A 60,948-nucleotide genomic window follows, 5' to 3' on the forward strand; every position below is an offset into this window, starting at 1 on the left:
TTATTCCAAATGTCAACTTCCCATCTAAAATTAGTTTAGATATACAACAAAAAGGAGTTGCACACCACAAACATACATCTCAATTTCCCCAACTCAACCCTTGCCTAAACATTGAACTGGATCTAAAATACTACCTACTTGCCAACTCAATATACATTCTCTTACCTGCCACCTTTTTGAAAACAATCATCCAAGACTAATGTCCTATAGCCTTGAATGCTTACAAAAACCAATGAAAATAAACAAATTAAGGTCCAAACAGGTTTAAATCCTACCACCCTTTGGAAAACCCATTTACAAAGGTGACCTTTTAGAAGACAACCCATGGCTGAAAACATTTCAATTCAAAGAGCATAACCCTCACAAGCATAAACATCAGATTTCAGAACACATTAAAATAAAGTAACTTTTCTTCCATATCTTCAGAAAAAAAGTCTAGTTTCAACCAGTTATACTACCTTTCAACTCAACACATACCACAAACCTTCCCCAACCCACATTGCACAAATATTCTAAACCCCTACAACCTTCTTCAAATTACCACCCCCCAACAGACATCAAAAACACCCACCTTTTGCAGTCTTCAGGCCACCAAAGCTGCAAGCCAAGACCTCCTACCCTTACAGGAGCCAGACACAGACTGACTACTAGACCCAAGGCTGTGTTTTTAAAACCCTCATCATTAACTCAGAGGTGTGGCTAATTCACCAAGACCCTATCCCAACATGTCCTCAAAATGGTCAATTTGCAAAGCCCTATTGTTCATAATGCGACACACACCCGTTTCCGATGACTAAACAAGTATTAGCCAGCCCATCTACAGATCCAGCCATTCGAAATGCATGGGCAATAATGTGGGGGGGTACTTAGAGGTTCAGGATCTGCTGGGTAACAATTATTTTTACAAACACTCAGTTGTGGGACTGCACGACTTTGTAGAACATTTTGACAGTCTTTAGAAGACTGTCAAGTTTCAACTGAATATGCTACCTTTCATCCATCACATACAAAAACCATTCCCAAACTCACAGTACAAAAATATTCTAAACACCTTCAAAAACTTCAACCTTCTTCAAATTACCACCCAAACCCAACAAACACATCAAAACCACTCACCTTCCACAGCAGTCTTTGGGCTAACACAGCTGCAAGCCAGGAGCTCCTACCCATCCAGGAGCCAGAAGCAGACTGACTACTAGTCTCCAAGGCTGTGTTATTAAACCCCTCATCATTAACTCAGAGGTGTGGCTAATTAATCAAGAACATATCCCCACATGTTAATAATGGTCAATTTGCAAAGCCCCATTGTTCATAATGCGACACACCTGATTCCGATGACTAAACAAGTATTAGCCAGCCCATCTACAGATCCAGCCATTCAGAAGGCACGGGTGATAATGCGGGAGTACTTAAAAGGTTCAGCATCTGCTGGGTACTGCAACTTTTTACAAACACTCAGTTGTGGGACTGCACTTCTTTGTGGAATATTTGGACAGTCACCAGAAAATGCCTGACTCTAATCCAAGTCAAAGGTGAGGAACAATGTTTTGCCAGTTATAGAAATTGAGTTGTATACTGTGTATGACAGCATGTTAAATATTAAAGTACTTAAAAAGTAAGTAGATATAATAAAAACAAGATTGCTTAGTTGGATATATACAAATAGTTTATTATTATACTGTAGCGTGTGAACGTAATGTGCCTCTTTCAGGTTTACATCGACAAAGAGAAAATCCAAAGAGAAAATTTGATAACAGAAATTAAAAACAAAACATAATATATAAATCATGTACACAACAGTATTCCACCTTCTTCATACATCTTTTTAGGTATCAAAATCTTTAAATTGGTGAATTACAGTGGGATAAAGAAAAGTTTAAACATGCTGCTTCTAACACTATGTAGTTTATATACATGTGAAATTATTTTTATCCTTTTCAAAGAATACATAGTAAACACCACTTGCTGTTATAAATAATGGTACTGAATTAATACCACTTGATTATATTAATATGGAATCATGTAACTAAGCAGCCAAAAATATCACAAATGGATGTTTTGGAAACATTTGGACTTTTAACTTTTGAAATGTTTTGATTCCCTATAGAGGTAAAGGACAATAGATAATAACACTTTATTGGCCATATATCATTTTATGGTATTAGGAATTTGTCTTTCCACATACCCTAATTGTCTCTCCATGAGACACACATACAGGGAGAGAAGCTTGGGGTCAGACTGCAGAGTCAGCCATTTATACAGCACCCCTGGAGTACTTGGGGTGAAGGGCCTCAATCAGGAGCCCAATGAAATAGGATTCCTGTGCCAGCTGTGGGATACAAACCAGCAACCTACCAGCCAGTCTCAGATCCTTAGCCATAGAGCCACCACACCATAGAAAATGGGATTTCATGGCCCATGCAGGAATTGAACCCACAACCTTGCTGTTAGTAACACCAGACTCTAGCCCATTGAGCTATCCAGCACCCAACAGTGCACACCTCATAATGAAGCATGCTCTACCTGTTTTTCATGCCTAAATATTTTTTTTTTTACTATCTAGTTATATAAAAATCTTAATATACTATACATACTATTTACTATTTCATGTTTTTAAAAAGTAGACTTTGTTTATTAGAAAAAAAACTTCAGCCCTAAGCAGGAATTGAACCCAGATCTCCCAGGGGGGTGAGAAGACCACTCAGCCAAACCCACTGCACCAACAGAGCACTTGGAATTTCTGCTGAAACAGACACGTCAAAATGTTCCAAAAGTAATCAGGACTGAATGAGTCACAAAAAAAATATTTACAAAGAAAACAGACTACAGTTATACAATCAGTTACATAAATCTTTAATATTTTGATCCATTAATGTGATTACTAATTTCTTTTACTACATATTTCCATTTCATAATCACATTGGGAAAGTGTGGTGGCTCTGTGGCTAAGGCTCTGCACTTGTAGCTGGAAGGTTGCTGGTTCAAATCCCACAGCTAACAGAGGATGTTTTCTCCATTGGGCCCCTGAGCAAGGCCAATTGCTCCAGGGGTGCTGTATAATGACCCCAGACCTCTCTGTATCTCATGGAGAGCAAGCTGGGGTTATGTGGAAAAGACAAATTACTAATGCAAGAAATTGAATATGGCTAGTAAAGTACTCTTACCTCATTCAGTGGATTCTAAAAAGTACGTGTATTTTACTGGAATAATGCAAGGATTAATAGAAACGATTATATGCTTTTTAAAAGAACCCATAATATTTGAATCTTAATAATGTTTTAAACTTAATGTAGTCAGAAAGAGCACATCAAAACTTAACCACAGAAAGTGAGTCTTTGATGCATAAAATGTTTGTAAAGTGCAATCCTTCTGTGCACTTTTTATTTAAGCTACCCCTATCACTTAGACACAAAGCATAGTGTTTATAGTACTAAATTAATATCAATTATGATATGATGTTCAAAGATTTATGCTCCTGTTATTTTTATGCTCAGCTACCAAAATTTCCCTTTTGTTTTAAAATTCGATATTAAGATTCCATATTAAGCAGGTTTAAACATGCACTTTGAATGCCCACATCTGTATAAATCTCTTGATCAAAAAAGAGGCTCAAAAGTGCAAACAATATTCATCAATAAATAGCTTCCCAGTTATGATTCAATCAGTCGCACTTTATTTAACCCCAAAAATGAGAAATTCATGATCCATCTTCAAATGAATAGATGTATTATATTGAGTTTGTAAAACTGTTGATTTAATTCAGCCAGCCACTATAGCAGTCAGTTGTGAAGGTTTCACCCCTCACTGGACTTGGTACATTCTGAGGGGGAGGAGGCAGCCCAGCTCAGAGGATAAAAGAGCAGACTTCCTGTGCCTCTGTTTTCATTCAAGGAGCTGAGGAGAGTGGTGAGTACTGTTTCCTTACTTGTGCTGGGACAAATCTTTTGTTTGCTGGTTAGTCCCATGTTTTTGCTTACAAAGTTGATTTTAGAAAAGAGGTACTTGGATTAAATACACTTGGCTCCTACTGCAAACCTTTTGTGGAGAAAAGTATTTATTTATTTGATATTTAACAACTAAATCTACTACCTTTTTTGCAATAACCTACTCACACATGTTAAAGTTTCTACTGACTTTATAATTGGTGGAAACTTCCAAACAGGTCCATGTAAATTAAGAGGATTTATTTCATAATGTAATTAATTATAAAAGGTTATAAGAAAAAGTGTTAAAAACAAAACCACAAATTAAAGTGTCTCTTTAGCTAAACCATGGAATTACAATTCAAATCCTACAAAGTTGGCATTTTTATGATTAACATGGTACTTGAAAAAACTGGGATATAACTAATGAAATAGATTCCAATTTTAAAGGTCATTACACTCTGTACTGGATGACCCAAATCACACTCACCTCTGGGATTGGAGAAACCCCTAAGCTCTAGTAGAATAAACTGAGCAGTTAAGCTACTGTACCAAAAGTTGAAGAGTAATAAATCAACAAAACCTTGATAACTACTAATCTCCTATGACATATATGAATATGGCACAACTGGAGTGGCATTTAAAATCTTTTTAAACTCAGTATGTCACCATTGTATTGTTAATTAATGAAATTTAACTACATGTCTACAAGCAGTTGAACTTGAAGAGGCAGGATCTGGACAACCTGACCTTTTCACACTTATTTGGGTTCTTTTAAAAATGAAGAAAAGGTTGATTTAAGTCAACTACCAACTCAAGCTTATGATGTGATAACTAATGTGAAACAGTATTTTTATTCACCCTATGAATGATACATACCATTGCTTATTAAATGTCAATGTGCACATTCTTGCTTCTCTCCCAGCCATCATCACGGTTCCAAAGGACTCCTTCATGCAGGGCTCATGAAAATAAACACTCCTTACACATGGTATTTGTGTCACCAGTTTATTTTTCTGCACATTACACTTTAGAGAACAAGTGCATCGGAACCAGCTTTGGACTACTCAATTTTCTCCCCAGTTTGTGCGTTTCTTCCAAGTTGTGTTTCCTGCACAACTCCAAGAACACAAAGGTAGGTTACTTGCATTCTGGCACAATGAGATGGGAGAAATAGACTTGCATCCCATCCCATCTTCAGCAGTGCAGTGACCTGTAAAGTTAAACCGCTGTTAATGGATTTGTACCTCCTTGCTGGCAGGAATCATTCATTGTACCATCCCAAACACATCTACTCCACAGACAAATCAAGCCCTCTATAAAACCAATACCTCACCAACTAAATAATCTAATGACTTTAAAAGGATGAAAATTGTAAATGTGTTCTTACACAAAGCCTAAAGTATAAATTTAAATCATTTTACTGCTAGCAGTTGTCTTCCCTAAACTGCAACCTCTCAAACTCCATCTAAGCATGCCAACCCCTTTAATCTACAACTACTGCAGCAATAACCATTTGACAAGGTTAATAAAAAGGGCATGTTGCAATCTCAATCCCTACACTACAAAATTGCTTCATCTGGAGCACTACATCCAATACACTTCTTATTTGGGTGCAGTGGTGGCTCCGTGGCTCAGGATCTGCATCTGTGGCTGGAAGGTTGCTGATTCAAATCCTGCAGCCAGCAGCGGAATCCTCCTCCATTGGGCCCCTGAGCGAGGCCCTTAACCCCAACTGCACCAGGGGTGCTGTACAATGGCTGACCCTGTGCTCTGACCCCATGCTCTCTCCTTACCTGTGTCTGTCTCATTGAGAGCAAACCGGGTATGTGAAAAGACAAATTCCTAATGCAAGAAATTGTAAAGGGCTAATAAAGTGAAGTTATTTCACTTAAAGGTATCAACAAGTACCTCAAGCCAAAAATACTAATAGCAGCACCCAAATTCACTACACAAACCTTGTATACTGGACAACTTAAACTGCTTCTTGGATATTTTCACCTGGAAGGGAAAGGAAGACTAAAAGACAAATACATACAGTAAAACTAAAATTAAACACCTTGTAAAATATGAGTGTCTCCAGTATGACTCATGGGAGGTGCTGTGAAGAGGACCATTAGCAACAATCAAAGCCAAGAGTGAAAAGATAAACCACTTTGCCAACATTACCTCCACACTAGACTAATACTGTTTAGCAGGGTACTGTCTAGTCAACAGGGTAGGTAAAATAAAGGTAAAACAAACTTACTACAAAAGTTTGCCTACCAAATCAAACCAGATGAGCGCAACCCCCCCCCCCGCCATAGACTGTAGGTGTAAAGACTCCCCCCATCAGAGGTGGCACTGCAAGTCATATCAGGGGGTGTCCAGTGTGCCTGTTACAACCCCAAGTGTCTAGGGATGTAACTTTTAGGATGCTGGTGAAGGACTCGGGAAGCATAAGTTTTAGTCTAAAAAAAATTTAAATACATAGACTAGTATTTAGAAAGAACAGAAGAGCAGTGCCAAAGAAAACAAAAAGAAGCTGGATAATGAAGTGAGGGAAAGTGACCATTCTACCAAAACAAAACTCAGGTCTTCAGCATCCAACACCCTGGCTAACCTTCACCATCTACCCAAAACCATACAAAACAAAAAGGCACTCAGCCATACTACACTACTCTCATACAAACAACTACATCTGCACAATATAGCCAACAAACAACTTACCCTTGACACAAATTCACTAGTAAACTACAAACAAAAACAAGAATAAGCAAAAAAACAGCACAAAAGAACAGAGGTTGATAACGCAAAATAAAGGATAAACAAAGTACAAAACACCTCCACAAAGCCAAAGCTATACAAAAAAGCACACAAAGCAAAACGGAACCAAAATACCCCTACATTCTGAAAACCACCAAGTTAAATACTGAATAAGCCGAGATCAGATTGGTCGAGTTTCATTAAAGATGTCAAAACAGCAAAGATGGATGAATTAATGAACCAGTGGGAAGGGACAACAGCCAAAGTATAGAACTTAACATTAAAACACAAACCACACGGGGACAAAATACTACCTTTATAGGACCCATCCAACTGGGGCTCGTGAGCTGGAAGCCAAGAGGTCACCCTTCACCAGGACTCTGCCTTCACACTGGACACCACCGTATCTGTGCATATTCCTTTCTACACAACTGAACTAATCCAAAGCCACCCAGCGGTAATTTAAAACTCTTCATAAACCCAAAGCAGCATTTCAGTTCTGTGCTTCACACCATCAATGGCTAAATATACCTTAAAACTCACCTAGATTCTCAAAAAACATAAAATACCAAGTTTGTGACTGTAAACCAATACTTAGATCCATAAAAAAAACATCCACTACCTACACCAAATGTACACAGAGTGTAACCTAAATCCCGAGTAGTAAAAAACTGAAATCAAAAACTCATTTAGGGTGTAAAATGTCCAAGTACAGCAATGCAGGGAAAAGCAGATCCAGTGCCAGTATGTATTCAATATAAGAACAGCACCTTGTACAACCACAATCAACATGCAATAAACACAAGAACAGATTTGGTACATTAGCAAGTTTTATTATGCCACCATACAGACAAAAATACATTCAATACAGGAGAACATTGTCTAGCAAAGTACTTACAAATCCACAAAACAGAACACAAATCCCCCATGACAAAAGTGCTTTCTGTGCAGGTATGAAAAAAGAGCAACTTTCAGCTAAACCAATGCCTCTTTTCCCCCACATGAGTGGATGGCATAACTACTCCTTTTACTCATTTCTACTTTAGGGGCTCAATTCAATTTACTCTAAAGCCAATGCAAGATTTATGTGCATGTGTGCACCCATGCAAATAAATCATTGCTTGACCTTAGACTCTCAAACTCTGCTTTTCAAATGGCCCATAATTTACAAAATGGTTCCCAAGCTACAAAACTAAACTTTCTCCATTCCCACACTGGAAGTCACTTTGTCTCCTCCCTGCCAGGTGGCTCAGGTGCTAAAGTTACAATCCAAGATGCAAACAGCCTTTACAAGACCAGTTTGCAGAGATTCATTTATAGCTTCATGCACCACCTGAACCTCTTTCCACCCCACAAAAGGCCTCCCCCTCATTCTTCGCTTGTCATTAGGAACTTGTACAGCAGTATCGATGCTCCTCCGTAGCCATAGTCTTCCAAAATCAAAACAGGCCCACGAGTCTTCTGGCAGATCTTCACAGATGGATCTCAGTCTGCTACATCTGGGCTCCCATCCTGTTAAAGGTCCTCTCTCGGCAGCAAAGGCCTGGTCACCCCCCGACAGCAGAGAACCTAAAGGAAAAAAAGCTCGACAGTCCTCTGCACTAGTCAGAAAGTCCAGTCTACATTCCCACTCCCAACACCCATTTTGACCAAAATGATCAGTTCAGTGCTACACAATTCCAGAACAAACCCAACAGAAAACCACCCTGAAATGTGCAAAAGCAAAAACCCACAGTGCAGGGCTCCTACCACAGGGGAAAAGTCCATCGCCAATATCTGCATTAAAGCATTTCAACATCTGCACACAAGTTCTCAAATTACATCCCAAAACAGACAGTTAACTTATCCCTTCCCTCAAGCCAGTTTTTCCTTGCCTGCTTACCAAGGACATAGATCCATTTCCTTGTCCGCCTAGGTCTTCAGCTGGACACAAAAGACAAATTGAAGCAGTTAACGTAGGTTACAAAACCAAATATCAAATTCATTAAAAATGCAAGGCTTTCATATTCTCCCACATTTCTCTGATAACAGTATCTTTCATGTCCATTAAAAGAGCAACAAACCGTAAGAAAAGTTTTCTAAATGTACTACATGACTCCCATGCACATGCCAACAGCTGCCTAACCAATAAACTCACTGGACTTTATGTCACAATATGCAGTCTACACAAAATGTACCTCAAACCAACATACACCCAGAGCATACCCAAAATGCTCCATCACGCCTCCTAGGAGGGGGAAGAAACTCACCCAACTCGATCCTCTGATGCAGCTTTTAACTTGCACCCCACTCCTCCGGCAGATCTTCACAGAAACATCCCAGAGCCCAACCCCATCTGTGCTCTTGGTCATGAAAGATCCTCCCTCTGAAGCACAAGCCTGCTCATCTCGTCTGGCAGCAGAGAGCCTGAAACGGAGAGAAGGATTTAGACAAAGTCCTCTGCACTTCTTAGAAACAGTCAAGCCAGCATTTCCACTCCCCAACATACAGTGTAACACTAACCAACAGGAAAACACCCTGCAGAGAAAACCCGCCAGTCCAGGGCTCCTGTCGCAGGATCCACTGCAGCTCCTCCCCAGGGAGAGCAATTCCTGTGCCAACACCCATCGAGAGAACCTGGCTGACGTGCCGTCTACAGCAAGGACTCGACACTGGAGACAGCAGCTGGTGTGCCAAGTCACCATAGTACTGCTATGCATCTAAAGTGATTCATTTACATGTGTACCCATGAAATAAAATCACATACAAAGCAGTAATTCCATCTTCCAGAGCCAGAATGACAGCCACTCAAATGCACATGAGTTTACAAATCCCTCAACCAAACAGGGAGGAAAAATGAGCCAGAAAAAAAGCCAAAAGAAAAAATACACCACTATGACTCAATGTTTAGCACATTAAAGCATCACATCAAGAGCTCAAAACTAGGCCTAACCCAAAAGCAGCTTGTCAACCTTCAAAACACTTCTTGCACGCAAGGACAAATTAAAAATTCATTTGATTTGGACATGGATTAGACAAACAAAAGTGAAACTCACCACTGCTCCAGGAACAAAATCCTCCGAGATCCTTGCTTCGCAACTGCTCCAAGATCCATAGGCAGCCACGAAATTTAAGGATAACCTGCAAAACATCTCTTCACTCTCCACTGTTAAAAGCGCAGGACTTCAATACTCGCATCAAATCAAACCGATTGTATCCTTTTAGCCAGCCATTGAGCTCCCCATCAACAGCATGGTGGCATGTACCCGTGTTAAGACAGTGACTCCTGCAAGCTCTCCATCACAGTAGACAAGTTCAGCAATTCAGGCAGTAACCAAAAAGACAACTGTCAGCTTCTTTGTAGTTCTGCTCTTTCAATAGAAGATATCCAAAGAATCTCTGGATTCAGTTCAAAACTCCATCTTAATTGTCACCAACTCACTGAAATTCACATACAGCACAAAACAAAGCATTCAAGTAGTTCAGATCCCAGGTGCATCCATCTGCAAACATAAGTGACCTACTCAACTCCTCCCTCAAAATTGAGCTAAAAGCTTCTAGCTTAGATTCTACTGTCCGAAAACCCAGGTAAACAGGGATGACCAAATCCATTTACAGTTGTATTCCATGTAGACAAGACAGTCAAACAAATTTTAAATAAAATCACCCTGGTATTAAGTCAAATTCTCAGTCGTACATCCAATCAGGTAGTGGTTGAAATTTGGGCTTTCTTAACACATACCTAGGGATGCAGTAATGTGCCTTTTAAAGACCAAATTAAATTTTGGTTTTACATAAAGAACAATTTAATGTGCCCCAATACTCTTGAGATCCACAGTAGTACAAGACAAAACACTGACCATATTCAGTACCAAAGAACTGCAGCCTGGACTGAAAAGGTTTTAAAGCTTAAACATTCAAAACAACAAACTCAAAAGCAAAAATAACTCAAAACCTAGTGATGGGCCACAACCAATGGATTTAAATCTTTGAGCCACTACATGCATTCTACCAGCAGGGAGATTACAGCCTGTACACATGCAGATCAAACTCTTCATAAAACCAAACCTCACATTCCCCAGTGACTAGAAACTCCTCTGAAAACAAAGGTTCAACAACCACTTTCCCCGAGTTCACACTTTTACAGCCACATCTCCTATGACTGCTGTACAGGATACTCAGGGCAAAACTACACACAATTTGGTATATTATACATAGAACAAAAAAAACTTACTGTAGCAGTTGCAATTGTTTAAAAGAAAACAAACAACGAGAGTCCTCCAACAAAAGCATTACAGTTTTCATGCAGCCCTCCCTTTTCACAGAGCACAGCACACATCCACTTCCAGACAGCTGGAAACTCATCCCTCCCCTTTCTGCACTAAAACAGACAACCTTGCTTTCAATGAAAACATTTTGGTTTTAGTAGTTCAGGTGGGTAGCTGCGTCAGCATGCGTAGGCTGCAAAGGAACAAGTAATAGGTTTATTCCATGCTGAAAAAAAGAAGAAAGAGAACACAACGTTTCGGCCGTGGAGCCTTCTTCAGGTGCTCACACCTGAAGAAGGCTCCACGGCCGAAACGTTGTGTTCTCTTTCTTCTTTTTGTTTTAGGGCAACTTAATCTTTACAATGAACCCCAGCTGCAATCCTAGTCTAGAGTGTACCACATCTGCAAGTTACTCAGGTGGAGATTTAGACTTGATCTTCTGCACTTTAGAAACATTCAAGCCAACATTTCCACAGCAAACTTTGTTCATTCAAAACAAGCCAACAGGAAAACCCCCAGTCCAGGGCTCAGGTGCGGTGCCTGTGCCACCACCCATCAACAGAACCTGGCTGACATGACAAGGAGTCTGCTGGTGTGCCAAGTCTCTTATATTGGAGTGATTTACTTCAATATGCACCCATGAAATAAATCTTTCAAAAGCCAGAAAGACAGCCAGTGAAGTGAAACAGTGCTTCACCAAGAAAGACAACTATTACCAAGAAAAATAGACCAACAGTTACATTTTGCACATTTAGTCTTAAGGAAGCTTAAATTGCCCACCAAACGTCACAAACATGAGCCGCATCCAAAATTGAAAAGGCATTTAAACATTTTGTATAAACTTCTTTCCTAATTATAAAGGAGCCAGTAGCTTTACACTAGTTGTCAATTTCAGCTGTGACTCTGGACTCATGTATTCACCAAAAGAGTACCGACACAGAATTAGGCGATGCACCTAGACGGGTTTTCTGCCTTCCACGTGGACAGAACTGCAGAGTCTGGTAAAACCAGAGGCGAGGATATATGCATTTTTATTAACGTGTGGTGCAACAATGCATCTACCATCACAAAACACTGCTCAGCCACTCTAGATTTTCAATAATCTGCTGAGGGCATTTACAACTTATCACCATCTACATTCCCTCCCCCCAGCTCAAATGACAAGGAAGCACTAGAAGTACTATACACTGCTCAGATCAGTCTCTCCTCCCCACGTACAGTAAACTGTGCAGGCAAGCAAAACTAGCAGTCAGAATGGCAGCCACACAGGGATCACACACAGACATAGGAAAATGCATTAGTCACTAGCTACATCAAGACGTGCTGGCAGTGGAACACTAAAAAAAATTAACTTTTTCTAAACCGAAACCATAGAGGTTCACAACCTAATCAAAGCAAGGTATGAAACATTCAAATTAGGCAATAAATCAAAACTCAAGTCAGCTGGGATCAATCTAAAGAAAGGTATTAAACATGCAAAAAACACTTAAACAAAAATTAGAGGAACACTTCAGCACTCATGACCCAACACGCATGTGGGACGGTATAGACTACAAAAGAAAAAACATCTGTGCACCTGCCCATGATGCCTCCCTGCACAACAAGCTCAACACCTTTTACACTCAGTTTGAATCCACTCAACAGAACTGCATCCTCTGCGACCAACCAGGTGCTCTCGCAGTCTGCAAATGTGGAGGAGATCTCTGCTAAAAGTAAACACGCACAAGGCCCAATATATCATTCCCAGTCACATGCTCAGAACCTAAACCAATCAACCGCCAAGTGTATTCAGACATTTTCAGCATGTCTTGGGGCCAAGCTGTAGTCCCCACCTGCTTCAAGACAACCACCATCATCCCAATACCAAAGAAAACCACAGTAACATGCCTTAATGACTACCACACGGTGGCGCCAACAACCATCATGGTAAAGTGTTTCAAGGGCTGTCATGGGGCACATTAAGGACACCATTCCCGAAACTAAACCCGTACCTACAGATCCACAGATGACAGTTTTCATTGCCATACACACTGCCCTATCCCTTCTGGATTAATAAAAATAAAAAAATTCACCAACTTCAGCTCAGCTTTTAACATCATTCCAGAAACAAGAAACTCAGTGCATTGGGTCTCAATACCATCCTCTGCAATGGGATTTGGGACTTTGACAGGCAGACCCCAGGCTGTCAGGCTTGGAAACCACACCTCCAGCACACAAACTCTGAACACTGGGGTCCCCCAGGGGTGTGTGCCAAGTCCATTGTCCACCAGTCTGATTAAGAAAGCACAACAGAGCCTGCATTTCCAAAGACTGTTGAAGAAGGCCAAGATGTCCCCAGAACCTCACCAACTTATACAGATGCACAACAGAAAGTACACCGACAGGTTGCATCTGCAGTATTGCCGACCACAAAGCCCTACAACAGGTGGTGAAAACTGCCCAGTCCATTTATGACAGACTGTGCTTGAGTAAAGCTGCAAGCAAAGACTCCACACACCCAAGCAAGAAGAGCGTTTGACCCTCTACCATCCAGAAACCGGTACCGGAGCACTCAGGCCCAGATTACCAAACTCAGTTTTTACCCCCACACTATTAAACTGCCAGCCTCTCACCCATGATCTGAACCCTCACTGTACCTTCTCTTAAAGCTCAAATACACATTGAAATCTACCTCAACCTCACATGTCAAGAAATTCACTCCCCATAACATTAGATCCTTTATTTAATAGTTGATGCATGATTTTGCACATTGCTTCTTTTTTGTACCACTTACCATCCAAGAGCTAGTTATATAGCATTTTGTTACACCATATACCTCTATATGAGTATAATGACCAACTTGAACATCTCGACACTTTCCCAAATCAAAGAACAGAAACTAAAAGGACACAACTCACCAATGCTAGAGGGACAATGTCCTGCATGACTACCTTTGCATGTGTTCCTACATCCACAGCTGCCCAGCAGATTCAGCAAGGGCAGCTTCAAACCCCTCCTTGCTTTCTGGTGTTCCATCTGCGGGACTTCAATACTCACAGAAAGGAATTAGATCACACTCCTGATGCATTTCAGACAGCCATTACTGTTCCATGTCTGCATTCAGGTGGGCAGGGACTGGGGAGCACCCATCATGGCATTCCACTCTTTTAAAAAAAAGTGGAAACATTCACAAGTCATTCATACCACTCAGCACCACCATGGTCTAGCCTCATTGAGAGAGGCTGTTCTGTAAACATAATTGACAGATACCGACACTCTTCTCTTGAGACCAGGGGCTGAAAACCATCCCATCTCTGACAGCTGCCTCTCAGTGCACCAACTGTAAGGACAAAACACAGAATGTCCATTTCCCTCCTCCACACAACATTAAAAACTCTCCTCACACTGACCTGCATCTCCCCTTTACTTACCTTCAACTCACCTTGTTCACTGAGGGAAGCCCAAGTCCACTTCCCAAGCAGTAAGCACTCCTTGCTCCCCACTGAGACAGATCTGGGAAAACAGCACCTTGTGGAAAATAAAGAAAAATCAGAACCCCCCCCATTCAATCATTTTTGACATTGATGCCAAAAAGATCAAACAAGGATAACATCTTAAACAACTGTTTGAACAACCTATACTAAAAATGCAAGATGAGTTGGGAGTAAACTAATCAGGCAGTGGGATAAAAAGTTTACTCATCACCAGTATTTACACTTTTCCAATCTGCTGGAATGCGCATGTAGAGTCACAGGTTCTTGCAGATGTACCACCTTAACTTCATCTGACCAAATGCAGGCTCCTTGTCCCAGAGCTGGGCAATCTTGTAGGTTGGCATCACGCTCACATGAGGTGAGGGACCGATACATCTGCAACCAATGAAAACAAATCAAGTTCAGTAAGAAGGCAGCCTTCATCTCCCTTTATACTACTGACAGCCAACTTCCAGGGAAGCTCGTGACCCTTTTGAATTACTCCATCTGACAGGTGTCACCAGGTCACTGGAATATGCATGTAGTGTAAAAAATTAATTCAACATCAGCTTAATCCTTCCTTTAACCCTGACTGATCACAACTGACCCCACCCTCAAATACTCATCTCACTGACCCAAAGAGACAAAACCCAAATTGTTCTTGCTTCTCTTCCAAGATCAGTTAAAATTAAAGACTATCAAATACTCAGTTCTCCATGAAATGAACTAAAGACAAGGCTTTCATATTGTCCCACATTCCTCCAACCCAGATATTAGGGTCTTTCAAGTCCATTATAAGTGCAAAAATAAGTAGGCAAAAGAAAAGTTGAATCTACACATGTACTACACCATTGCTGCAACTCCTATGCACATGCCAAATGTTGCCTGCCCAATATACTCTATGTAGCCAAATGACCCAACATAGCCAGAGTACCCAAATGTACCCAATGAAAAATGAAGTACCCCATGTAACCAGTATTCTCAAGATGCCCCATCTCTCTTACTGGGCAGAAAGGCTCGCTACACCCACTCACCTGACGAGATCCTCTGATGTTACCATTGACTTTCAGCCTTTGAACAAGCACCCCATTCCTCCAGCAGATCTTGCTAAAGATCCCAGAGACTGTACTCCACTCCTGGTGATGAAAGGTCATCCGTCCGGGAGCAAAGGTCTGGTCAACCCTCCCGGCAGCATAAAACCTAGTAGACAGTTTTGGCATGATCCTCTGCACTTGGAAAACCGCAAGAACATTTACTCCCAGCTCCAGTTTTGTACTAAACTTGTAAAGTGTTTGTTGTAGCATCTGTCCAGGATAAAACAGGAAAACACCCTGCAGAGAGCCAAGAGAAAACCTTCAGTCCAGGGCTCTTGCCACAGGGGAGGGATCCAATGCAGTTCCTTCCCTGTGAGGAGAGCAGTTCCTGTGCCAACACCCATCACGAGTACCTGGCCAATATGCTGTAACCAGCAAGGAGTCTACAGTGGAGGAGGCTGTTGGTGTGCCACATCACTATTGTACTGCTGTGCATCTAAACTGATTTATTTGCATGTGTGCACCCATGAAATAAATCAGATGCAAAGCAGTAATTGTCTTACAGAGCCAGAATGGACAGCCAGTTAAGTGCACATTAGTATACAAATACCTCAACCAAGCAGGGAAGAAAAATTACCCAGAAGAAAGCCCAATAAAGCTTCACCTCTAGAAACGTAGTGTAAATGTTCAGCATGTTAAAGTGTGACATTATCCACCAGAAGAGGTCCAAGAGCTTAACATGTAGCCTACTCCAAAAGAAGCTTTTCATCCTTCAGTAAACACTTCTGACAAGCAAATGCTAAATGGTCATATAGCATCAAGTTTGCTATGGATAAGGTTAGACAGGAAAAAAAAAAAAGTGAAACTCACCTCTGCTCCAGGGACATGTCCTCTATTACACCACCCTTGCACCTGCTCCAAGATCCATGTGCATCCAGGAAATTCAAGGACTACTTGCAGCACCTCTTTGCTTTCCACGGTTTAAACCACAGACTTCAATACTTACCAATGGGCATCAACAGGGTACAGCTTGTATCCAGTGAGCATCCTCTGAGCAGGGTTCTCCAAGCCTGTCACTGCACTGTGCATTCAGCTGGCCAGGAACTGCAAAACACTGATTGAACTATAATCAAAATCACAAATCTGCATCACTGCTGACCCATCACAGGAAAAACAGCTACACTTGCACCTCCTCTACTTACCTTCAAACCCACCTGTACCTAGGCCTCAAAAGTGCACAGATAAGGGTGAGAGCAAATGCATATCCACACCAAAAGATGCTAGTAACGGCCCAAGAACGTCAGGCAGTGGGATGATCGGTTTACCCACCATTTCCACACTTTTTCAGAGGCTCTGGAGTTTTTGTAGATGAGAACTTGAAGCAGGTGGATCGCCTCACCTTATTCAGGACAAAGCTAGCCTCCTTTCTTCTGAGCTAGACCATCATAGAGCATGGCATCATTGAGACAGACACCACTAACATTTTGACAGTTCTGGATCTTGTTGCAATACTCCAGGCCAGTTCTCATGCTGGACTTAGATGCTGTTGCTTCACTTCCTTGAGATTAGCTTGGATACTGGCTGAAACCAGAAATGAAAACTAGTCAAATCAGTTTCAAAAGCAAGAAAGGTAGAAAATTTGAGACAACCAATTAAAAACCTCTAGCTTAACCAACTGAGCCTTATAACAAAGATACATGATTGTTACCAAATCCATTTACAGTAGTTCACCATGTAGAAGTATTGCACATTCAAGCTCAACTTACCCATCCTTAAAATCCAACCACCACTACCAAAATACAGAACTGATTACGCAAAGCTGCATGTCCAAATAAAATAGTAATTGAAATCCAATCTTTTTAAAAGAGACCCTAAAAGTGCATACCTAGTGCAGCAGAACTTTTGCCTTAAACTCAATTTGAGACAAGCCTCTTCTGGTTTTGCAAAAAGAAGACAATTCCAAAACAGCAAGGATCCACTGCAGTATGAGATATAAACACTATCCATCTTCAGTACCAAACAGCTACAGCCTTAACCAAGGTGAAAAGGCTTTAGAGCTTGAACATTTTAAACAACTGAAACAAAAGCACAGTACTTGAAACTGGATCACACACTTGACTATCATGGAGATAACACTTTGAACACATACCGATTAACCCATGGTCAAACTAAGCCTCACATTCCCCAATGACTAGAAGCTTCTTTAAAAAGGTTTTCTAAAAGATCAGCAGAACCACTTAACCAAGTTTCACAGCCAGTTTTACACCAATAACATTTTGTGCTCATGGTTAAAGTACACATCCAGAATAAGAAAGTCCTCTGACAGTCTTCATGTAGCTCTCTCCCTCACAAGGCACAGTACACAACCACTTCTAATCAGCTGGAAACTCACTCCCCTTTGTGCACTAAACCTGACAGGATTGATTGTGGTGGACATTCACAGAATACAGTCTCACTGGGTAATCAGGAAGACGCCATACTTGGCTTAGTTCCCCCTTTAAATTTACTAAATTCACTTCTAAAATTTCAATGTAAGATTTAGTTACACGTGTGCACCCATGAAATAAATCTTACATACTGAAAATTCACTAATTTTCCAGTCATACCATAAACAATTTTGCCAAATCCTCCCCAGTGCTTGCACAACACTTTCAGTATTTGACTTCCGTCCCCTGATTAACCAGTACTTATGCTAGTGACACTTTACCATGAAGGCTAAAAAACCGACAAAGAACCCCAGCAGCTGCAGGCTACATAATCAGAGTCCCCCCTTACCTGGAACAAAGTCAACTTTGGCTCAACCAGCCAGGTGGCTCAGGTGCTCCTGGGAACAGCCATCAAAAGGCTGGTGTGCAGAGGAGCAGTCGGAAAAGAAAGCCGCTCCTACCTTTGAGGGTGGTGTCAAGCCCACAGCTGCCCCACACAGCCTCCCCAGTCTATTCTGGAGTGGTAAGGATCTCACTGATCTACTGGGTCTCCTGACTTGGTATTTCACATTTTGAACCCATCTCCAAGGAATCTCAAGAGGAGGAGGCTGCTGGTGCTACAACTGCTTAAGCAAGAAACATCGCCAAAACAAAAGCCTACAAGAAAGAAACCTACAGTTCCACATATTTACCCTGTTAAACAGGAAGCTAAACTTGCACAGTGAATCTCAAAACTAAGCCTAGTACAAAACTGAAAATGCATTTGGAATTTGCTAGCAAGACACTCACACCTGACTCCATATAAACAAGATGCTTTTAATCAAACTATAGTTTGATATTTCAGTCATCTTTGATTGGGGAAAGTGTAGAGAACCACAGTCACAAGCTGCAAAATGTCAAAACTCAATGATTAGACAATGTTCTACACAACCTTCCCAAGTGTTTAATACTCACAGAACACTCCCAATATCCTTTCAGACGGCCAATACTATTCAATGGAAGCTCATCTCCAAACAAGGCGTCCATCAGCACTGTTTGCATTCAGGTGGGCAGGGACTGGGGAGCACAAATCACAGCATTCCACCCTAAATCACAGAAACATTCCAGAGACCAAAACACCAACACTCTTCTCTTGAGACCAGGAGCATCTTGTCTTCAACCACTGCCAAGTGCACCAACTGTAAAAGAAACAGAACTTACCACTCCCATCTTCCACATAGAGGGGACCAGGTTGTGCTGTGTAGGCTGCTCCCAACTTTAAAAGCTCTCCTCACAATGACCTGAATCTCTCCTTTGCTTACCTTCTGCTCACATTGTTCACTCGGCACAGCCCAAGTTCACCAGCAGTAATGCTTCCTACTCCCCCATTCTCAGTCTGACAGCTGTCACCTGCTCATTGGAATACACGGTGTAAAAAAAGTATTTCAACATCACTATCTTGCATCACAACACTGGCTTGAATACTGAAGATGACTAACAGATTGCTACAGTTAATTAGTTGCAAAATCAAAGATTCTCAAAATATTCAGTTTTCCATGCAGTAAACTAAAGAATGCTTTGCTTTCAGATTGTCCTGCATCTCTAACCCTGATTACAGGGTCTTTCAACTTCAAGTACAAACTAGAAGTAGCCAAGGGTTTCTGTCATACAACACTATGTCCCATGCCAAAAGCCATCTGTCCAGTACACATAAATTATACCCCATACAACAGTCTACACAATTGTACGTGAACCCAGAATACCCAGGTGTATGTACTGTAGCCAATGAAAATGTTCCCCATGTAGCTACTGTACACATTGTAGTCAAACCTGAATCCTCTGATGTTATCAATGACATTCAGACTTGGAAAAAGCTCCCCACTCCTCCAGTAGACCTTCACAGAAAGAGACTGGCCCCATCTGCACTCCACTCCTGGTGATGAAAGGTCCTCCCTCAGGAGCACAAGCCTTCTCATCCCTACTGGCAGCAGAGAGCCTGAAATGGAGAGAAGGATTTAGCCCAAGTCCTCTACCTTTCTTAGAAATAGTCAACCCTGCATTTTCACTACCAACAGGGTCCAAAGTCAAACCAACAGGACAACACCCTGCAGAGAGCAAAGAAAACCCCCCAGTCCACTGTTGTGCCACAGGGGAGCAAGTGCAGTTCCTGTGCAAAGACCCATCAAGAGAACCTGGCTGACACGCCGTCTCCTCAGAGCTGTAACCAGCCAGGAGTCCGATTCATCAAGTCACAATTGAACTAAAGTGATTCATTTACATGTGTGCACCCATGAAATAAATCACATACAAAGCACTAATTTAGTCTTTGAGAGCCAGAATGACAGCCAGTCAAGTGCACGTCAGTGCCTCACCCAATCAAGGAGCAAACATCACCCAAAAGACAGACAAGACAAATCCAAAATTACACCTCATTTCTAAATGGATAGCATGTTGACAATAAGAGTTTAACATTAAGCCTACACCAAAAGTACCTTTTCCTCCATTATAAAATTCTTACAAATGAGGGACTGAAACATGAAAGGACATCAGAAAATGAAACTTGCCACTCGCCAATACTAAATGGTTATAGAGCATCAAAGTAGTTCAGGTGGGTAGCTGCGTCAGCATGCATAGCCTGCAAAGGAACAAGTAATAGGTTTATTCCATGCTGAAAAAAAGAAGAAAGAACACAACGTTTCGGCCGTGGAGCCTTCTTCAGGTGTGGAGAAGGCTCCTGAAGAAGGCTGAAGAAGGCTCCACGGCCAAAACGTTGTGTTCCTCTTCTTTTTTTCAGCATGGAATAAACCTATTACTTGTTCCTTTGCAGCCTATAGAGCATCAAATGTGGTTTGGATTAGGTTAGACAGGAGAAGAGTGAAACTCACCTCTGCTCCAGGTACAGTGTCCTCCTTGACGATAACCACAACTGCTCCAAGACCCATGGGCATCCAGGAAATTTAAGGACAGCTTTCAGCATGTCTTTGCTCTCCACTGTTTAATGTGGAAAACTTCAATACTCACGGTAGGGCATCACCAGGTCACAGCTGGTACTCTGTCAGCCAGTGAGCTTCCTCTGAACAGGATTCTCCAGGCCTGTCACTCCACACTGTGTGTACAGGGGGCCAGGGACTTCATGCAGTGGGATGATTGGCTTACTGTCCACTGTATGCAGAGGCTTGACAATCTTGGCTGAGCATCACCTCAGCCTTATCCACACAATACCAGTTACCTCTTCTCAGACGTGGACCACAAGCAGTGATCAACAGTCACTCCTACAAACTGTCCATTGCAGCGCTGCCAAAGTCAGCGATTCATGCAATTACTGAAGCTACTTCAGCTAGTGTATAGTTCTTCCATTGACACAGCAGACTTCCAGGGAATATGTTATTGCAATACTCCATGACTGTTGTCACTAGCAAACAAGATTAATTCAACAAGTTCAAATTCAGTGCATCCATCCCAAAACGGATCAACTCCACCCTCGACCCTGACTGATCAGAGCCTATCCATAAACACTGGCCCAAACAAGAAAACCCAAATCCTTGCACTGGTCACCCAAGACAGATGCTCTTGCTACAAACACATGACATTAGCAAGGATACGGACTGAAACAGGTTAAAACTGTTCGAATGGGTTACAAAAGCAAAAGACGGAGAACATTTGTAGAACTAAACCAACATTCTCTAGCTTGCTTATTCCACTTGCCAATAACCCAGGTTTACAGGGCTTTTATCATGTGATAGAATATACTTTATATCTAATGTAACAAAATCCACCACCACTTCTAAAAAGAGTTACTAGTTTAGAGTACAAAGAATTGACACTGGTGTAGAATTGAGAGCATTAAATAATCTCATTAAAAAAAGCTAAATGTCATCCACTACATTTACTGCAGCACCAGGTAATTTCTCTTAATTTAAGAGCTTAATTCCAGCTTGATGCAAAACCTAGATGTGTAAAATCAGAATTACAACTTGCCCAAAAAAAGTCACCTGCTACACATTGATAAACCACTGTGAAAGGATTAAAGCCTTTCTGTCAGATCAGGAAGACTACAGCTTGTACAAATACAAAGCAAACCATTTATAAAACTAAACTTCACATTGCACAGTGACTAGACACTCCTACAAATGTTTTCTAAAAAGTATCTTGAGATCCACAGTAGTACAAGACCAAAACACTAACCATGTTCAGTACCAAACAGCTGCAGCCTGGACTGAAAAGGTTTTAGAGCTTAAACATTCAGAACAATTGCAACTCAAAAGCACAAGTAACACTCAACCTAGTGATGGGCCACAACCAATGGATTTAAACCTTCAAGCCACTTCATGCATTCTACCAGCTGGGAGATTACAGCCTGTACACATACAGATCAAACCCTAAATAAAAGCAAGTCTCACATTCCCCAATGACTAGAAACTCCTCTGAAAATTCAACAACCACTTACCCAAATTAACACCTTTACCACCACAGCTCCTGTGTATTGACTGTTGTACAGGATACTAATAAACTGAATGAAAAAAAGCACAAAACTACAAACCTATTGATAGACCAGTATAAAAATTAACAGATCACTAAAACAAAACGCTTGATTTTCATCCAATAAAGCTCAGGGCTACAGTAAATGATTACACTGGCTTGCAAACCTAGAAAATTTTAGATTAAAATCTCAAAAGAAGCCAGTACATTTACCTACCGCAGTAAAACCAACATTTTAAAAGCCAAAAACCACCACAATCACAGGAGTGTCTTCACCTGCTGCAGCTGAGAACACACTGGCTCCAGGGCTGCCTTATAAAACTCCTCAGGGCGATTAACAGGAGCCAATCCCAACCTGGGCTCAGTGTCCCACCTCCACACCCCCACTGTTTCCAATTCAACACAACTGCTTCCAATGACTAAACTAGCACTTACCACCTCATCTGTTAATCAGATGAGATTTGGATAATTAATAGATTACAATCAACTGTAGAAAACTATCCCACCACTATTAATCCATTGGTTATCTTTAACTAAAAAGGAAATTAACCTTTATTTAAAATAAAATAAGACTGGAGGAACAAATTACTTAACCATGTGTTCAGCTTGGGAAGACTAGAGAAAGGTACGATATCTGAAACATACTTGAAGTAAAGCAGAAATATTAACCAGTACAGACAACGATTCATTTGCATATATGACTTAATTACATGCAGCACTTTATGGTCCCAAGAATTAGCATGGAAACTGCTGAGCAAGAGACTTTAGGACAGAGGTCTTAGGTTTGAAAAATTTATCTGGAGTGAGCTGGCACTACCAACTTGATTCAAACCAGTTTTAAACCGATACAATGCATGTAAAACCAAAAGATTTGAGCCGGAGGTGTCCATTTGCCTTGAGAGCTCACATCTCCTACCTCTATATGGGCACAGAGTAACAGATTCCACTATCAGACTCCATCACAGATAAGTACAACTGACACCCCTGCATGTTGTCACATTCAAATGATAAGTCCTTCTGGACCCAAGGCCTGCTCATCCCTTCTGACAGCAGGGACCCTGAAATAGAGAGAAGGATTTAGACCGAGATCTCTGCACTTGTTAGAAACCGTAAGGAAGCTTCATCCCAGATCCAGTTTTGTACTAAACTGCTAAAATGTTCACAGTGCAGCACCCGTCCAGGACAAACCAACAGAGAAAGCGTAGAGAGCAAAGAAAACCCCCAGTCCAGGGCTCTAGCCACAGAGAAAGGATCCAGTGCAGTTCCTCTCCTGTGAAGAGAGCAGTTCCTGTGCCGACACCCATCAAGAGAACCTGGCTGACATGCCGTCTCCTCAGAGCCTCAACCAGTAAGGAGTCTGCAGTGTGCCAAGTCACTGTTGTACTGCAGTGCATCCAATGTGATTTACTTACATGTGTGCACCCATGAAATAAATCACATACAATGCAGTAATTCAGTCTTTGAGCCAGAATGACAGCCAGTTCAGTGCACGAAAGTGTAGGAGAGCTTCAACCAAGCAGGGAACAAACCCAGAAAGAAAGCCAAAAAAGGTTTAACACATTAAAAACCATGACATTTGCCACCAGAAGATATCCAAGTGCTTAACAGACTACTCCAAAAGGAGCTTTTCATCCATAACAAAAAAGGATTACACAAGTACAAAATTAAGGGGTCACAGATTTGGAGTAAGTTAAGGGGGGGGGAAACCCACCTCGTCTCCAGGGACAGTGTCCTTCTAGACACTACCCTTCCATCTCCTCCAAGATCCATGGGCATCCAGGAAACCTAGGGACAGCTTGCACCTCTTCACTTTCCCCACTGTTCAAAGCACGGGACTTCAATATTCACAAATGGACAACAGGCCACAAAGCTGGTATCCTTTTAGCCAGCCAGTGAGCTCCCTCTGAACAGAATTCACCTACCTTGTTTCTCTACACTGTGGATTCATCTTGCCAGGGATTGGGGAACACTGATCATTGTACTAAAATCTAATTAACAATCAGCACCGGTGCTGACCAGCCTCACAAAGATCTTGACCTGAACCTCCCCTCTACTTCCCCCTCAAACTCACCTTTACCTTGGCCACAAGAGTGCACTTGAGTTAAGAGCAATAATTGGATCAGCATTGAAGACTCTGGCTGACTGGATTACTGACCAGTATTTCCTGCAAACTGCCCATCACAGAGCAGCCAAGGTCAGGGATTTAGGCAATAGCTAAGATAGGCACAGCCTTCCACTTCCTTAACATTCTTCCATTGACACAGCAGACTTCCAGGGAAACTGGATCCTTTTGCAATATTCATTGATGGTTGTCAACAGCTCACTGGAATAAACATGCAGAACCAAACAAAAAAAACAATGAATCCAAAAAGTCATTTCAAATTCAGTGCATCCATCTCAAACCATACAGATCAACTCAACTCCACCCCAATCCTGATGGATCACTGATCCTAACCTTCAATGCTGGCTCCTTACAGGCTGAAATAGAAAAAAAAAACAAAATCCTTGTTCTGCTCACCCAGGACATAGATGCTCTTGCTTCTCTTCCTTGACATTAGCTTGCAAGCTTCCCGAGGCAAGAGATGAGAATTCTTCAACTTCGCTTCCCTCTGCCCCACAAATACTCAGATCTTTAGGTCAATTTAAAGAAGTTTAAATCTTCCTAAAACAAAGGAAAAAGATCTCTTCCATTGACTATTTTTCCCCCATCTGGACAAAGGGTACATACAAGTACAACTAATGTACACCTAAATAAAACTACCAGCACTTCTACGAAAAAAAAAAAACAGTAACAAGTTTTCAGTACAGAGAATTGACAGATGTTGCAAAGTTGTATACACCCCATCAAATAGTGGTGGACAATGTTTTTTTTTAAAAAAAAGGCCTCAACACACACCTAAAGAGGTGCAGTAAGTTTGCATTTGTTTTTATTTTACAAAAAGAGAAGAAAGTCTTCCCCCCCCGTCCCAAAAAAATAATTAGGTTCCACAGCAGTACGAAACCAAAAATACTAACCATCTTCAGAACCAACAGCAGCAGCCTTGACTGGAGCTCCATAAAAGGGGAACGGTTTGAGCTTTAACATTTAAAATTGATTTCAGCCTTCCAGCCACAGCATGCTCTCTACCATTGGAGAGATTACAGCTTGTACATATACAGAACAAGCCATTGATAAAAGCAAGCTTAACATTCCCTAAACACGTCATTAAAATTACTACAAAAGGTGTAAAAATAGAAATAGTTTACTACCACAGTATCCTGTATGGTCACAGGTCAATACACAGGAGCCAAGGCAAAAATATGCAGTACTAAACTAGTTTAAATAGGAGCACAAACAATGAAGTCCTCCAGCACAAGTAAGTTTCCATACTGCTCTCTCCCTTCTCAAGAGAATACATACCACTTCCAGTCAGCTGGAAACTCATCCCACCCCTTTCTACACTAAACCTCTGACAGCATGGCTTTTAGTGCAGGAAATGGGAAGAACACAGCCTCACTGGGCTAAAATCAGGAAGTCTATCTTAAACTAGACTGGAGCATAGGTTTCCCCATTTTTAAATTTAATTCAGTTCAAAATTTCAGTCAGTCAATGTAAGATTTAGTTACATGTGTGCACCCATGAAATAAATCTTACATACTGCCAATCTCTATTTTCCACTGGTACCATTAGCAAAATCATTTAGCCAAATCTTTCCCAGTGCTCACACAACACTCAGTATTTGGCTTCCATTCCTGATTTACCGCTTCATTTAAGCTAGAAAACCAACAAAGAACCCCAGCAGCTACAACTAAACAGACTTTAAAATCAGGGTCCCCTCCTGCCTGGAACAGTCAGCTATGGCTCAACCAGCCAGATGGCTCAGGCGCTCCTAGAAACAGCCATCCCTAAGCTGGTGTGCAGAGTGGCAGTCAGAACAGAAAGCCGCTCCTACCTTTGAAGGAGGATCAAGCAATGTCAAGCCCAGAGCTGCCCCACACACAGTCACCCCGGTCTCTACTCCTGGGTGGTAGAGAACTCACTGAGTAGCTCTGACAGAGTCCCCTGACACAGCTGTTGTATTGGTTTAGAACCCAAGAACTCCTCAAGCAGATCTTCACAGAAGAGAAAGCACCCAGTCTACAGTGTGCCACATCTACACATTCCTGGCAAATAAAGGTCATCCCTCTGGGAGCAAAGGCCTGGTCAACCCTTCCAACAGCAGAACCTGAAGTAGAGATTTAGATTTGATCCTCTGCACTTTGAAACGGTAAGATTTTTTACTCCCAGTTCCAGTTTTGTACTATACATGTCAGTATATAGTACAGCACCAAGAAGATAAGAAAACCTACACCTCAAATTAAACCAACACTCAAACATAGAAAGTCACCAGAAGGCTTCCAAAACTAACACTAAGCCAATTCTTAAGGATAAAATATATCACTTCATTAATGCTCACATACTGGTTATAAAAAGCTACATGTATATGGAAAGTTAATCTTTAACCTACTCTACATAAACGACAGGATAGAAGAGTAAAACTCACCTCCTCCTAGACACTACCTTTACAACTGCTCAAGATCCATGGGCATCCAGAATATTCAAGGACTGCTTGCAGCACCTCTTCACCTTCCACTGTTAAAACCACAAGACTTCAATACTTACAGGTGGGCATCAACAGGTCACACAGCGGGTATCCTTTCAGCCAGCCAGCGAGCTTCCTCTGAACAATTCTCCAAGCCGTCACTCCACACTGTGCATTCAGATGGCCAGGGGATGAGAAGCTCTGAGCATTGCAGTGTAGTTTAACTCACAGACAATCAGAACCACTGCTGATCAGCCTTATAAAAAGCTGGTCTGTGCACAGAAGCCTAAAGTTTCCACACACCGTTCCAACACAATCTTGGCTGGAAACTCCACCAGCATCCTCTCTCAAGTGAATGTGCTCATTGTCACCATCTGCCTCTCAGAACAGCACCTGAAGGAGACAAGGGCAGCAAAACCATGATGACCACGCAACTCCCACAGAGAGGGGACCAGAACAAGTGCCATGCAGACTTCTCCCAGCCTTAAAAGCTCACCTCAAGACCACAAGCAGCAGCACAGTTTTCTACAGTCCAGCAGAGACAGAAGCACCAGTATGTTGGACAGAGAAGGGTCTTCCCTGATTTCCCAGTGAGGATATAAAGCCTTTTGTGTTGCTGGTTTGAGCTCTAGAGAAGAGATTACAGTATTTACCAACAAGAGTCTCATACACTAAAACAAAATGTATAAGTGTTGGGAAAACTAAAAATTGTCTAAACCAAAAGCAAATAGGGACTTTACACTAACCTTAACTACACTCCATACTCTCAAGTATTGACACTTCTTAAAGATTTTAAAAACACATCTATGAAAAAGCTTTACAATTCTTCAACAACTCTTGGTTAAAAAAAGCATAGCAAAATCACTTACCTTATACAGTAATGACACTAAAAACTAACAACCACCAGTCTAATTACACAAAAACTCTTTCACTTGCTGTAGTAAGAGACAAAGAGAGCCCAGACACCCACCCTCCTGGGCTGCCTTGTATAAGCCTCATGATGACCTCACAGCTGTGGTTAATTCACCAGGAGCCAATCCCAGCGTCTCCTCGAAGGGCCACCACCACTTCTAATACAATACACACCTGCTTCCAATGACCAAACAAGCATTAGCCAGCTAACCTATTGATCTCTCATCCCAAAGCCAAATTAATTTCCAAATTACTACCAAGAACACTCGTTAAATAGCATCCTGCTCCTGTTATTCAATTAGTTGCAGGTTCTTAGTGATTAAACCACCTTTTTATCCCTTCAATTTAACTCATAAATGGTGAAAAGTGACTTGAAGCCAAACTACAAATTATTCAAGATCATTAAAGTGTCCTTTACATAATTCCAAATTTTCAAAGTATATGTATCCATACTGTACATCACATATATAGATGTAGCCAATCAAAACAAGCAGCGTACACCGCGGTAAAAAGTAGTGGGCGTGTCGCATCATAATGCGTCATATCGCATCATACTGCATATAACCGCAGCTATGATAACACTATCCGGAATCACTGTCAGGTGGAGCTAATAAAGCTTAACCTCTCATGTACAGCATTTGAGCTGTCACCAGAAAACACCTGGTTTCGAATTCTGATCACTGCTGAGGGACAATCTCAATTAAGAATTTAAGTTGTATACTCTGTAGACTTTTAATGTTAAACTCTGTATTACAGCATGTTAATCATTAAACATTAAAAAGTTGGTATATTTTATAAAAGCAAGATTGCTCAGTTGGACAAAAGTACACAACCTTCCACCTTCATCATAAATATTTTAATTATGCAAAAATATTTTATGTATCAAAGTCTTTAACTTGGTCATTTTATGGGTTCTGGCTTTAATGTACTTGTTCTAACATTATTAATGTAGCACTCTCACATTCATGTGGGTATGCACCCTCACTGCCACCTCAGGTCAGTCCCCGACCACTGGGGACTCAAACCCAGGCTTTCAGTGTCACTCAACAGGGAACCAGCCAGCTGAGCTAAAGGGAGATCTCCCTTCAGCCCAGCAGCTGAGGACTCTGCTATCCACAGGGAAGGGCGGTGACGTCACCGCGCTGGTAAGTCAGCTCGCACAACCTGCAATGTTGGCCGTATATGTTACATTAAGCTTATATTCTGTACTTCATAAAAAAGTTATAACGTTTTATCCTTTTCCAAGAATACGTACAGTACAGTAGTAAGAACACCACTTGCTGTTATTGTAAAAAGATAAATGTTGTAGTGATTTAACATCACTTGATAGCTATATTAATATGGAATCGTGTAACTAAGCAGCTAAAGTATCACAAGTGGACGTTTTGGAAACATTTTGACATTTGTTTCTTTTTAAAAAAAAACTTATTTTGCTCTTGTAGTGGTAATGAGCACTCCAATGTAGCATGCTGCACACAGACAGTTCAAAGCAAGCTCAGAGAATTACTTTTGGTTTGGTTCTCATATAAGATCACTTTATTAGCCATATACAATTTCTTGCATTAGGTATTTGTCTGTTTTGTATACCCCAGCTTGCTCTCCATGAGACACATACAGAGAAAAGCTTGGGGTCAGTGTACAGGGTCAGCCATCATACAGCGCCCCTGGAGTAGTTGGGGTTAAGGGCCTTGCGCAGGAGCCCAACAGAGTAGGATTCCTCTGCCGGCCGCAGGATTTGAACCAGCAACCTTCCAACTACAATTGCAGATCCTTAGCTACAGAGCCACCACTCTGTGTGAAATGTATAAAAATGCAAAAAAATAATTCACTATTATAGCTTGTTGTTGGCTCTGGCATGAATTTGTGTATCTGGATAAATTAAGTGATGATATTGTGATTCAGGATTTCTTCGCTAAATTCTTTAAGTTAAACAAAGGAGGGAAGGGTTATGTTTACAATTGGCACTCCGAGATTCTGACTGATTTAATTTACCTCATTTAGCTGAAATGAATAAAGAAATCATGCAGTAGTTATATGTATTGGAAAGTGCTCTGTTCTATTAACAGACACTCCAACTCAAACCTGTGTCATACAATGATATACAGTAGACATGGGTAATATCACTCCCATTTAAACAATGTGCTTATTGCACAAATACTGCTCAACTAGAAGCATTGCAGAAGCTGATAAACTGTACATTATTTACTGAAGCACAGCTGAGTTCAAAGAAGGAAGTCTGTGAAGACCGGGCTAAAGTTAGCTTGAAGTTTGAAAATGATTTTGAAACGCCTGTAGCATTTTCACGAAACCTCCTAGAGTTACGAAAACACTTGCTGTTGTACAAAGTACATGGTGAATGTTTTCACAGCCTTCACTATGTGTTTTTTATGCCATTTTCTTGACCATGCACGAATATTCTTATGTCCATATATTTGCAAGGGAAACACAGAAAGCCTTCAAGTCAAACACATTTTAAAGACCTCTACTTGTGAAAGTTTTCACAGTCTCTACATAAAACTATCAGTGAGCTAATTCTCTTTTTGTAAACCTCCGGTTTTTCACTGATGCCTAATTACACACTAACTGGAACCCTGGGGGACCGATGTGTACACAAGTTCACAACGTGAGAAATACTGCTCAATTCGGCTTTGTGCGAAAAACCCGTATATCACCATAGGAAACAGAACAGTGCAGTTTCCAATTACCCAGACTGTAGGCACGGGAATAAAACTTTGTGTGATTTCTGAAACCCTTTCTTTATGTCATGTTTTCATTCAGGTAAAGGTCAACTATATACACAATACACCTGAAGAAGGCTCCACGGCCGAAACGTTGTGTTCTCTTTCTTCTTCTTCTCTTTTTTTCAGCATGGAATAAACCTATTACTTGTTCCTATATACACAATACTGCTGACAGCAGGAAAATTCCTGTTCTTTACTCAGCAGCTTATTAAAAACAGCACCCATGATGTTCAAACCGATTTTTTAAACAGAAGACTGACACAGCTTTGCGTTGTGAATCTTATTTTCTCATGCTTTTATTTAATGTGGCACTATGCACTCAGATAGGGGTATGATGTTCACAAGCCAATAGCATTTAAACCACAGCACCCACAATGCTACAAGTAAGTGTTTTACACAGTAAGCAGGTCCTCTGACCTTTCCAAGCCTTGCTTTGGGCTGTGAAACCTCTTTTAGTTTTTTTAATGATTTTTTTTCAATATGGCACCATTAGACATGCAATGCACTGGGATAATGGGGTCTTCTTCATGACTCAATATATTTTTAAGCACAACACCCACAGTGCTGCAACTTAGTGTTTCACATACTAGACAGGTCCTCTGACTTTTCCCAGCTTTGTTTTGGGTTGTGAAACTGTTCTTTATTTTTTTATGATTTTCTGAAGATAACACTACAGCCAATACACTGGAATAGGGGGGTCTTCCTAATGACTCAATAGCTTTTTAAGCATAATATTCACAGTGCTGCAACCAAGTGTTTTACACACCAGACAGCCCCCCTCACCATATACAGCCTTGCTTTGGGTTGTGAAACTTTTCTAACCGCTTTATCCAGGATAGGTAAAAGTTCCACCCCCGTGTTCCCTCTGCCTGCCTGCCTGCCTGACATGTTCCCATTTTTCAACCATTCTGCGAATCACCTGTTTCCAGGCTCATCATCCGAAACCCCACAGCGCAGAGCCCGGTCTCCTGTCTCCCGTCTCCTGTCTCCTTTCTCCAGGCGGTGATACAGCTTCCTCTTGGAATCCCATCGCCTCAGAACTCATCCGTCATCTCGTATCAATGAGATAACAGGGCTCCAGCTGCCAGCCCGGCGCACACAGGAGAGACCTGACCCTCCTCTCCTGCAGCCCCACCTGCCAGCCCCTCTCTCCAGGCAACAGCGTAGGATGCCACTCCGCCTGTAGGAGAGATGGGAGAGAGAGGGATCCGCGCTCCCACTCAGGACAGTGGGACAGACTTGGCCCTGTGGGAGCAGCACCCCGAATGCCGGGCACACTGAGCTCCGTGAAGCTGCCCCCGTATGAACAGCACAAACAGTGAAACCCCCCTCATTGGTTTGTGATGCTGAAAGTAGCGCTTGTGCTGCTCTTGTTTCCAAGATATAGCAGAAAGTTTCTAACTTTCTTAACTTAAAACCAGCAGTTTCTAACTTAGCCTTATAAGTGTGATCCAGAGGACACAAGAAACAGGAGGTGCAGAACTCCTGACCCTGGGGGCCTGGAACTCTGCTTAGCCACATCACAGAGGCAGACACCCTGGGTTCTTCTAATACCATGCTGGGTTAAAACTACTTATGGCCCAAAAGGCTATATAACCAAAATAACTAATCTGTGATTTTCTTTAATTAGTAGATTGTGTAAACTACTTCAATTACAGATATTGGTGTACTTCTACCCTTGAGAAGGACAGGCTCTCAATGGCTTTTACTACTGAACTTCAAATGGCCTATAATTAGTATCCATTTTCCTTTCCTCAACAGACCCTGTTGGTTGGTTTATCGTCAGTGCTTCTACTTGGAAGATTTTGCACACTGTTCTTTAGTGAACACCTGCATGAAATGCTTTGTGTGGAGCATGAAAAAGGCAATAGTAGGTGTACTAGTTTGCTTTTATCATATATTCAGCTGCAAAGGATAAAACAATTGTGATGTGAACTATTTCAGGCTCATCTTTGAACTCAAAACTGTATAATTATATAATTGATTCATCATTGATTGTATTTTTTTCCCAATGTTTGGGGTACTAGCACTATTTGCTTTTTCATTTAGAAGTGTACTAATTTAGGTTTTTGAAATGGTGAATTGTAACATCTTCACTTGGATGCAACATGTACCACTATAAGTGGTAATCACTGGGCACGGTATTGCAATTACACTACTAAAAAGTGGAGGTGAATGCTGGACACTTTCCTAGCAAAACAATGGTCTATAGGTAATATATAAAGTATCTACCATATTCAAGCCTCAGCAGTGGAAACCATTATATTGTTCACTTTGCAACTAATGTTTTCTTGTTCTTTTACAACCAAAATGTGGACAACTCCCCCCTCAAACATTTACTAGCTTGAAATGTGTTTACAGCTACATCTGCAACTACAACAAACACATAATGGTGGCACAGGATGTGAAACAGATGGGATATTAAATGTCACATGTAAAAGTTCACACCCAAGTCTTTCCAGGATATAATCTGGTGCTGAAGTGTATGCCCACAGGAGCTACAAACCATCAGTCCTTCAAGATGGTACGTGCCTCATTTGTTAAAAGTTTTTGTGAAAACAGGTAACTGCTTCAGATTTAGTTATGCTGAAAGGAAAAGAGACAATGTTTCAACTGTGGAGCCTTCTTCGGGTGTGTGGCAGATACTTACTTGATCTGTTTTAGTAATGAAGCTTTTCCATTACCTCTCCAGTCTGACCTTGCCAGAAGCTCGTTGATCTTTAAAAAACCCACCAGGTTAATCATCTTCATCATGTCAGAAGAGCATGATAAATTATGTAGGACTGTTTTACCCAATCCTTCACAATTTCCATTAAAATACATGAAAACTCTGATTCACTCTGAATGCTTATACCTAGACAAACAAGTCAAGTACAGGTTGTTTTCTGAGATCTGTAATTTTGGCATTATTAAATTGCAAACTGTTACAATGTACCACCTTTTTATAGAGTATCAATCTACTTATGTGATGCATTTGTAGACCATAAACAAATTTAACGTATACTTTTTTGTAAAGGCTTACTTTTTAAAAATGTTAATCAAAATATGCACTACAGCTAGCAGAATAACCTTTCCCAGGTGAAGCATTTCATCTTACATAAAGGTTTAATATGATTTCTGTGGAGAAGCTGACTAGGCTTACCTATTAATGTTTGTCCATATATTCAGTTATTGACTAGTGGATATGTAATCACTGTGGCTACCCAAGATGGAGCAAAAAAGGTGTAAATTCATTCATTAAAGGTGTAAAAATCCATCAACAGTTTGTATCGTGGGTGATGAATAAGGCACTGTAGGGGTTTTGTGCATTTACTGGGACAATTATTAATTGTAGCATTAAGTCACAAAATGATTCTTTGATGGCTATTAGAAAACCGACCTTGCGGGAAAACTCATCAACGCACGCACATGGATACAAATACATGACAATACATTTAACATAATAGATCAATACATAAACATAACAGATCTTAAGAGTAAGGGTTAGCAGAATACAAAATGTATTCAATCACGAAGAGTTACAAACCAAGAGGGACATACATTCAGTATACCATTCATTTATACCTTCTCACTAATAAACTTTGATTAAAACTTCTACACTAGATACTCAAAGGCAAGTACTGTACATCACTCATAGGAATTAAATTGATATCATCTCAGGTTGAGGTAATGAATTCTCAAGCTGTGATGCAGAACGTTGAATACTCATTCAATCTGTGTGGATTCAGGTCTCCCACGGACACAAGAGAATAGCGACAGGCTGTTGCTGCATCCAATCGGTGTCCTCTGGCCCGGTGCCAGGCAGTCCTGGTTCGGTGTGATGTGGGGGTGAAGAAGGGAGAGATTCCTGCTGCGACGTACTGGCAGTGGGCTCTCTGAAGACTGGCTAGTCAGTACTGGATTAACTAGCAGAGATTGTGCACATGGAAAGTGACTGCGGGTCCAAGAAAGTCACACTCTTTAGACAGGAAGACAGTTCCGACCGTAGTTCACTCCTTGATAAGGCGAGCGTTTGCGGTGGGTACTGGCGGTTCACGAGGCTTGCTGCTGGGCTAACCTCGGGCAGATCCTTTGGTTACACGGGGGTGACCTCCATTCTCGATTCTTAGAACAAAGCAAAGTCCTGGCACTCGGACCCACTGGCCATTACGTGATTGTCCGAGATGAGTCTAAGAATGTCCTGGAGGAGCCCCTTCCTGGGTCCTGTGCTGCCTGTTTTATCTGGAAGAACTACAGTCGTTCATTGGTTGAAAGTTTCAATGGGCATTCGAGACCCACTTGGGGTTACCCTGCCCTACCAGTTCTTGATTGGCTGATCGAGGTGGAGGATGATGAACCATGCTCTCTGACATCAGGGTTGTAAACAACCTTGGATGCGACTCTGCCAAGGAATCTCACAGACAGTAAGGCACCAGAGATTACCATTTATTAGGGTGGCTGGTGAATCTCAGCCCTGGGAGTTGTTCCTTATCAGGAAACTCTATCAGCTAGAAAAACACCTTAAATGTGAACCAAATGGAATGGCCTCTCTGTATCCAGCACCACTCAGATGAGGGAGGGAGAGACTGTCAAGGGAGCAGCAAACTTAATTCCTATATTTTTAATAAGCCTTGCCGCTACAGCACACTAGAGATGTTCAAGCACCAGATCATTTTAAACTTTGTAACTGTATACAAAAGAGCTCACCTGGACTGCTGTATGTGTGGAGTTTGTCTGATACCCCATGTTTGTGTATTTTTCCTCACACTGTCCAGAGAGTGGGTTAATTGGCTTCTGAGATTTTGTCCTGGTGTGTTAGTGTGCTGGATGGACTGGCATCCCACCCAAGGTGTAACCCGCCTTGCAGCTGTTGCTGGCTGGGTTAGGCTCTGACTCCTCTGGGACCCGGGATTGAAAGCAGCAGTTAGATGGATGAATGGGTGGGGGTGGGGAGAATGTGGCAAAATTCCAGTAAAAATCTGCAAGGAGCTGAGCTGATGATTCATGACACTGTTAAAAGCTCATTCCTCAGTCTTGTTCTCAAAGGTACAATTTTGCTCTTTTAAGATGTTCTCACCAAGATTTACAGGTTTCAAATGCAAGTATTTTAATTGTCATTCCTTATATACTGCAATTCCAGAATTGTTCAAAAACAGGCAGCAGAGCATTTTCTGCAGGTATGCAACCTCCAGTTGTTGAGCCATAGGTATTTCTCTTAAGCTTGCTGCACTTCCCAATACATTGATGGAATTGAGCCAAGTTAACACCATCACGGGCCTCACAGACAATATGTACAGTACTGCTCATGTTTTTGAGCTACAAAAATTAGGTGTTTATTCTTGTATATCCTTCTTGAGAAGGTGTAGCAAAGCAACAGAAAAAATAACTGCTTGTGTAACTTAAATATAGGTTCCTTCTTTATATTTAAGAGGCTTTGTCATATTTAGGATAAAAAAACATTAATTACTGCTATTTTTAATATTTAGAATATCTGCAGTGAGGCCACTTAATTTTGACTCATCTTCATAAAAATGTAGTGTTACAACAGCCAGAAGACAAATACTGTAAATATTTTTTTAACCTTAAATTAATGTAATCCATCCAAGTACATCAGTGGATTGCAACCAACAGACTAATTAAACCAGAACTAACAATGGAAGAGGAATATTGAGTATTTACTGCCTACTCAACAATCAGACAAGTCTCTATTTCTGGGACTGACTAAATAAACCTCTGTTGATGATAGGATCCTTATTGAAAATCCTGCATTTGGACTATCAAGAAACTGAGAGCAAAAAGTGAAAATCGCTTTTTCAGAAAAGTTTTATCTTATGTCTGGAAAGGCAGAGAATTCACATTCTTCCAATTTTTTAGTAAAGTCTCCTGGGCAGTAAGTGCTTTTAGAGCAATGATTGGAAAATACAGCTGGATGCTTCATTGACACAACCTGCTGTATGTGAGTCACCTTGCCACCTGTGTGCAATAATACCTCAGTATTTGTGTACACCTGCTATGCCACAGTAAAATCAGAAGGCATTAGCTCATGCTGAAGGACATGTGACTAGTGAAATGAAAGGACAGTGTAGGACCTTTTTGGATTATTGTTTGGAGGTGATGCAGTAAAATCCCTGTGCGATCTGTGATAAACACTGCCAGACATCACCATATAGTTTCTAACTGTGCAACATGTGATGGCAAAATCAGCCAAAAAGGTGTGTTGTGCTAGAGAACAAAGAATTCAGATGCATCTAATTATATTAACTACTTGGGCATATTCTTGGCAAAAGGTTTACAAAATCTTTACAAATCTCTTTACTTTCTTATTTTCATATATTCTTGGCATCCCATTCAGGATGCAGTCCCATATTCTGCTGTAGTTTCTGCAACCCCCACCAGGAATAAGCATCTTTACATTACAATAGCTTGGCTTGCATATACTAATATATTAATGTGTGTCTTAAACATATAACTGGTTAAATATTCCTATTACAAAAGCATATTTCTGTAGTACTATATATTGAGAATATTCAGGATTAATTTTAAGGAAGACATTGCTCAGATGGTGCCTTTAAGGTATGTATTTATTACTTTTATTTCCGGAACTACAATATGGCATAATTGTCAAGAAGATAATTAAACCAAAAACATACAGGCTCAAATTTGTACTCTGATTAAGAACATTGACTTGTGCAAGAACAAGCAATGTGGGAATCCATTGTTTCTTCCAAATCCTCATTCTTCTGGCTGAAGTTTCCATCCAGAAGGTTCACAACAGTGTCTAAAGAAAGATGAAAAGGATACACGAAGTTAAGATCAAGTGTTTATTTTTGTGTTTTCAATATTAATATTTGTAGGTCTGTGCTATTGAGCACACCAAACAATCTGAAGTGTACTAGAAAGAAAAAAGGAGCACAAAATTTGGGGATTCAAGTAATAATTCACAGTGTTCTCATTACTCACATGATTTCAGCACACAGATAATTTTACACCTGTAAGTATAAAGTTTTTACCTATAGGCAGACAATGGAAGCCCAATCTGACTGGTGTGGTGTTTGTGGGGGTACATCCAGACATACACTGAAGCACAGGGTCGGTGGAGTAGCACTTGACATCCTTTCCATGAAGTGCGGTCTGTTTGTCCAGTTTCACAAATTCTCGCTTCAACTTACAGTCTGACAACACAAATCAGGTGTTATAACATTTAATTAAAAAATTAATATGGTTTTAATATTTAAATGAATACATTCTTTCTATGTTCTTTGGCATCATATACCAAGAGATATTTAAACATTCTGCAGTAGTTCTGCTCAAATGATTTACAAAAGTAAGATCACCATGGAATTTTAAAAATGAATAATTTTAAACCTAACATTTTAATAAAACTATTGTAATTGTACTTTTCATAAAGTAGTGTAAAACATTGTAGATATATATTAATTCAGGTGGGTAGCTGCGTCAGCATGTGTAGGCTGCAAAGGAACAAGTAATAGGTTTATTCCATGCTGAAAAGAGAAGAAAGAAAACAACATTTCGGCCTTGGAGCCTTCGTCAGGTGTGAGAAAGACAGAGCAGTAAGCAAAGGTAAAGTGCGGGAGAACAAAAGCTGGGAGAGAGGAGGAGTGAGGGGTGGGAGCAGGGGACAGAAAGAGAGGCCAATCAGGAGGTGTGAAGTCAGGATAGGTGAAGAGAGGTGTGAAATGAAACCTACAATGAATAGAGAGAATTTAGAAGAACAGTAGTCTGTCGTCAAGAGAAGGGTTAAGGTGTGATCCTTGCTGCAGGATAATTTTAGTTCCTGTAGTCTTTCTAACTTTGAGCTCAGTTATGCATTTATCCACTTGAAGAACGTTTAAGTTCAATAATCAGTCACAATAATACAGTAACCTCTTTCTGAACGTTGGAAGTACTTTTTTTATGCAAATATGAGCACGAGCAGCAGAAATCAGGTTTTCACATACAGTATACACTATCAACAGATATTTACCGTCTTGGCAAGTGTCTCCTGTGATAACCCACGACTGGGTGAAACTCTCTGCACTCTTGGCAACACACCCTCCAGGCATCTGGTACTCACGCCTGGACTCCCCATCTCCTTGACCACACACACCACATGTCTTCCCCTTCATCGTACCATCCACCCAAATCTGTGACAACACATCACACCAAAAAAGTTCATTAGAAAAATCTTTGTGGGAGGTGTAATGTAACAGCTTAGTCTCTAGATTCATAACTGGTGGGTTGTGGATTCAAATCCCTACTGCAGACACTTCTGTTGTACAGTGCCTTGAATGAGGTACTTTACCCCAGTTGTTCTAGTCCTCACAGCTGTACTGTATAAACTGTAGCATTGCAGGGGTAGGCCCTGTGATTGACCAACAATCTTGTTCTGGGAAGTGGAGGGCTTTGAGCTCTCTGATTGCTTCAACACCTAGAAATCAGGATGCGTTCTGGCCCGATGCCATTGTGTGTGGATTAAAAGGAATTACCTATGTAGTTCTTTACAAAAACATGTATCTTTCAGTTTTATTTTTTACTTAAAAAGTACAGGATTATAACAAGAAAACATTAAATTTAACAATATGCCACAGTTACAATTCAAGTAAAATGACCATTCAAGCACCATAAAGGTTACAACCATTTTAGTCATGAATGTTGATGAATGATTAGACATGTCATTCAAAGTAATACTGAAATTGTTTTTAAAAGCATGTAATTGCTGAAACAGTGTATCTGACTAGAATAAAGTTTGTAATGAAATGTCCCAGGGTGACTGAAATATAAATTCAGCATTGTCTCCATTACTTAATAGGGCATTGTTTCCTTTTTTCTTTCATGTAGTTCATCCTTGTGTGCCTTTGTTTGAAGAGGGGTGTTCAGACAGGTCAAGCTTGGGACAGTGCACCAAGCCAAATATTAGACTTGTCCAGCCTTTGCTGGAACTTTAGACTTCTAAAGTTAATATTTTACATCGAAAGCCTATGGTATGGTGTTCCATCCCCAGATACTCTCACTGGACTAGGAGTATGGCCATAAAAAAAATAAGGTTTCAGATGATTACAAGTATTTTCATATACAGGTATATGAATGTAATCAATGTCTATACTGTATAAAGGAAATTCAAATTCTATAACAAAGAACATTGAAGACAATTATTTGAATCATAAATGGTACTGTGCCTTTTGTTGGTTCTCATCCATGTATACATTGCTTAGTCCAGTGTCCTGAGCAGTCAAAGAAACTCCATTACCTTCCATATTCACCACAATTCCTGTGTACCACAGAAATATTAAAATATTAAACAAATTCAATTATAAAATGTATTGATGACATGGTAAGAATTTTTTTTAATGAACTTGTAAGGCTACTCCGATGATGCAGACAAAGCAAAGAAAGAAAACGTGAACTGGTTCAAATCAAATAATAGAACAGGACATAACAGAATGGGGCCATGCTAACAAGTGAAAGAATCAGGCAGACAATGTTTAATCTCAGCTCAAAAAACTCCTGGATACAAATGTTCAGATCACCCTGCTAAGTAACCCATTGGCAGGTGCAAATACTTCTTTTCAATTGACTTTTAGGATTTTTGGAAGGTTCATTAAGATAAAAGTACTGTATATCCAACTCTAAGACTGTACAGACAACTGCAATAAATTGCTGAAAAATATTTTTCCAATTAACCATCTGTAATTAATCTTAAATAAATGAAGCAATTCATTCAGAGAGTAAATATAACAGTCATGAGTGCAGAGGCGCCAATGAAAAATCTTATTGCAGAATAACGTAAGATATTAAGTTTCCCCAAAACAATTTCAGACATCATCCTTGTAATGGGGAGTACAAACAGCAGCAAATACCTAGAAGAACATATAAAACTAGATATGTTGCTAATATGGAAACCAAGTCTAGGCTTAATTTTAGTTTGCAAATTATTATATGTGATGTAAAGACATATGTCCCAAACGGTTTCCAATCAAATACCTAAATATTTTCAAACTATAACTTTCCCATAGATTAGTCTTAGAGATAAAATCGATTGTATTTATAAATTGCTTTTTAAGCCAAAAGATCTCATACTTAATGTGAAAATGTTGTGATCCATCTCCTAATCATTTCATACAATTCAGGGTTAAGGGGGGAGCTGGAGCTTATCCCAGCAAACAATGGGAGCAAGGTGGACAGGTTGCCGATCCATCACAGAGCACTCATATACAAACTTGCACACACTCCCCCCACAGTCAATTTTCTCAGAAGCCAATTAACCTACCAGCATGTTTTCGAGTTGCGGTCAGAAACCAGAGGACCCAGCAAAAACCCACACAAACAAGGAGAGAATATACAAACTCCACTTCAAATAGCACCTCAGGTCCAGAATTGGACCCAGGTACTCAGTACTGCAAGGCAGCAATGTTTACTATTTCACCACCATGTCACACACTGACAGAACAGTTCAAATTATTATTTAATACTACAAATGTAGTTTTTGTTATACTTTAGAAAGACATGTTATTCACAGAATGCAAGCTGAATTTAATTAAAACTAAGCTGTAAATAATTCATGTTTAAACAGTTCTATTCCTTATTTAATTCAAATTTGATTAACTAGAGCTATTTCTCAAATAAAGTATAGCTGTACTAACCAGAATCATCTGTGTAGGGAAGGTTAGGGACCTTCTGTCCATTCACAAATACTTGTACTGGCTGTCCAGCCTGAACAACTAGCTTGATGTCCCTTTGAAAAAACAGACATTTTATATGCTGGCATATCCAACATTTACAGTATAAGTAGTGAAGAAAGTGTTTCAGAACAAATGTACCACATTATCACCTTACTAGAACAATACAAAATTATTTTAATGTATTCTTTTGTGGACACAAAATTGCATAGTACAGGAAATATTTATTACAACAACTTCACCTGAACTACACAACTAAGTGGTGTGCATACTTACTTATCATCCAAGCTCACAAAAAGAGATCTGTAGTTCTCTGATTCCTTCTGCTTCAGGATCACTATCCATCTGAGTGCAGGAGTACAGTCCTGAGCCAAGACAATCTCACAGGAGTCAGGCAATTCTGTCTGGAACCTCACCTTGTTGAAAGTGGTGATGGAGTTTTGTTCCATGACACACTGACCTGAATTTCCAGAATAACACAGTGAAAACCAATATACCAAAGTTCAATATAAAACAGAAGTGAAGAATATGATTCCATGATATCTCATTAAACTATACAATATAGTGCTGCTTTCTTATGTTTCTATTTCTTAGTTGTAATTTAACTTTTGTGTTAATTAGTTTTTAATTTTATGGAAATTGAATAAAGTATTAACCTTGTATTTAAATTGTGGCAGCAGGCCTGTAATTAACAGTACAGAAAAGACATCCAAATTGTGAATAACATCAGCGTAAATTGCTGCAGTTATGTTATGTGTCTCCCCAGTAGCTCTAGGCTCAGAAGAAACTCTAGCCATATATGAGTGAAAGATTGTTTAGGATTGCATCATAAACTAGATTTGGATTTATTTTAGTTTTGTATTTAAGTTTCTTTGTTTTAATTTATTTTTCCATGTGATACTTTCTGAGTGAACAAGAAGAGACTCTTGTTAAGACATTTATTGGCTTCAATATGAAAAACATTTAGAAAGGGCATATTGGACGGTGCTTTGATACAATTCTATTTTTATCTTGTAACTTTCATTAACTTAAAGCATAACATCAACCAAATGGGCAGAGACTTAGTTACACACATCCACAGAATTTAAATGATATTAATAAATCAACTGAAACTATCAGTTTATTGATAGTTTAGATTTCATATACAATTTTCTCAGAAATTAGGAATTGATTTTTAATTTTAAGTTTTTTCAAATGTTTACAAACCTGATAGAGATTCAGCCAGTATGTAGGGAATGTAGTTAATGACAGATTGCTGAGATTCTAGTAATGTATTTTGTCCAATAGGCAATGTCACAGGGACACTCACACCCTGTGTGTACAAAGTCATCTACAAGAAATAATAGGGATCTGTAAGCAGTGAGTAGAATGGATTTGGACAGGTTAAAGCTTTCTAAGCTGTTTAGACATTTTACCTGTGGTGTCTTAATTACTACATCAATGGTTCTCGGAGAAGTTGATGCAAGAATAAGTGAAACTTGTCTGGATGGGTTTCTTTTTGTTTCCTCTGAAAAGCCAAGCAGTAAAGCAGCACCTGGAATATATTCAGCAACCCTACAAAAGGGACAATATCTTCATATATTAATTTTTTAAGTGTCTTTATGGATGAACATATTATACATGTGGCTTTTCTAAATGTTCCTATAGCAAAGAATTGCTATTAAAAACAACTTCTAGCTGTACTGATAATACTATCATAACATAAGTGCTAAAAATAAGTGCATGTCACCAAATCATCTTCAGAAGATTGGACCTCATTTGATTTTCATATATTCTTACTGTATATGAAAAGCAATAATAAAAGTATTTGTAACCATTAGCAGGAAAGTCATTCAATTTTGCCTGAAAAAGAACACATCCATTTGAGTTCTGCAGATAACAATTTAAACAAAGACAATATACTAACATTTCTGCATATTCCTGTGCTTGTCGGGGAATCCTGCGCCACTTTATTTTTAGTTGAACTGCAGGGTGATTTGCCAAATGACCAGTCTTTTCCTTGAAAGAAACTTTGTGATCCTGACATTCTTGACCCCATTTCATTGCCACCTGGATGAAGAGAAACACAGCAGACAGGTTTTATATTGCTGATGATAAGATGGATATTGTAAATTTTTTAATACATCCTTCTTACTATAACTGCAATATGGAAAATAATGAAGATATGGAGAAACAGGAAAGGAATATAGAAAAGAAAAAGAGAACAAACTCTTAGAGGTTGTTTGTGCTGAATGTAGAAAATCAAACATAAAGGTTAGTGGAAGAATGGGAGCAGGGCACAGGTCCCAGAAATAGAAAGCATGTTCTTTAGAAGAATACCTCAAGCATACTGTCCCACTTCATAACTCACCTTGATATTATATGGTCTATACTGAACTGCATCCACACAGATCTGCCATTTACTGTTCTCTGTGAGATCAGCAGTCATCACTTGAACTCTGGATTTAGCTGAGGAAGGATCGTGATACAGCGCCACTTGGTACCCTTGCTGCTGTCTATCACTCCTAATAGCTCGGAGAATGATGGCCAGTATAGGTGGCATAGAATCTCCAAGAAAAGCAGACTGTATAAGAATATTTGAGAGAAAAATTAATTTTAACAAATAAAGCAACAAAAAACATTTAAGAAACCAAAAACCCACTCACTAATTTTGATGTACGTTACAATCACTTTGTAATTATCGTGTAAGAAAAAAATGCTTCCAAAAAAGACTGAGGAATACATTAACTGACAGAAATTGGCTTTTAGTTAAGATTCTGAAAGTGATTAAAGAAGCTTAAAAATTACATAATTTCAGAAAATATTGAAGTTAATTTCTGTTGAAAAGGGAACTTAGATTTACTGTACATATAATATGGAAAATATATGATTGAACAACAATCAGAAGTAAAGGATTTTAAGTGTCCCCCATGATATAGTTTCAATATGTTCTTTTCAATGTGTTTAGTACTGTCTCTGTTTCCCTGTCTAAAACCGGGATCCATGTTGTTGAGCATCAGGAAACGAAAAACATCACTTGATCAATCTGAAACAGGGCATTTACAAATGTTTTTTACTAAATTAACCAACCTTTTGATGTCCAGTTTTACGTCTGCTACTACTACTGCTGGAGCTGCTGGAACTGCTGGATGAGAACTTGTTTTCAGTGTTGCCTCCGGACTAAAATAGAAATGATTCCACCAAATTATGGTCCAAAACAAAATGAGCTGTTTTGAATGCTTATGATGATCTTTAAAAATTCTGAAGTAGTAAAACTTGTAAAACATATAATTAATCAAACCTTTGACTTTATTTTTACCTTATTTTGCTGCTATTGCTGCTTAAATGTTTTTGAATTTGTTATATGTCACAAATTTTAACTGCATCATTTTCTGAGTTGCAATTTAACACATAGAGGTAATTTCCAAACTGCAAAGACCAAAGAAAAAAGAAAAGCAATGATTTGACTCTAGAGCCTTCTTCAGATGTGTAGCATTAACCTTTGCTACTTTTCATATTTTGAAACAGAGATATCTAGGGATAAGATGAAGGAAGGTGAATATTCCAGCTATATACTGTATCTATTCAAACACTTGGTATGGATGTCTGTTTCTGAATTTTCTAAGAATAAATGAAGATTTTATTCCCCTGTGTCCTACCTTACTGCGATGTGACTGGAACTTATATGCATAAATTTCTGGGCATCCTTGTTCCTGTAAAAACAATAAAAATAAACAAATATTGCCACTCTGGAATTTGTCCAGAGAATTTGCATGGAAAATATTTTTTTTAATTTATATAAATTCATTTAACACAAAAAAAATTACTTAACCAATATTACCACAAATTAATCAAAATTAGAGTGGGAAATTTTCTTTATAACATTATTTTTCTTTCAGTGTCTTATCCAAAAGAAAGAGGTAACCTTCAAATGGAATAAAGATACTGAATCTGCAAAAGTGACATGACAGAGTTTCTGCCATCTTAATTTAAATAACTTCAATAATAAAAACTTTAAGTATCTAGTGGCTCACCTGACTGGACCATCTACTCCCAAGAGAGCTGCTGATGCTTGAGGATCTTCCAACTTTATGAAACCTCTGTGATCTGTTAGCATGTGAGGATCTTCTGCTACTGCTGCTGCTGCTGCTGCTGCTACTGCGTCTGCTGCTGCTGCTTCTCTGCCTGTAACGTGGGTTGTTTTTATCCCTGTTCTGGCTTTGGGTTCTGTGACGCTTCCTCCAGGAAGATGAGGAGGAGGAAGAAGAAGATGATGATTGGGAGGAGTGGTGGCCAGTACGAAGATTCTCACGAAGTTTGGAGTATCTGCTGGAGGAACTGCTAGAGGAGCTGTTCCTGTTGGTATTACTGTATGCAGAACTGGAAGAAAGACTTGAAGTTTCATTTGTTCTTTTTTTCTGTCAAGAAAAAAGGAAACAACATAATGAAAAATACTGTTAAGTGACCATTCAAGCAAGGTTCAAATTTCCACTTCAAAATATATGAAGAAATTTTCAGTGTTTTCTCTCCAGTTTTAATAAAGCGATAAAACATATTTCACCAATAAGGAACAGGTAACAGGCTGAAAAGAAAAGAAAGGAAACACGTTTTGGCTGAGGAGCCTCAGGCTCCATGGCCTTTCTTTTCTTCTCAGCAGGAATAAACCCCTTTGCAGCCTATGCATGCTGATGCAGCTACCTACTTGAACTATTTCACCAATATCTACATATCTGCTCTCCTCCCAGATATGTATATTTGAATAAGAAAACAAAATCTAATTTTCTAGTAAAAAGAGGCACACAGTGTTCTTTTCACATCAGCACTTAGTGTAGTGTGGATAGTCATTGGGACTAATGGGACTACACACCCTGGAAGTATTATGGCCATACAATTTCTTCCTTTATTTTCACGATCCCTTTTAAAGAAACTTAGAAGTACCACCTGTGTGTGAAGGATTTTCTTCAGCTTCAGAAGGACAGTCTTTCCTTGGGGAGTCACTTCTTCATCTTTGCCTGTGACTTTCAAGGATATCATTTTAATTAACTTTGAAGCTGCTTTTGGTCCAGTCTGAACCTCAATTTGTAGCCTTTCGATGGGTTCATCTGTGTGATCTGTAAACCACAGAATGTTCCTTATTTAGACTTATATTTTGTTGCTGATATATGAAAACACTCATAAACATACAGTAATGCTCCTGTCTGATGACTGTAAAAATGGTTCTAGTTATTCTAATAAAAGCATTACTGGTGTTTTCCAGTAAAGTGTATTATTAAAAAAGGATGATTATTACAATTAGTCAAAAACATCCTGAGATTTGTACATTAACAGAAATAACCCCAAAATAACTTAATTTAAAAATGTGGGACTGAAAAAATAGTACTGTGACATAAAATTGTTCAAATTGTTCAAATAACTGTTGTAACCCATGAATACTAACAGTTATATTTACATTTATACTACAAGCAAAATCCACCAAGAAAGTTACACCTTATATAACTCGAAGCAAATAAGTAGCGGCACCTGGTTTAAGCGTGAATTCAGCCAAATGGTCGCCTATTGCCTGGTAGAGGGGAGATTGTTTCAGAAAGGCAGCATTTTGAGTTCTTGCCAAAAAGCAGAGCTGGATACCAAATTTTCGAGTCTTAATACAGATGTGATGTTTTTTCTTTGATTTTTTTGTGTGTTGAGAAGACAAATATGAAAATTCCGATGACATGTACTCAGGGAAGTTTTTAGTCTGGAAGAAGACAGAAAAACCAAGAATGTTGAAAAATGAAATTACCAGATATGGAGTGTTTATCAGAAGCAGCAGTTTTAACAATAACTTACCAAGTCCTGCTGATGTTGTGAAGAATGTTGTGCTTGAGAAGCGAAGTGTTCCTTTAAGATTTTAAGCTGTTCTGAATCTGGCACAATAGGTGTCTTTTTCTCATAGTTTCCTTGTACAGTTCTTGTTACAGCAAAAGCTTGTGCACTGTGAAGTCAGGAGAACATTTTGCATAAGGAAGTTTTGCATAAAAATATGCAAATTGATTTTCGAGTTTATTATACAGAGTGAATTCATTAAAGGCAAACTACTGGTTTGAACACAGTCATAAACTGTTTTTTTGCACAATGTACTATTTGAATGCACTTTAAAGTGTTACAAATGGGATTACAAAGAAGCTATAGGTGAGAGACAATGTTTTCTACAAGTCAGCTTCTTCTTCCTACCTTAAGGACAGAAGTTTCTCCTCTTGCTGGCATGGCAAGGAATCTACTTTGAAGTTCTTTTCTTTCATGTCAATCCTGGCTGTAAACGTCAGTGGAAGTTTTATATGGCCTTTACTATATACCTCCACTCCTGCCTGAATCCAGTGGGTGTTGATGCCCATGACTGCAATTGTGTGCAAAGAGAGGCTAAAATATACGAATAACACCAAATTAACCTGATTTGTCTATATTAGAACTCCACATCACAACATTACATCTTCTTTCAGTGAAAAAGTGAAAAGTAAAAAAGGCACACCTTGAAATTACTTCAGCTTGCACCTGGACATTACTGTTCATAAGCTGAGTGATTCGGAAATTGTCAGTAGCAGGAGGTGACATCTCAGTTCGCACTTTATCACAGAAAAAAAATAATAATCAGGCGAAAGTCAGTAGAATGTAATAATTATGTAGCAATATATGTGCCATTAATAACGATTCATACTCTGTATTACTGAGCACCTTAGACACAGTATAACACTAAATATTTGTGCATTAAAGTAAATAGATACAGTTTTATCTGTCCCTCAGGTTCATTAATTGTTTTCCACGCAATTATGTTTTTCTTACCGTTCACTGCTGCATTCACCACAGCAGCAGAGTGAAGACCCAGCTCCATGGGAAGCCCCACACAAGTTGGGACAATACGACGCACTTCAGAGGCCAGCAGGGACTTAGACAACTGGATCGCAGCTCCATCTTGCAGCATCTTCACAATTCTCTTCAGAATTTCATGTCTGTCTATGGGCTCAGAAGCCAACTACAGCCAAAAAGAGCAGAGCAAAATTGTAAATCCAGAGTTCAAATTAAAGAACAGTAATACAGAAAGACTGGATACCAATAGTGACTCCTCTTCTTTCTTTACCTGCATTGCATATTCAATTCCACTCTTCTGGAGTGCATTGAAGCAGATCTCTTGTCCAAACAGTTTCATGTAAGCGGATACCAGAGGCTTGTTTGAAGGAAGGGATTTCCAGTCTGAGAACTGCATTTATATTAAGAAAATAAATGAACGTGTTAGTGTGAGTTTTCGCTTAACTACTGCAATCTATTGTAATATTCACAGATTTATAACAGATTTGAATTTGTGCCACTGTGTCTGTATTTTTAAGTAATTATTTATATTCAGGCAATTCATTTATTTAAGAGATGATTTTAACAGGTGAGGAATGAATAAAGCTGCAGTTTGAGCTTTATTTATTAATTAAATATAATACAATTATTGTAAGTGATTAATTGTGATTAATTAAATACAATACAATGAAAAACAAGGTGAGCTCAATCCTTTAAGTCTTCTGTCACAACAGGTTTATCTTGTCTCATCTGTCCATAAGATTTTGTTCCATAAGTCCCATTACCCATCTTTGGCTTCCAAGCAGATTGTAACCAATCTTTTCTGTTTCAGCTCTGAACTCTGGAGGTTGTTGGTGATTTAAATAACAGTTGTTTCAGGATTTTCCGTCAACATCTCTAATACATTTTCTCTTATTGACTTGTTATTTGTTATTTTTTTGGTCGATTCCATTTTTGTTAATTGGTAAATGTAACCATGGTTTCTGCTTTCCTCAGTATAATCGAAACAATTGATTCTGTGATATATTTCTGATTTTCTGATTTTTTCTTTTCATTTAGCTTCACAAATGTTTCCTTTTAAGAAAGTTCTTTGGTTTTCATTTTGAGTCTAAGTATAAATGGACTCCAAATTGAATATCAACACTGAAGTCAAGTGAAACAGGTAGATAGGCATTGCTCAGTGCATTGAAGATCTTTTTTGATGGGTCCCTAATTGAATGACACCAAACACCTGACTGTCAAGAAATATACAATTGTCTTAATGCTTTTGCTACAACAGAAAAGAGGTTCATCAATTTGGTTAATTCACCCAAGAAAAACTAAACTAAAATTAAAATAATAACGAGCTTTACTTATTCAATTTGCACAAGAAACAATTACTATTAGATTTAATAGTGAAAATACCTGTTTAGGCTTCACTTCAATAATACTTTTCAAGGGCACTCTGATTTGCATGTATAACCAATGCGTAAGAAGAATCTTTGTAATTAATACAGTGTACATTTTAAGGTTGTGGTTAAACTTTTTTATTGTTTTCTAAGATAGAAATGCACCAAAATACTTCATTAAAGATTTCAAATTTAAATTAAATATTCAATCTTTACACAAGGAAGAACTGCTTAAAAAGCACTTACAGCTTTCAAGATACGTTGGATTTTGTTCATTGTAGAAGAACCCTGGACTGACACATGTTTCCTAAGCAGCACTTCATCCAAACCTTCAGCTCGTACTCCAAACTAAATGAAACAAAGCATCATTATTTGTTAAACCAAATCTTATTTTTAACAGTAAAGAATCAAAATGGGAACTGTGATTCTTACCTCAAGAAGATCTGCTGCCACCCCAGAGAAGTATCCCCGGATCTTGGACACCAAAGCTCTTGGCACAATGCTGGCAGCATCATTGATGATGTACAAACTGGCAGCAGCACCAGCCATCAGTTGAGCTTAAGAAAGGAAATGGCAATTTAGTCAATCTATTTCTAGAGCATTAAATTTATCATGAGGTATGGTACATCACATGTACTATTAAGATAAAGTATATTCTAGTATACTATCTTTGCAAAGTCCTTTAATTATCATAATCTTAACAGAAGGAAGAGAATTGTCATTTCTGAGAGTACATTACTGATATAATCCTATATAATATAATTTTTATCATTTAGTCTCCACTATAATAAAATGTTAATAGATTTTAGGAGAAGTGGTAATAGTGGTGATTTGTTATGCTTACTTTGAAAAGTGTCCAAATGAAGGGCCTTGCTGTAGCGGTAGCTCATTCTGTCAAGTTTGGGACTCAGCATTTTTACAGCAAGATTGCAGGCGGCAGCACTATGCAAGTACAAAGCAAAACAAATGGATAATTCAACAAAAAATACTTTATATGCATTAATTCAAGACAAAATAATGAATGAATTCTTACACTGGGGCATAGTCCGGAGAAGTACTCTTTGTTAGAGCTTTCATATGGGAGTAGGTAAAACTGGCCACTTGAAGGCTAGTTTCCTTCAGCAGGGCATCAGCAAGTGTTGTCACGAGAGCCATGGAAGGCTTGGTCTCAAACAGAACCACACAGGCAATCATGCGCACCTCAGGGTTAAGAGCTCTGTCCATAAAGATCTGCAGAGTGACTTCCTGGACCTGGGTAATGTCATAAAATGTACGTGTTTCACAAATGTCAATCAGAAGCTCAAAGACAATAGGCCAAATATTATTCTTAGTGTGTGTGTACAGTCTTAACAGTTTCCATCTTTCATATTCATATATAACTGTACAACAATATTTGATAGCATCTTTAAAGTGTTATGTATTTACTGTATATTCTTTCTTACTAGTTACACATTGCATTGCATGTGATCTGAGACGTTCTCAATTGCTTTTGTCAGAATTTAGGCTTTGCTATGTTGACCTTTTATTCAATGTTTTATTCAATCAGATAAAAGGATTGTCCAAAGGTGGTTGAAAGGAGATAAGAAGCATATCAGTATTGCAAAACATGATAATGCAGGGATCAATCAGCTCCATTAACTATTGAAAGTGATGTGTCTACATTTCTCACCTTTCTGCGATCCTGCTTTGCAATATTCCTTAGGGCCATTACTGCATCAACCTGCACTTTGACTGTGAGGTGTGAGGCTCCAGAAGAGAAACCTGGCAAGAATTTCATGATGCGCTTGATACTAGAGGGCTGCCCTGCATTCCCAATGGCCTTAAGGGCCAAAACAATCTCCTCTTGGTGGGCTCTGCTGGCAGCTTCTGTGGCAAAGTTGTGGAGGGGCTGAGGAAAAGAGAAGTTCAGAGACAAATAATATAATTCTTTGAATACTAAGTGAGCTGTAAAAAATAAATTGAAAGATGACTAATTACCTCTAAAATATTCTCAGGACATCTACTGTGTTTCTCACAGTACTTGTAAACCAAGGACCCATAACCTAGCATGGCTATTTTGTGGAGGTGTGGCTCTTGTTGAACACGGTGAGTCTGTACTAGTTCCTGAAATTACAACAAACGATGACTTTGTTAAAATAATTAAATGAACACACAAATCTATTTCATATATATTCAGTGGAAACAAAAAGGAGATAAAGATACTTTATTTTACTTTTTCTAAGACAACACCTCGAATTTTAAAGTCAGTTTTAGAATTTCAAAGTAATTTTTGGGAGTACCAAAAGTACTACTTCTAGTGACAGTTGGGACATAAGGCTTACTGCACACCTGATAAAGGAGTGTTTAGGTGAAAAAAATCTATAATTGCACAGAAAGTACAGTATGTCAAGAAAGTAATCATCACAATACTGGCAAAAAATGTATGGAACCCAAAGAAGTAAAAAACCTGATTCACTTAGAAATATACTGTGTGATACACAGAGAAATGCTAATACCTTGCATCTCATACAAATAGCATATACTCACAGCAGCAATTCTCATATTTTCAGAATCAGGTCTGAGCAGGTGCATTGCAATCATCAGTGTCTGAAAAGCTTCAGCTGATGTGATGTGTTTATTCTGGATCTTGTCCTTTAGAAATCTAAAAGCATGTAAATTGCCAACAGCAGGGATTGCATCGAGGATCCACCGTCTTACAGAAAAGAAGGAAAAAGGCAGGAATGAAGCAGCTAGTACTGCACTCAAATACAAATATCATTGGATACAGAGAAAGAGCTTTTTACCTGTAATTATGTCTGTTCTCAAACTGCTTCCAGATGGCCTCTATGTTTTGAAGACTGGCTATACGTAGCAGATGTGTAAGTTTAAAGAACTTAAAGGGAGCATCTTCATGAACTTGTTGTTGGTTATTCTGAACCAGATGGTGCAAAGTTTCCACAATCTACAGAACAAAAGTAAAAGAAACATTAATCATATAATCTTACAGAGGTCAAGCATGAATCTCAAAATGTATATTAACTTTTGGTACCTCTGTTTCAGGGTTCTTGGCCTTCAAGAGCTGAATTGGGGTCTGGAGAACTTCTGATGCAAACTGGTAACTCAGATGTCCTCGGTTTTCAAACTGGATTTCAGGCACTTTTATTGGGCTTTTCCGTATATTGTTCAAAACAAACTTTTGTCTGAAAGAATAACAGAATTTTTAAAGTACGGATATAATCATTTGTCCTTGTAGCCAAAAAAACATCTCACTCGGCCATTTCGTAAAAGAAGCTAGGATATTTTCTTCAAAACATAACATAGTTTGTTCTAGATTCCCTAACCGCAAAGCTTAATAAAAGAATAACAATAATACACGAGCAATTACTTAGTTCTCACATAGTTTAACAGCCAATGAAACCAGTAAGTTACAATACGTACTGCACACACATAAACATTTCTTTTCAGTTGTAAACATAATACTGCAATGAGAGTGACAACAGGGATTGTTCTTTTTCATAAAAAACATTGCAGAAAAGTAAGAAAACATAGCATAAAAAATCTAAATATCATTGGTAACAATCAATGTTTTTAATTTGTGGAGAGTAGTAACAGAAAGCATTACTTTTACTAGATTTTCAATAGGCATATCCCTACATACATTCTGTTTAAAGTATTCAGAATATGTATCTTTCAAACAGCTCTGTCTACAGAAGTTTTTATGTCATTCCTTTCAATGGCCATTAAAAATGTCAATGTAAGAACAAGGCTTAGAAATTACAAATGATCAATCACTACTGAATCACTACTATTTTGAATTAATATTTTTGTTTTCATCTAGTCATTATAAATGGAGCACAAAACATTAGGCATTAACTTTCATTTTAAAAAAAACATTGCAGATTAATTACATATTTACTGTATTCGTTTTTACTCTTTTAGTTCTCAATACTGTTTCCTTAAAAATCAATTTGGTAACTAAGAACCTTTAATTTCCTCAGGATGTCTTTGTTTTTACTTAGGCCAGCAATACAGTTCTTTCACACAGATTAAAAGACACTTAAATATTGTATACAGCTTTGGGGTCTTTTTGGTGCAAGAAGGTTGATGTCTTTTGTTAGCAGATAGTCTTTTAATATGGGTCATTTCATATTTTTAATGTTGTGAAGAATTTATAGAAATCACTTTGCTCACAATGTAATTTCATAATAATGGTTATATCACTAGTTCTGACTATGCATATAAATATGCTAATAAAAGAGCAATATGTATTTGCTGTCATAGAAAAACAGGACTATAATAAGTTTCTAAGTTCCTTATGATGTTTTAATTCCATGTAAGGCAAGCTAAATCCAATTGCTATTTTAATGCAAAAATGGCAAGTAAAAAAACTTACTTAAATAACAGTTCCAAACTGTTGTTTTGTGGACCTTGGAATATACTATGGAAAGGTTTTTGGTAAAACCAAGTACTATTTTAAAACTAAGTGCATTTTTAATATAACAATTCAATAGTTATTTTTGTCAGCACTCTATTCCTGCCTTGATGAGCACTTGTGCATTAACATCTGTTAAAGGAAGCAAAATGTTAGTTTATTTGACCAAAACTAAGAATAGAATTACGTCATTATTGCCTTTGTACTGTAGGTATGTTGAAAGACTAATTTTTTGTTTCAGTGTCAGGAAAATTATATCTTCATCATACCTTGCTTCCATATGTGCAGTTCCAGTCATTTCATTGAACGGTGTAAATTGGTAGACCTCCTGGGCTGTGGCTTCAGTGATCAGGGCTCTGTTGTCTTCAGGTTTAAGAACATAGGTATAGACAGCAGCTCCCCTTAAATTCTTTCCTTTCTAAGCAAACAAACAGGATGCATAATTGGAATTAACAATGAAAGTTTACAGTGAAATTCAACTTACTGTCCTAAATCATGATCTTTCCTGATATAATCTCCTTAGCTAAAAAAGAAACTATAGAAACTGTATATAAGCCCCTTGTCTCCTTTGCATTCATCTTTTGCATCCATCCTCTACCTCATCTGCTCCTTTGCAGCTTCCCCTTGGTACACTCCTCACTCCTCAGCCAGTTAGGTTATTCCAAGTTTAACAGATATTTTTCAATGCACTTAATTCTTGTGTTATTTCTCATGAAAACACAGAAGTTTAGCAAGATTAAAAATGTACAAGACAAAATTATTTTAATATCTTGCCTGCTGACAGTGAGCACAATGCTCTGTGTAAAACATGCCAATGTCCTTCTGTATTTTTTCTTCACAGTTGTTCAGATCCTTTGACTTGGTAATCAGGACACGCTCTCCCTTTAGATCTTCCTGGATCACATAGTCTGTCTTGCACACTCCCTGAAGCCCGGGCTGTAAACACAGTCATGGTATCTTAGTTGTGCATTCAAATGTAATTTGTACGTTGCAGTATGTTGTTTATAAAAACTTATACAGTTTGCTTATCTATGATTTACCTCTTGCAGTTCATACACATTCTGGGTCTTCTTGATGTTGAGCTGCAGCATGTTGAGGATGCCTTTCTGGATATTCAGAACAGTTTCAGTGATTTCAGTGGGAGCAAAAATCTGTCCCACACGACCACTGTTGTACTCAAATTTGATGGGAAACTGTAGCTGGTTGGCCAGTGTCTGTGTCACACTTTCCATGGGAGAGAACTGATCCTTAGGCCAAATTCCATTGTATTCTTTGATCTGAGGACTGACCAACTGTCAAGAAATAAACAAGGCATTATTGACAAAAATGCTATTTTTATTGACAGAAGAATTAGGGTTAAAAGAAAAAACACAAAGACTGTATTTACAGGAATAATGTTAATATTGACTAGTATTGAATACCCTGACATTGATCAACATGACTGAAAACTAATTCTTCTCAATAATACTGTCATTCCTTCTGCTTTATTTCACATGTTAATATGAAACAAAGCTCTACCTCATGGGTTCCAGACTCTGATCATCAGGATCCAAAATCCAGCACAATTTCTGTCATTTTAGTTATAAAACATTTCACCTAGGAGAAGGACTAAATTGATATAATGAAAGTTTAACTGGATTGATTTTTCCCTTCTCTTTAATCTTGAACTTTGGATAATTTAAAGAGAAATATAAATTCTGGATTCTTGACCCCTGTCATATCTGTATTGTACAAAGTATACATAGTAAATGTATAAGTAAATTTGTTTCTAATATGGATAAATCAACGAGAACTATCTATTATTTCTAGTTTATAATTTTAGTCAAACCTAAGAAAAAGTAATAAAGGGGTTTAGACCTACAATTTGCAAAAGTAATAATTGGGTTTACAAAGATTTACATAAACTTATTTTTTTAACATACCTTAAGGAAGTAGGTCTTCTGAGCCACTCCGCTAATTTGCACCTTGCTGACAATCTTCAGTCCCGCTCTCGCCAGCCCCTTCTCTGGCAACCCCGCCAGGAGGATGCCCTCATAGTCATACTCGTAAGTCTTACTGCCACTGTAATCAGGATCTGCAACACAAAATACTTGTCGATACCTACCAACGAGAACATGAACAGCACCGCACTGTCTGCAGCTCCTTACACTCTTCTGCTGCGGTATACAAAATACCTTGCATTTGTAGCTCACCAGAAAAACAAAATAAATTATTGATTTATTTCATCAGTTTCTGGGTTTGCAACATTTTAATCCCAAATACAAAAACTGTGTTAAAGATGTCCTGTAGATTTTAACCCTGTACTGTTATTTGATATAATTTGTGTACTAAAATACCCCCAAAGTGAGTTTTTAGAAATTCTTGTATGTTAGTTTTGTTAGGCTTTAAATATAAAAGAACACAGAATACAGTAAACTCACCCAATTCACTTTGGCTACAAGCTGTAAAGAAACCCCAAAACAGAATTAGGAGAAATTTAAAAAATAGGATATATAAGTATCTCTTCACATCTCCATTTTACAGTATACTCACCCACAAGGGCCACAGTCAGTGCTAGTAAGATCCCCTTCATGACCGAAGGCTGGTATTGGTACCCATGTTCTGTGCCTATTTATATAAATGCAGTCTCTTTCACACATGCGCACTCACTGTTTTCTGCTGATGTAACTTTTTCTTATCAATGTTTGATTTTATTTTCTTGGGCAATGATTTGTGTACAGAAATGTATAAATGGTTGAAAAATTGGATAATACTACAAAATCATATTTAATTTCTTTAAAAATATTTCTCTCATATATCTAATACAGGTTAGCATTGCTAATCACACTGAAATGCAAAGTACTTGATAGGGTAATGGATTGCTCTTTCATTTTATTGCTATGAATTTAATATACACAAAAAAATGGTTTCCGCTGCCAAGGTCTAGTCTGTCCAGATCTGCTCCACTTATGCCTATCACCCAGGTGGCATTGCACCCAACTGAGTCTGTGGGTAGCCTGGCCACCCGGCCAACACTTCCACCAAGCCTGGCTCCAGGGGTGGGTACTTGTGTGTCTTGATCAGGACAGGGTTCTCCCTGTGTTAATTAAACAATTAAAGGGAATCTAGTTTGGATCATTCTTCATCTAACCACTCACCTTTTGCTAAGGGTCACCCTGTCAGCACAAAGCAATGCAGGAGGACTGTGATCCCAAGTGCAAACTGGAGAGGCTCACAGCTCAGTGTGGCATGGTCAGGATGAGGGTCAGCACCTCAAAGGCTGATGCCATGTTCTCTGCCAAGGCTGATGCCAAGAAAGAGAGGCTTACTGTCTCCAGGTCAGGAGGGAGGAGTTTTGCCTCAGGGTCTTGTTGAAGAGTGAAGGTAGAGGGGATTGTGAGATTGACAGCAGATTGCTGCAGAGGCTGCAGAAATGAGGATACTGTACCAAACCATGGTGGTAAAGCAGGAGCTGAGTTTTCTGATTTAGCTCAGTTTTCCATTCATTCTACATCTCCATCCTTATCTATGGTCACAGTTTTGGGTAATTACTGAATGATACTATGAGTACAAGTTCTCTGCAGGGCTGCTGGGCTCACACTTCTTGAAAGGGTGAGGAGCTCAGCAGTCTGGGAAGACCTTGGACTAGAGTCGCTGCTCCTCTAGACTGAGAATGCCCCCCAGGTGCCTCCCCTAGCTGGTGTACCAGGCTTGGCCCACTGGGAATAGACCACAGGGCAGGCCCAGGACACGCTTGAGGGATTCTCTATCTCAGCTGGTCAGGTAGCACCTGGGAGTTCTTCAGATGGAGCTGGAGACTGTGGCTGGGGAAAGGGAAGTCTGGTCTGCCCTGCTCAGCCTGTTACCACCACGACCCTCAGCAGGAGTAAGTGGAGATGAGATACAGTACATGTTTATTTTACACATTTGAATTCAAGTAGGTAGTAGAGTTCACGGTTCAGGGTGTAGAGCTCAGAGCTTAAAATCTATGTTCAGATTCTGGATGGGGTTGTGCTATTGTACCAATTAGGGAAGATATAAAGCTTCTCAGATTGTTTCAGTAAAATACCCAGCTGCATAAATGGATACGGATGTAAGATACTTTTTTATAAAAAACTTCAGCCAAGAAAATGAATAATAATAATCTACATGCTACTAAGTCTAAAGTGTGCTCAAACTAATTTCAGTCTATAATTACAACACAAAAATTCATAAAATTTTTCATCAACTTTGAAATCTTAATCCCGACATGATTCTTTTTCCGTTTCTTCTTGCTTCATTTTCTATGGTAGCATTATGGGGAACTTAAAATTGGCAGTTCTTCTGATGTTTTAGTTTTCTACACATGTATTTGGTTTACATGCCTTTCTTCTAATTAGAGTCATAATCCTCTAAAATGTCTATGGATTATGTAAAGTTTATAACTGTAATTCATTACTAAATAAATATACAAAGACTTGTATTGGATTAATTGCAAATTGTACAATGGTCAGGAGAGCACCTTTGTGACTGTCATAAGCATATCTCAGAGGTCTGAATTACCATAGAATTATATTTAAACTATTATTTAAGAAAAATAATTTAATGTGATTAGTATATCATTAGATGCAATACACCATTTTTATTATATTTGAAGTTTTAAATGTAAATTATATAAAAGTTGGCATTACAAAGGTCACTATGTGCCAATTTGAATAAGAGCTGCCACATGTTTGTCACTGTCTGGAACATCCCTGGTTACCGTAACCCTGGTCAGAATGACCTGATCTGACAGTCTTATCTGAAATCTAAATTTTTATCACAACTACTTTTTTTCCTAATGTTTATATGTACTAGAATTAAGGTTTAAAAACACTTTGTGTAATAATACTTAAACTATAATCACCTCCTGCCTCATGTCCTTTGCTTGCCAGGAAAGGCTCTGGCTCCCAAGTGACTTACATTGGATAAAGCAGTTAGAAAATGCACATATGGACGGATATCTGTGCTAACAATGTCACACAGCAGTAGTATATTTGTTTTTAATCACATTAGAAAGCCAAGGGAAAGACACCCCAATCTCATCTACTGTATATGTACAGAACAGTGTCTGGCCAATTTGAATGTAATATACATTCCAATACACATAATATATTAAACTAAACAGAGGGAACAGCAGTACATATCTTTAAAACTTGTTTTTAGACCAAGAAAACCAAGTAAGTAATGTACCATTATTAGCTTCCAAAATACAGCTGCATAGGATTTGGAATGTTTTGTGTGATCGGTATTCAATGCTTGATAAGGGTAATCAGTTCTTTGTATTGACATCCAATATATTAATACACAGACCAGATCACCATCTGTATAGACTGCTGTGGGAAATTCAACCTCTCTTTACGTGCACTCAAAATTGTCTCCTATTCAAAACATTACAAGTTGGTTAAATATTTAACTGGACACAGGTCAGAAGAAAAGGCTGGTCATGGCAATATTTCATCTTTGTGCTCTTGAAGTAGTTCCACTGTAATGCACTGTGTTGTCCTTTACTGTCCTCCAGGAAAATCAAGTCAAAATTCGTTTGAACAGAAAAACTGTTGGTTTAAGCATTTCACCAATGTTGTGTTGAATGGCATAACTATCTTCATAACATGTCCTCCCTACCAGCTAGCTTGAACAATCTAACAGTCAGCATAATGCCCACCATGGCATGTCCATACATTGCCTTCGATCAGGTCTGTCAAGGGCAAAACAGTTTACATTGCTGAAAAAAACACTTCATTACATTCTTGGCTGTGGAAGATGTTTACTTGCCACCAAAAGATGCTGATTTAATCTCTCAGCTGTCAACAATAGTCATGAACAACTTCTGCCAATGAAAATAATTTCCATGCAGATAATCATTCACAGTTAGTCTAGCAACTTTTTCCTGGAACTGTTAAAGTTGTAGCTACTCCAGATTGCACTGATGAATCAGATAGATGTGATGTTCTTGAGCTGTTTTGTAATAACTAGAGTCTATGATCTGTATCTCACAGAGACTTTTTTCTGGACTTATTCATCTGACTCATTTGATTGATGATGTAGAATGTTTTATTCTTTGGGCTTCTCTCATAAACAGGCTACTTACAACAATGCAGAAACTGTAGCAACCAGATGCCTAAGCAGGTAAAGATTGTATTTTTCAAATTCTTGCATCAATTAAAAAGTGAATAGTTATCTATACAAATTATTAAATAACTTAGGCAATTATACGTCAAGGCAAGGCACCTATTGTATTTATGAAACCACGTGACAGTTTATTTCTTTTGCTATCCCAATCATGAATAGTTCGGAAATTATCAACCAAACTCTACATTCTCTGTAAATAACGTACAGTACATTATTCAGGCATATGCCCAGTCACTCAATGAATGTCAAATTTAGACTTGCATTTTTGTTGTTCATCTATGTATATTAAATATACACAATCATAAACATCAGAGATTTTTCAAGGGTTGTACTGCTTAGTTCGTCCAGGTACAACCTCCAGGAATATTCATCCTCAGAACGATGGGAGCTGCCAATTAAAATTGAGCAAAAGAGCAGCAAGAGCATAATATGAAACAAGACTGCTCTGCACTGATGACCTCAAAGTAGATCAATACCTGTATGTAATTGTTAATTGTCATCTGAAATAGGGCTTTTGCTCTGTGATTTCAATTTTTGTCATATATGGATATACATACACCATATGTAAAAAGTGAACCATATCACATTATGTACTTTTAATCTCAAAATGCAAAATGTGTCAATTTTGTTTTAAAATGACTAAATATTATAATAGAAATAATAATAAATTTCAGCAACTTGACTGTAATGCAAAATACAAGGTTTAAGGTGCACTGGTCAATTAGAAAGAAGATACTTAACGGAGGAAAACAATTATTGATTAAAAACCTTGGGGGGGGGGGGGGGGGATTTGTAAAGAATTGTGGGATGTTCCATGATGTCTTCTTGAATGCAAGTACTAAGCTACACTTTTGATGTGTGAACATTGGAACACAAGTGTGATTTAAAGAGAAGATAAAGGAAACCAGGAAGGACACTATCCTTTTTTTGGCTTTTCACGTTAACAGGGTATAAAGGACATTACAAAAGAGCAAGTTTAATATTTTACTAACGGTATTGCAAATTTCTCTATGAAGTTAATCTGTATAGACATTATCATTGAAAAAGGTCAGGTGGTTTAGACA

General features: G+C 38.9%; 2 protein-coding genes across 12 annotated transcripts; both read right to left on the reverse strand.

Annotated features, from left to right (window-relative positions):
• Positions 1–7,480: 7,480 nt before the first annotated feature.
• LOC148823240 (uncharacterized) lies at positions 7,481–17,257 on the reverse strand. 11 transcript variants are annotated; one of them, XM_088927864.1, is made up of 8 exons: positions 16,408–17,257; positions 15,402–15,567; positions 14,610–14,763; positions 14,337–14,422; positions 9,704–14,058; positions 8,918–9,074; positions 8,551–8,591; positions 7,481–8,237 (listed from the first exon to the last, which is right to left on the reverse strand). In XM_088927864.1, exons 1-5 carry the CDS (start codon positions 16,488–16,490, stop codon positions 14,044–14,046), a joined length of 504 nt encoding a protein of 167 aa, XP_088783990.1. In that variant the 5' UTR covers positions 16,491–17,257; the 3' UTR covers positions 7,481–8,237; positions 8,551–8,591; positions 8,918–9,074; positions 9,704–14,043. The 11 variants fall into 11 exon arrangements, with proteins under 11 accessions (XP_088783990.1, XP_088783993.1, XP_088783991.1 ...); XM_088927867.1 differs by lacking the exon at positions 16,408–17,257 and adding an exon at positions 14,169–14,234 and having other exon boundaries at positions 14,668–14,763; positions 15,402–15,759; XM_088927865.1 differs by lacking the exon at positions 16,408–17,257 and adding an exon at positions 14,165–14,234 and having other exon boundaries at positions 14,668–14,763; positions 15,402–15,759.
• A 19,893-nt stretch (positions 17,258–37,150) lies between these two features.
• Positions 37,151–56,327, reverse strand: LOC148823241 (vitellogenin-like). The gene is made up of 33 exons (XM_088926856.1): positions 56,288–56,327; positions 56,176–56,196; positions 55,678–55,829; positions 54,796–55,047; positions 54,530–54,691; positions 54,025–54,173; positions 52,373–52,523; positions 52,128–52,285; positions 51,871–52,036; positions 51,322–51,447; positions 51,014–51,232; positions 50,378–50,595; positions 50,189–50,286; positions 49,777–49,901; positions 49,591–49,692; positions 48,249–48,368; positions 47,954–48,143; positions 47,643–47,736; positions 47,348–47,533; positions 46,964–47,108; positions 46,655–46,871; positions 46,076–46,245; positions 44,225–44,290; positions 43,506–43,718; positions 43,062–43,204; positions 42,571–42,709; positions 42,362–42,485; positions 41,432–41,615; positions 41,120–41,211; positions 39,656–39,747; positions 38,464–38,623; positions 37,490–37,651; positions 37,151–37,257 (listed from the first exon to the last, which is right to left on the reverse strand). Exons 1-33 carry the CDS (start codon positions 56,325–56,327, stop codon positions 37,151–37,153), a joined length of 4,743 nt encoding a protein of 1,580 aa, XP_088782982.1.
• Positions 56,328–60,948: the final 4,621 nt, after the last annotated feature.

Source organism: Atractosteus spatula, chromosome 11 (genome assembly GCF_055471065.1).
Source record: "Atractosteus spatula isolate fAtrSpa1 chromosome 11, fAtrSpa1.hap1, whole genome shotgun sequence".
NCBI lineage: Eukaryota > Metazoa > Chordata > Actinopteri > Semionotiformes > Lepisosteidae > Atractosteus > Atractosteus spatula.

Excerpts from the sequence above, each read along its gene's own strand:
- LOC148823241 (XM_088926856.1), bottom strand. The coding sequence starts at position 56,327 with ATGAAGGGGATCTTACTAGCACTGACTGTGGCCCTTGTGG. Across the intron at positions 56,197-56,287 it reads ACTGACTGTGGCCCTTGTGG|CTTGTAGCCAAAGTGAATTG; the intron begins GTGAGTATACTG and ends GTTTCTTTACAG. Across the intron at positions 54,174-54,529 it reads ATTGTGCTCACTGTCAGCAG|AAAGGAAAGAATTTAAGGGG; the intron begins GCAAGATATTAA and ends TTGTTTGCTTAG.
- LOC148823240 (XM_088927860.1), bottom strand. The coding sequence starts at position 15,671 with ATGCTACAACAAACACTTTACAAGTTTAGTACAAAACTGGAGCTGGGA. Across the intron at positions 14,764-15,401 it reads ACATCAGAGGATCTCGTCAG|ATGTATCGGTCCCTCACCTC; the intron begins GTGAGTGGGTGT and ends CATTGGTTGCAG. Across the intron at positions 14,423-14,609 it reads TTCCAGCAGATTGGAAAAGT|GTGCTGTTTTCCCAGATCTG; the intron begins GTAAATACTGGT and ends ATTTTCCACAAG.